The 72,089-nt window shown below is 35.3% G+C and overlaps 2 protein-coding genes and 1 non-coding gene across 3 annotated transcripts in view; 2 read left to right on the top strand and 1 right to left on the bottom strand.

Moving 5' to 3' along the window:
• The first annotated feature begins 665 nt into the window (after nt 1–665).
• LOC145590305 (small nucleolar RNA R71) lies at nt 666–771 on the top strand. The gene has a single exon (XR_014101937.1). It is a non-coding gene; the product is annotated as a small nucleolar RNA R71 (small nucleolar RNA).
• A 13,621-nt stretch (nt 772–14,392) lies between these two features.
• On the bottom strand, nt 14,393–40,688 carry LOC145587548 (isovaleryl-CoA dehydrogenase, mitochondrial). The gene is made up of 15 exons (XM_081644282.1): nt 40,420–40,688; nt 40,123–40,206; nt 38,887–38,944; nt 36,589–36,713; nt 36,467–36,511; nt 35,786–35,834; nt 35,566–35,675; nt 32,781–32,857; nt 31,682–31,732; nt 31,522–31,586; nt 23,107–23,261; nt 22,961–23,001; nt 22,811–22,865; nt 21,356–21,412; nt 14,393–14,835 (listed from the first exon to the last, which is right to left on the bottom strand). Exons 1-15 carry the CDS (start codon nt 40,531–40,533, stop codon nt 14,689–14,691), a joined length of 1,233 nt encoding a protein of 410 aa, XP_081500408.1. The 5' UTR covers nt 40,534–40,688; the 3' UTR covers nt 14,393–14,688.
• Nucleotides 40,689–66,187: 25,499 nt separating this feature from the next.
• LOC145587547 (uncharacterized) overlaps nt 66,188–72,089 on the top strand; it is a 6,947-nt gene continuing 1,045 nt past the window's right edge. Inside the window, exons 1-6 of the mRNA XM_081644280.1 lie at nt 66,188–66,526; nt 68,847–68,902; nt 68,994–69,889; nt 70,511–70,706; nt 70,816–71,001; nt 71,121–71,494. Coding sequence (XP_081500406.1) covers nt 66,312–66,526; nt 68,847–68,902; nt 68,994–69,889; nt 70,511–70,706; nt 70,816–71,001; nt 71,121–71,494 — 1,923 coding nt within the window. The 5' untranslated portion in view covers nt 66,188–66,311. The remainder of the gene's footprint in view (nt 66,527–68,846; nt 68,903–68,993; nt 69,890–70,510; nt 70,707–70,815; nt 71,002–71,120; nt 71,495–72,089) is intronic.

Raw genomic sequence — 72,089 nt, 5'->3', positions numbered from 1 at the left:
TATAACCTTGGTTGTTATAGTTTCCTCGGGAATTTTGGTTCCCATGGTTCCTATTACCACCACCTTGGTTGTAGTTGTCAAAATTTCCATACTTGTTGTAATTCTTATTCCATTGACCTCTTTGATTCTCAAACCTAGAATCATTATTGTTTGACACATAATTCACATGCTCATTCACATTTCCATCTTGATCATCACAAACATCCATACATGCAAGAGGGCAATTAGAAGCATCATGATCATACGGTCCACAAACATCACAAAACAAGCATCCACTAGGAATGTTACTAGAAGAGGGAGAGGGTTGAGGATTAGAAGACATACCTCTCCCCTTAGATTGGGAGGGAAGACTTGAAACTTGGGAGGTAGCACTTTCCAACTTCGCCTTGATAGCGGACATTTCCTTCCCCAAGTTTGTCATTTGTGAGGATAGATTGTTGATTGCATTTAAATGATCAACCGAGTACACCGAATAGCTACTCTTGCTAGTTCACTCCTTTTCTCCATCTTGCCAATCTCTATAGTATCTCACTACATCTTCAATTATGTCTACCACTTCCTCTTCCGTTTTATTCATGATGGGACCTCTAGCTCCTCCATCTAGACATGACTTCCCTTGAGGACTAAGGCCTCCATAGAATATTTGAATAATTTGGTAAGTAGGGATTCCGTGGTGAGGACTTTCTCTTTGATACTCTTTGTATCTCTCCCATGCTTCATAAAGGCTCTCACTAGGCTTTTACTTGAAACCTTGAATCAAAACTCTAGCCTCCGCCGTTTTCTTTTGTGGATAGAAACGGGATAGAAACTCCTTGGTCACTTCATCCCATGTCCTTAGACAATTCTGCTTGACCTCCTTGTCTAGCCATTCCAAGGCACGCCCTATGAGGGAAAAGGGAAAAAGATTTAGGCGGATGAATTCTTGGGAAATTCCATTCACCTTGATAGCATTGCAATATTTTTTGAACTCCTTGAGATGATTTAGTGGGCTTTCATGCTTGGCCCCACTAAATTGTCGCCTCTCTATCAAAGTGATCATTGTCGGCCTTATTTCAAAATCATTCGCCGGTGTTGTAGGTGGAGCAATCCCACTCTCAAATCTATATGCACCGGAATCCCTAATTCTTTGAACGCCATCCTTGGATTTTCTCCCATTCTTGCTTGTTCCTCTTGTTGTGGTTCTTCTTCACTTGAAGTGCTAGAACTCAAAGATCGTCTAGCAACCCTTAACCTTGCAATAGTTCTCTCAATCTCCGGATCAAATGACACTAGTGAATGACCACGTGCTCTATGCATACAATCTCAAAAGAAATGATTAGTAGCACGACTACAAGTGTAGCCTAAAAAGAAAAATCTTTTTGTATTTTCAATTAAGGATGAAATAGACTCAACAACTATAACAAAGCACCAATATCATTCCCCGACAACGGCGCCATTTTGACGTAGGGAAAATGTAGGTCGTTTTCTACCCTTCCCTAGAGCCAAACGAAATTTATAAACACTCGACCAACTTAATACGAGTATATAGTAAGTCAAGGTTCGAACCCAAAGGAATGAGTAGGTACAAGCTATAGCCTAGGTCAAGCTACTTCGAAGATTAAATTGCTTCCATGGTGCTTGTGCTTGCGGAGCTAGCTTGAATTGCATGCTTGGATTCCCGAACTTAGCTCCATCAACTTCCTTGAATGCGCTCGAGCTTCCTCCTCGATAATTAATTCTCGGGAAACTCGACACATCTACAAAACAAGTCAAAGAAACAAAGAAGCGAGAGAAATAACCGAGAAATGAATAAAATAATAAGAAAACCATCAATAAGCACACATTTCTCTAAACTTACACACAAACATGCAAAACAAGCATTATTATGTAAAAACACGACATAAAAGACTAAAAACGAACATAAAACTACAAAGAAAACCTAGCCTAAGAGTGCCATAAATGACACTCATCATCTGAACTCAGCCTTCTTTCATTATGTCATTAGGAAGAGAAGATTGCATAGTAATGTCTATTCTATCATGGAAGATGATGGAGTAGTTGTCACTGAACCTGGCAAGATTTGTGAGGCTTTCTTGAAGTATAATACAGGTCTTTTGGGTACAGTTGGGTCTGCTTCAAGCAGAGTTCATAAGAGTGTCATCTAGGAAGGTCCTATTTTGATTTCAGAGTAGGGTGCTGGTCTTTGCAAGTAGTTTAGAGAAGCTAATGTGAAACCAGAAATGTGGAGTATTGAAGATGATAAAGATCCAAGCCTAGATGGCTTTTCCTGTAAATTTTTCAAGGCTTCTTGGGATGTAGTGGGTGCTAATATAGTGAGAGCTGTCTTGGATTTCTTTAAAAATGGAAAATTGCATAAGGCAGATAGATTAATGCTACTACTCTAACTTTGATTCTCAAAGTTAAGGGTGTTAGTAAGGTTACTCAATATAGACCAATTGCCTGTTGTAATGTGATTTATAAGGTGATCTTTAAGATGATTTGTGAGAGACTCAAAGAGGTGATTTTTGGGTTAATTGACCCATGTCAAGGGGCCTTTGTTGTTGGAAGATCTATCCTAGACAATATTCTAGTGTGCCAAGACATGCTTAAGGGTTATAATGATAAGAGTAAAGCACCTAGATGCACTATCAAGGTGGATTTGAGGAAGGCTTATGGTTCTATAAGCTGGGATTTTATTGAAGCTATGTTAAAGGATTTAGGTTTCCTTGAGCAATTTAGAAATTGGATTATGTTGTGTGTGTCTACTCCTACTTTCTCAATCATGATCAATGGTGGTTTGAATAGCTTTTTCTAAGGGAAAAAAGGTATTAGACAGGGGGATCCAATGTCTCCATTGCTGTTTGTCATAGTCATGGAATACTTGACAAGGATACTAAGGAAAATTGGCAGGAAAAGGGGATTCAAGTTCCATTAGAGGTGTAGATATTTAGCTCTGAATCATCTCATTTTTGCTGATGATCTTATGTTATTCTATGCAGGTGATAAGCATTCTGTTAGTTTGTTGGTTAAGGCTTTGAAGGCATTTAAGACTAGAATTGGTCTGCAAGCCAATTCTGACAAAACTGCTATATATTTTGGTAATGTTAATCAAAGATGCAGAGTAGAAATCTTAAATATATATCAGGTTTTGTGGCTAGCTCTACTCCTTTCAGATATCTTGGTATCCCATTGGATGTCAAAAGCCTGAAAAATAGCAAACTATGATGTTTTAGTGGCAAAATTCTAGCTAAATTACACTGCTGGAGTACAAGGCATCTTTCTTATGATGCAAGGGTTACTCTCATTAATTTTGTCCTAATGAGTCTCCATACTTACTAGGCTTAGTGTTTATTAGTTCCAAAGCAAGTTATGCAAAGAATCACTCAAATCTGCAGGGCTTTCTTGTGGGATGGTAATGCTACTTTATCTAAGGTTCCTCCCATGGCCTGGAATTAGGTCTGTAAACCTAAAACTACAGGTGGCTTAGGTATCAGGGACTGTATTGCTTGGAACAAAGTTTCTTTAGGTAGTTATGTCTTGAAAATTGCTAAGAGAACAGACTTTCTTTGGGTTAAATGGGTCCATTCTCACTACTAGAAATACGTCGATTTCCGACGGATTGGTTCCGACAGACACGAATTCCGTCGAAACATAAAAAATTCCGACGGATTTTTTTTCAGTCGTAAATTTCCGACGGATTATTAAAATCCGAAGGAAATTTACTACGGAAAAAAAATCCGTCGAAATATATAGTTTCCACGGAATATTCCGTTGGAAATTTAATTTTCCGACGGAAAATTGTCGAAAATTACAATTCGTCTGAAATTTCCGACGGAGTATTTCGTCTGAACATAAAGTAAATAAAAAAAAACCTTAATCATACGAAATAATCTCCTTCATTTCTTCTTTTCTCTTTCCTTTCTCCTCTTCCTCTCTCCTGTACTCGCCTCTTTCCTCTTCTCCTCCTTCATTTCCTCTCTTCCTCTTCTATCTGATTCTCTTTCTCTTTTCTCTCTCCTCCTATTCTGATCTCTCCTCTTCTCTTTCTCCTGTTCTCTTTCCTCTTATCGTTCCTCTTGTTTCTTCTTCTCCCTCCTCCGCTCTCTTCTCCCTTATTCTTCTTCTTCTTCTTCGCCCTTTCTTCTTCTTCTCCCTTACCGCTTTTTTTTCGTTTCTTCTTCATTAATTCATGTCAAATAATTAGGGTTTTAATGTTATGAACAAGGTTTTAATTTTATTACCAAAGTAAGGTTTTTCATGTCAAATTCGACCATGAGAACTCTAAATCTAGAGTTTTCATGGTAAAATTTGACCTTTAAAACCCAAATTCAAGCCAATTTTGGGTTTTGTTGGTGAAATTCAAGGTATGTTACATTTTTCCTTACTTATTTTTGGTTTATGAGATATTTTTTTTTTAATTTTATGGTTTTTGGTTGAATTGCGATGTCGGTGGTGGTGGAGGGTTTGAGTTCGGGTAATTATGGTGTAGATCTAGGTTTGGGTTTTTTGGTGGCGGTGGTCTTTGCTGGGTTTTCCAGATCTCCACCAGGGGCTAAGGGTTAGGGTGGGGTGGGTTAATTTGGTGAGAGGTGGGTTTGGCTGGATCTAGGTATGGGTTTGGTGGGATTTTGGTTGGTGTTGGATCAGGGTATGAGTTTGGGCGGATCTTGGTCTAGGCATGGGTAAGGGTTTGGTGGTGGCGGTGGGTGGCGTTGGGTGGATCTGGGTAAGGGTTTGGTGCGTATAGGCTTAGTTGGGTTTAGAGTTCGGGGGTGGTAGTGGCAGTGGTGGTGATACGCAGCGCCGGTGGTGGTGCAGCGTATTTTTTTTATTTGGTTGCTGTAGTTTTCGACGGAATTTTCCTCAAAAATCTTCGAAGGAATTTTGTTCGTCGTTTTTCCTACAAAGGCTTTTCCAACAACTGGTTCCGACGAAATTCCGTCGATAACGGCTTTTTTGACGGATTTTGGGGTGTCTCTGATGGAATTTTTTCGTCGAAAACGAGTTATTTTCTAGTAGTGTCTACATACACTAAGGATCAGAGATGATGGGATCATGTTCTTACAAAGCATGCAGGATGGGGTTGGAGGTTGCTTTGCAAGGTGAAAGAGAAATTGAAAAAGTTGCTTTTCAGACAACAATTAGCTTAATAAGAAGTACAAAATCTCAGATTGCTGCAGCTGGTTACAAGGTAATCAAGAAAGGGTAAAGTGGACTTCATGGGTGTAGAATAAATACAATGTCCCAAAACACTCATTCATCACCTGGCTTGTTGTGATGGGAAAACTAAGAACAAGGGATAAGCTGTATCACTGTGGTGTTTGTGAGAGTGATCTATGCATGCTATGTGAGGAGCACCTGTTTTTTAAGTGTAGGTATAGCAGGAAATGTATGACTGAGGTGTGTTCCCAGCTGAACTTAACTGACCATCATTTTTTATGGCTAGTTCCTAGAAGAATTGGAAAAGGAAGGGTAAAAATCAAGTGTAGAAAAAGGTTTCTCTGGTTTTGTTAGCTTCCACAGTTTATCACATATAGATGGTGTAGACACCCAAATGTGTCTCCCCAAAAACCAAACCCAATGATGAATACTTTTCATGTCACTTGATTGTCGAACGAAGTGAAAGTGTGAAAAGTCTTGTGGTGCGGGCGTTTTAATAAAAATCTTTCTTTCTGTTTTCAAAAATCTACACTATTTATGAAAATAAACAGTCCAATTTAGCTTGGTCCATGATAAGGGTCCAATAATAGTGTAGTTGGGTTGAGCTCGCAAAAAAGCTTTCCAATGATATATTATAAGCCCAATTCCGATAAATAATGAGGAAGTTATGGCCAAAATACTATATTGGGCCTGAAATGGTTTTATGGCTTCACGCCCAATGATCTAATGGAAGGCCCATTGATTATTATTCCTAAAGTTATTAGGATTGATTTTAATAGTCTAGAAGGTTATTTTGAGTTTTAATAGAATTAGGATTAATAATTATCTTTTAGAAAAAATAATGAATTTGATTTGAAATAAAACAAGTGTATTATTATGATAAAATCTGATTTAAAATTGATAAACACAGAGTTTAATTGTTTAATTTTATTAAGAAAAGGATTACGTACAAAAGCGCATTTTATCTTTTAGCCAGCGCCAAATGACAGAGACCGTCGCCATGCGTGATGCTTGTCGTTTCGCGCTGGATTCTGTCGTTCACGACAGGAGCTAGTTTTATTCCGATTCAAATTCTAATTTTTTTCTATCGTTTCCGGACTATTTTCTCTATAAATAGGGTCGTATTTCTGCATTCACAATCATCAACAATCATCAATAATTCTCTCAAGCAATAGCTTATTCTTCTCTCTCTTTCTAAACCTTCCCCTTTTACAAAATTCTGCATTCACAAGTCCTAGACACACCTAGCCAAGTTCGAAGTTGCCTTCGCCCTAGACGTGAAAGGTTGATAATTTATGAGGGTTTGGTCCCAAATCTCTATTTCAATTATTTAATTGTTTGATTTAATATTTTCCTTGAAGTTACTAGCGTGTGTATTTTGTTATTAGAAAAAGATACGAGGCAACCAAGTAAGTTATTAGCTTACTCCCTTCTTGTAGAAAGCATGCTTAGATTATTATATTAATTCCTAGTATCATGTTAGGATGCCCTTAATGCTTTCTAGTATCATGTTTAGGATGCCTCCTATTTCTAATATCATGTTAATATCATGTTAGGGTTAAAGCTTTGATTTTTTATGTTTAGTGACATGATAGGAGTTGTTATTAATCTTGTTAGTATCGTGCCTAGAATCTTGCTAATATTATTATGCTTTGAGATTGATATTATTATGATTATGATGATGATTGTTATTGTGTTGCTTGATATTATTGTTGTTATTGTTTGATCACACCTTCTCTTGCAGGATTAAAGAGAATTTGTACTTGTAATCACGCTTAATAAGATAATTAACAATCTTGTTTAGGCTAATATAATTATAATTCAAGTGATCGCCAATAATAGATTTGTTTGAGCATTAATATTCAACCAACATAGATTAAACAGGTTAAGGGTTAATATATTGATTGTATGTTAGTCAGAAAGCGCACATGAATATGAGAAGAATAAACTAGAGGCCTATTTTTAGGGCATGTTCAATCTCTTTTAGGTTGGATTTGTACTTTCATCCCCGAATATCCAGTCATGGTTCCAAACCACTATGGAGTTGGCGATCTCATGGATCGTGAAGTGGTGCAACCTTCACCCTGTGAACGGTTTACAAGTTCCTAAAACTTGTTGGCGACTCTTTTACTCTAGCTTCCTTCCCTTTGGACGCCACCATGCTTAAGTGTATGATTACAGTGGGGCTCAAGTGTGGGATGCTTGAAATATTCCCTACAGATGGCAAGGAAAAATGTGTTCTGGAATAAGGTTGTTTTGTTACCTGCTGTTTTAATTCGAGCCATCAAAAAGGAAGCTATTGGTAGAGTTCAGCAACTCAATAACTAGAAATGGAAGGTTAAAGACTATAAATGGCTTAATCAACTTAGATTGGCTAGTTAGATTTTTGTTTTTTTTTTCTGCTTGTCATTTAGCCTAGTGATGCCTGCTGTTTAGGGTTCTGCTGGTTGGTTGTGTGTTCTTGTCCTAGTCCATCTTCCTAGGCCCTTTTTAGAAGGAACGGGATTGCTTGAGTCTAGTTTTCCTTTAGGGGCCTGTGTAGTTTGGAGTCAGCCTCTTCTTTAAGGCTTTGTATAATTGTATATTGTTGTACAGTTTTTTCACTATTAATATATTTCTTACTTAACGAAAAAAGATATATATATATATATATATATATATATATATATATATATATATATATATATATATATATATATATATATATATATATATATATATAGTATTTTTATCTGATATGTTTTTATTGTTGACTTATATGTTTCTTGTACTGATTGATAAGATCATTTTGTTGGCTTATATTACTTTTTTTTTGCTTATCTATATTTTTTGTCTGATATCATTATAATGATGGCTTATTCCATAATAATGATAGCTTATATTCTTATTCATTTGCTTATATATTAATATGTTGTAGTATTTTTCTCCTGTTAGCTAATTTGTTTCTTTTTTCATCTAATATGATTCTGTTGTTGGCTTATAGGTTTCTTGTTTTGTTTGTTAAGATCATTTTATAAATTGTTGGTTTATATTAGAATTTTATTTGCTTATATTTACTTTTGTTATCTTATATCAGCATCATCATGGCTTATTCCATTATAATGATGGCTGCTATTCTTTTTCATTTGCTGATATATTAATACAATGATGGCTGATACTGCTACGTTTGTTGATGGCTGATATTCTTTTTCAATTGTTGATATATTAATATAATGATGGCTGATGCTGCTATGTTGGTTGATATATTTTCTTTATTGGCTGATATGTTTTTATTGCTGTCTAACATGTTTTCCTTTTTGGTTTACGATGATATTTTGCATGTTTTTTTAATACTTTACTTGTTTTTTCAGTAAAAGTACTAGTGATGTTTCCAATGTTGGAAAGAAGAGAAAAAAATGAAAAGGAAGATTTGATTTTAGGTATTTTATTTTTCATATTCCTTATTCAAAATGCAAATTAAAGGAAATTTCGCACAAAAACCACCTTTTTTAAAGCGATTTTTTGCAAGAAACCACCTTATAAATTTTTTTTTTGCAATGACACACCTTAATCAAAATTTTTTTTGCAAATCAATACCTTTATGCCGGAAAATGAGGTTTGACCCCATTTTCTGGCCTTTACTACCCCAATCCACCCACGAAACCACCTCTCTCCCCAGCCCCACTACGAAACCACCTCACTCCCCAGCTCCACCCACAAAAGCACCCTTTCACGGCATTGACCAGCCTAAACACAGCCCTTTAACAGCATTGACAGCCCTCAACACACCCCTTTAACGACGTTGACCACCCTAAACCCTCCTCTATATCCCTAGCCACCCTTCTCCCCTCCACTATCAGCGCCGACACCCTAGCCGCACTCCCCCAACCCTAAATGAACACTCGAACCACCCTAAATCCAGATTTCGCGAGGTGGTGGAAAAAAGCGAGTTTGATTTCGTTGGTGGGGATGAGGAGGGAGGCGGTTTCGTGGGTGGAGCGAAGGAGGGGGTTGTTTCGTGAATTGGGCTGGGGAGGGGGAGGTTTTGTGGGTGAAGTTGGGGTAGTCAACGCCGGAAAATAGGGTTTGACCCCATTTTCCGGCATAAAGGTATGGTTTTGCAAAAAAAAATTGATTGAGGTGTGTTTTTGCAAAAATATATATATATATATAGGTCTTGCAAAAAATTGCTTATAAAAGGTGGGTTTTTTGCAAAATATCCAAATGCAAATGTGTTGTTCTTTAATCAACATTTTTTTTATTGATTTTCCAGCAATATTACAAAAGATGATTTGTCAAATATTTCTATTAGAAGTCAATCTAGTGTTTCAACTATTACCAACATGGTCAAAAGTTTCACTGATGAACAAAGAGTTGTTGTTGATGACATTGATTTTGGTGGTTTTTTTAAAAATCAATCTATTTGAAGATCCCAAAAGAACATTGTATCCATACTTGGTTTTACATTACAATCCTACAACAATAATATTGTTTGTTGGAGATAAGAGGATATCGTTTATTAATGCTGATCTACATAATGTTCTTGGGATTCCTTACGCTTCAAAGCCCGTGGTTGAGTTGTCTAAATTGAAATCTGATAAAAATCCTAACAAGCATATAATGAAGGAATGGAGGGATTATTTTGGGCTAGGTCCTATTGAAAAAACCGATGATGTTAATGCTAAGAAGCCTAGGAAAAAGAAGTTTGATTATAAAATGGGAGAACTTCAATTTTAAGCTGAAAAAGTAGGGTTAAGTAATTTACTTTAGTTTATATGTTATGTTCTGCTTTTTTTTGTTGCAAGATATGTCCATTTTCATGGCTGATATGTATGTTATGTTGGGTTATTTGTATTATTTTTTGGGTTATTTGTTTATTGTGTTAGCTTATTTGTTTTATTGGTTTGATTATATGCTTGTAATATTTGTTAATATGAGTTTTGCTATGTTTTTTTTTTTTATAAATTACAGGTACATCAAAATCACCAGCTATAGAGAAAAAAAGACAAATCGAAAAGAAAATGATGGTTATATTATTAATTATTTTTTATATAATCATTCTTACTTTATAATTTTTTTTTCTTTTTTTTTTAACATTAAGTCTGTGAGTAAGAAAAAATATATTTCTCTTAATGTTTGGAAGGAGAGAAGCTTATGGAATTCAAACATGATTGAGATGAATTTAAGAGGCTTTTTGTTCTCTTTGCCCTCACAAATTTTATGACACCTTTGAGTGGCAAGTCTCTTAACATCAATGCTGTTAAATCTTTGTCTGATGTTTAGAAGATTAAGGATTTTGATTGGTGTGGCTATATTATCCAGGTCATGTGTCAATCAATCAAAGAGTTTCATAAATTTTTGGTTGATAAAGAACAAAGACAAAAATGAGGGCAAAAAGACTACAAAAATTGTCAAAAATATTAGTGGTTGTCTTCTTGCTTTGCTGGTGGATTTTCTTCAAAAAGTTCATTTTTACTCGAGGTGTATACGTTCTAAGAGTTTGTGTGCGTAATCTCTTTCACTTTACTTTGTTTACATATTTTAGACTTGGTGATGACTCTCAATCCACAACACAGTCAATCCATACATGTCATTCAAGTAACCAAACATTTCAATTTAATTCTTGAATATTTAACAATCACATATAATTTAATGTTGAACCCTTTTAAGCGCATAAGCACCGCAAACCTATCCTTCGGTGTTTTAAACACCTTAAGTACACTTAGGCACCGCATTTCATTTTATTCTTGCGTACTAAGACACTTAATAGCTCATTTCTCATGTTTATAGCATCAATGAAAATCATATGAAGCATAATTAAATTCCCTTTTTATATTCCAAACCAAATTAAACATTTAGTTTAATTTAACATGCCTTTAATCATTCCAATAATAAAACGACTATTTCACCAAATGCCACTGAGTACTTTAAAAATTCACCAAATGTCATCGGGTTTTTCAAAATTCACCAAATGCCACTGACAAACAGTAGATTGTCATGGCGTGCCATTAATGAGCTCTGGCCGTTAGCTATCCGTTACTACAATTCTTAATTCACCAAATGCCACCGAATACTTTTGATTTTTCATGAAATGCCATTACTTATATAAATTATTACACAATATACCTTTGCAAACAAGAGAATGAAAAATGGAGAAGCTACTGTTTTATCTTTCATTCTCTAACTTCCATCATATATATATTATATAATTATAGAACAAAACCCATCAACTTAACCATCAAAATCAAGCGACGTTGAACCCATAAATTAGAGCTGATCAAAACTAGCCCGACCTGATTTTGGGCGGGTTTTGGGCAGCACTTTCTGGCCCGAAATTTTTATTTTTTAGTCGGGCTTGGGAATGCTTTTTTATGCTATTTTAGTTCATTTTTTTGGCCCGGCCCGAAAATGGCCCGAAAAGTCCACACGGCTTGGCCATTTTAGGCGGGTTTGGGCATGAAAATTTTGGCCTGGCCCGAGAAATGAGAAGATTTTTTATACATCGGCCCGGCTCGCCCATTGATCAGGTCTACCAGAAATCACCCGAGCCTGATCGGGCTAGAGAACCTCTGCGAAAATATCAGCTCTCGGGCCCGATCGAGCGGCTGTTGTTCGATCGAGCGACGGAGCAGATTTTCTCAACCTCGCATATGCACCCGATCGAGTGGTGATGGCCCGATCGGCCGGCAATTCAGTGAGTTTTACCCTGACTCTCGCGTTCGATCGGGCTGTGTTAATGGAGTTTACTACTCCTTGATTTGCTCTTATTAATTGTTTAATTTATTGCAACACTATTTCCTAAGCAAATAATTAAACACCATGAATTTGTCTCAAATACTCTAAATTATTCAACACTATTGACTTCTACTGTTAAAAAACTAGAATGGCATAACAATTTAGCTAAGCATTCAAATTTATACAACAAATTGGGTGTAACGGCTAGTTTACCTCAGATAAATTCAAAAAAGGTTAAACTAACTGGTCGTTATAACTCATTAGGTCATAGGTATATTGTGTAATAATTTATATAAATAATGGCATTTCATGAAATTTCAAAAGTAGTCAGTGGTATTTGGTGAATTAAGAATTGTAGTAACGGAAAGTTAACGGCCATACCTCATTAATGGCACGCCATGACAATATAATGTTTGTCAGTGGCATTTGGTGAATTTTGAAAAACCCAATGGCATTTTGGTGAATTTTTAAAGTACTCAGTGGAATTTGGTGAAATAGCCGATAATAAAAGTGTGGTCCATATTCAACATGCCAACATAATTAATTCCCATCAATATTTCACCTCAAGTAATTCATGCTTTACAAACCAATCCCCAAAATCAATCCAACTAATAATTCCAACCAATACCTATCAAGATACAAACTTGGAATTAGTTAAGCAAGTCTTAGCATGGTTCTACACACTTAAATAATTACCGCGTACGCGAACGTACCTCAAATATGATCTCAAAATTGCCACGACTACACGAAATCACTCACTTGGAAGTCTTCTACAACCCAAAATTACAAAGAGTTATTAATTCTTATTCATTATAAATTTTTAGCAATATATACACTCTTTAAAACACCTTTAAACCTTCTAAAACATATTGAAAAATATTAAAAGCATCTACTTTTATTCCCAATTAATGGGTAACTAAAATACCTTAAAAATTACAACATTATAAAAACTCTTAAACTCGCTATAATTTAGTTTAAAAGCATTAATTTCAATAGTTTTATCAACTACACTTAAATTTCATCAAAAAAAAAAAAAACATCAATTTAGAAGCCTAGGGTTTATCAATTTGGGGCTTTTTAATACGAAAACCAAATCTGGAAATTATGTGAATTAAACATCATTAAACCATTATAGTACATCACACAAAACTCAAGAAAATAATCAATCAAAGCTAATTAAATATTTGAAGCAAGAAAGTTTATTTTTTCTTTTTGGTTTGAACCACACGTACAAGAGGGAGGGAGGACAGATGTCGCCGCTTCCCACTGGTTGTTGTTGCTGACGAGTGCTAGTGGTGGTCAGTCAGTGGTGGTGGTGGCAGTCGGCCACCCTTCAGTGGTGTGTGTGTGTCGTGCAAGGTGGGTAAAGGGAGGGGAAATTTTAAGGGGAAAGAAAATAAGAGGAGAGAGAAAGAGAGTTTATCTTTGAGTACTCTCTACCTTGGGCAAAATCTAATTTGTTCAAAAGGTGAGTATTTATACTCTCTCTCAAAAACCCTCTTGATTAAATTTCCCTTTTCATCTTTAATGATTCTCATTCCCATTCAACTTGGTATTTGACATTAATAAAATCCTTTCGACTTAAAAACTCTTTTATAAATCCAAAGTGCCCCAAAATTTCTAAATTGATGAAATAAAATATTTCAAAACCAAATAAATAAATAAAAATGAGTTTTTAATTAAAATAACTTTTTAAATTATTAAAATACCATAAATAATTCATTTCGAATTATTTAAATTCGTTGTATAATAATTCTTTAAATTAATATACGTATAAAAATACGGGACATTACATCGCCGACTGTGGGTGGAGGGGGGTTGGTTTTCTGTCGATTTTTTAAGTTTTTTGTTTTCATTAATTAAAATCTTATTTTAAGAAAAGATTTTACAACATTTTCTAAAATCATTAAAATATACAGAGGAACTTGTTTTTGTAACCATGACAATGCCACCTCAATGGGCCCACTTTTCCCTTATGGTGATCAATCTTGCTAGAACCATGACAAACATCCTTCATTTTATTGATTCTCAAGGATAAAAAGCATATAGATATACTCCCTCCGTTTTTATTTAAGTGTACTTTATACGAAGATAAAATGTAATTAATGAATACTTGCTAGAATCGTCTCCAAACGGAGTTCCTAATTACCAACTTTTTATAATTTATACTTGTTGATAATTAAAGATATCATTTGTCAAAGTTGTACATTGACGTCAGTCAAAATGGGATATTTAAATAATAAAGTGTGAGGGATAGCTCTGGTGGTTAAACAACATCTAGCAAAGTTGTTAAAACTATAACAGTAAAGCGCACTTAATTGTAACATCTAATAGAGATCGAGTGAGGGAAAGCTCAAGTGATTAGTACTTCCCTCCCAAGAAATCATATGATCAATTCTCTATCACCCGTCCTTTCAGAAATCCCTTATGATACACCAAATTCAGCTCAAAACAACCCCTCCCCAACCAAAAAAAAAAGGAAATAGAAAAAAAATTAGTAGATAGCTACCTCAAACAAGGCAACATCCATGAACTATCAGTTAACATCTTTGGCATTCACAATTAAATCCATATAATTGTGCCTCAAAATAAAGGTCCGAAGGAATTGAGCATTTAAAAAGCTCTAAAATGTTAGATTGATATAATTGCACTTATTTGCTTTACAGATTCTATACAGTATAATCAGTTTCACTGATGCCTCGAAAGAGAGCAATGGATGACAATCTACAGCAGCACGCCTGGTCTAGCAGAGCCCAGTATCTTCACTGTTATGAAGCCTTGCATAGGAACCACAGATAGTTGATTTGGAATCACCCAATAATTATTCCAGAGTGCTCATTGCTCCTTGAACAATTCACGACTGATGATCATTCTCCTTATCTCACTGGTTCCTGCCCCTATTTCATATAATTTTGCATCCCGAAGAAAACGCCCTGTTGGATACTCATTCACGTAACCATTACCTCCAAGACATTGTATGGCCTGCAAAATGCAATAAGGCATTCAATTACATCAATTCATCTGATATTGCTCATGAAGTATTAACCTTAAAAAAAACATGTTAAAATTAATGTAAAACTTTATACATGGAATGTCCCATGTATAAGCACCAGTAAGATTTTGTAACTAGCAAATATTTCTGTCCTCCATTCCATTTATTAAATTCACATCTCAAGCTTCCCTTATGGAAACTAATACCAAGTCTCGATATTAGTCACACCTTTTTTCAAAAATCAATTACACAAGTCCTTGTCCTCCACGTTAAAGTACCAACTCAATCAAAAGCTTAAATTAATGGTTGAAGCAAGGATCGATTATATACTCTATCACGCCCCCTCACATGAGAGCCCTTCGGGCTTGAAATGTGGATGCGGCATGGGCACTTGAAAGTGGGGGTGGATGACACTTAAACCCGTGACCTTTGTGTCACGTTGGCTCTTGATACCATGTTAAAGGGTCAACTCAACCAAAAGCTTTAACTAATTGTTAAAGCCCAGGATCGAATATATATACTCTATCAATATTGGGTTCAACTTGGCCTGGTGACAGATGTTATGATTAAAGCAGTAAAAAATTTGACCCAACATAACCTGACTAATTAGCTAATTGACTCAATTTGATATAAATGAGCATGACCCTCAGCTATTTTGTTATGCACATAGAAAGAAAGAAACATAGAAAAGAAGGCCAAGGAAACAAATCAGTGAAATAAGCAATACTGTGTCCTTCGGCTAATTTGTAGAGCACATAGAAAGAAAGGAACTTGCAAATACTAAGGGCTTATCTTGTTCATGTTAAGAAATCAATATCTTTTTTTGTTGCTTAAGTATAGTTAGAGCCAATAGTTTACTTAGAGACTCACTTCTTAGTTCACAAATCATGGATAAAATCATAAGTGATTTCACTACCTTAAAGCTTTGTCACAATCCATTATCATTTATCAAACAGATTCATAATCTTCCCAGAGGATAAAAAAATCTATACTTGCTAGGACAAAAAGGTACGAGGCAAAGTTCTTAGAAATAAGGAAGAAATTCTGTTTGTTTATGAAGACTTATTACTAAAAACTAACATTAAACGTAAAAATATAAATAAAAATATTTTGGGTAAAAGAGCATTTTCAACGAGCTAATTAAGCTAAATCCACCTTTTATAAAAACTAGGGTAGCCCACGCGCGCGATGCGCGGGACATGGCTAGCCATTGCGGGGATGTTGTATATTTGAATCTTAAAGTTTATATACTTTTAGGGGTTGTTTGGTTCATTAGGGAAATGTAAATTCCCATGAAATTTCAATTTGTGGGAAATAAATTCCATCATCAAAATCATGGAAATTCAACAAATTTGTTTGGTTAAGAATGGAGGAAGTAAATTCCCATGGGAATTTCAACTTACCAGGGGAGTAAGGTAAGTGAATTCCCATGTTTTGTGGGAAGTCAAAATTCCCATGTATTTTCATTGCCCACATTTTCACTTTTTTGTGTCAACCAAACAAGAGGGTGAAAATGAAAATTCATGGGAATTTTGACTTCCCACAAAATATTTAGTCAACCAACAAGGCCTTAGCTGGTGTTGAATTACACTTGTATTAAGTTGATCAATAGACGCATATTATATCATCATATACTACCTCCATTAATTATTATGTGCAACTTTGGGGTTTTATTTGTGTGATATAAAATATTTCAAAGTTGCATATAATAATAATTAAAGGAGGTAGTATTATATTGTAGAAACATGTTTTGTGTAACAATGATTTTTTTTTTTTTAAATGATTATAACTCACCAATTATTTAAAAAGACTTGTGAAAGCTATTATTCTTCATAAGTTTGGAACAACATACGCATATCATTTCATGACTACATACCTACAATAGGAGGGTTATGGATAGTTGTTGTCTCTAACAAATCGATATGATGGAAAGTGTGAATGAGGTGATTAACTATCATAATTATTACTTGGAATTATCTAATGCTTCCCAAACTGATGTATTCTACCAGTTCAACTTCAGGATGAAGAGGAGGCCCCACGTACATAATTTCTACTATTTTATATCAACCACGCAATGATAATCACTGCAAGCTCCATCATACTATGACTCGTATACTCCTTCATCCCATATTTGGTCTAGAAGATGAAATCTAACATTTATCTCATTGCAACTAACATCATTTTTCAATTATACGGCTAAAATAAGCAATAAGAAGAGTATTTCCACATTAATCATAAATAAATAAATGAACCAAACTCCTATTAAATTTGGAGTAATTTCATCATCTTCTTTCTTTTAATAATAGCCTTGTTGTAAGTCAATTATATGGCTAAAATAAGCATTGTTTATAAGTTTTTTTTGAAAATATTACCTCACCTTATATATTGATTCAACGGAGGAGAGAAAGCTCGAAAATCAATTCAATGGAGAACACATAGGTCACTTCAATTGAGGAGAGAGGCAGAGGAGGAAGGGGAAACAAAAGGGTGTGTAAAGAAAGAAATTAGAAAAGCTTATATTTAAGTATTCACTTTAATAAAGAGGGTTAATATGTAAATACACATTTTAAAGGGTAAAATAGGAAGCACACTATTCATAAGAGAATTCTTGTACTTTTTATAAGGTAGGGAAACTGAATATGGAGCTTTTTAGACTAGGTGATTAAGAAGTTTGAGAAATTCTTGTAGAATGACATTTTTTTTTTTCCTAAACTTGTTATAATCTACATCCCTACCTACCCAAATACGAATATCTTTGTTTGTTATTTCATATGCTCTAGTAAGAAAATAGCCAAAGTTAATGCTAATTTTACCAAACAATTTATGGTAAACAGCCAATACAATTAGCTAGTCAAAACATCTAATAAACTAATACAACCGGGTAGTCAAATCAGCAAATGCAACCAGTTCTTGGCAAATTACGAAACAAAGCTTTGGCCCACTTATGGGAAATTAAAATGTAATGTGATGGGAGTCATTTAAACCCATGTCTTGGATCAAGAAAATAAAGCATAGCAAATGTAAGCAATATAGTTTTGAGTTTTTTTTTTTTTATACCTAAATCCCTTGCCCCCATGTTTCTTAAATTTTTTGCGACCATTTTATTTATGGAATAAATAATACTTCCTCTGTTTTTTAGTTGACAAGTTACTTTTTTTTAAAAAAAAAAAAAAAAAAGAAAGTTATTTTTAGTTACATGTTTCTCTTTTTGATAAGTTTCCTAATGTATAATTCCTATTTTACCCTTACTTAACCAATTTAGATTGGTTTGTAGTTTGGTGGGTGAGGGGTATTGCAACGAACTAGCGTGGTGTTGATAAATAAAATGGACGGAAGGTTGATTTGGATGAATAAAGCTCGAAGCTTTCGTACAATCGTTAATGGCTTTAGGCCATTACTCTCCAAGACTCTCTAAACTTAATACTTTCTGCCTGCCTTCTCTATCCTAAACTACTACTATTTATACTACTACTGCAAAGCATAAGATGGCAACAATGCCTTAATTATTACTAGTACTACTCTTGTCTTCTTCCTACTTTTGCACACTACAAACAAATGGCCTAAGGAGGCCTGTCTGCCCTGCTGCTCCTCTGCCCTCTGTCTCTCCCTGCTTGCTGTTGTTGCTTGTCTCTGTTGTTGTTGTTGGTCTGCCCCTGCTGCTTGCTGTAGGTGGGTGTCACGGGTGGTGGTGGGAGTGGGTTCATTGCAATACTCCCCCCCAAAACAGCCACCTTGTCCTCAAGGTGGAAAGCTGAATTTTGCGCTTGGAATGTGTTTGAACGAGCAAGTGTATGGTCACCCTTAATCTCAATCAACTTCCCTTCCACAGTAAAACGCATTTCTTGTAGCTTCCAGTTGGTCGTCACCGGGCCTAATTTTTCCAGCCACTGTACACCTAGAATGATGTCGGAACTCCCCAAGGGAAGAGGCAAAAAATCCTCTTCTATCACCAACTCGTCATTGAGCTTCACTCGTACTCCACAACATTGTCCTCTCCCCTCTATGATTTCACCGTTCCCAAGTAAAACTCCAAAATTATCATCACCAGTAATTGCTATCCCAAGCCTTTCGACCAATTGAAGCGAAATCAAGTTGTTAGTGGCGCCGGAATAAAACATTATCACCACTGACTTCCCTTGAACCTCTCCTGTAACTTTCATTACATTCGGGTGGTTCAACCCTACCATCGAATTGAAGGAACCAATGACCGGAACGTACTCTGCCATACCCGCTGGAATCTCCATTGCTGTAAACTCTCCTTCGCCATCCTCGTAATCCTCTTCTACCAATAAAACGCTCAGCCCTTTCGCGGTGCAAACGTGGGTAGGTCCGGTCCAACGACCGTCGCATTTGAAGCATAATCCCTTATCTTTCTTGTCTTGCAATTCCTTCTCCGTTAGCCGTCGTACCTCGCCATTGAATCGGGAGTGGCCGGAGTTGGTCCGTGTTTGGGCAGAGTAGGGTGGGTTGTTTGCGGAGGCGATGGATGACTGGAGTGTTTGATAGGGATTTGGATAGGTTCGGTGTGGGTTGTGAGATTGGGTTTGATAATTAATTGAGGGAGTAGAGCTGTAGGGGTTATAAGGTTGGCTATTTATGGGGTTATAAGGTTGGCTATTTTGGGTATTTGATTGGGCCGGCCCAGTTTCTAGGATAGTAGTAGAGGGATTTCTATTAAAATAGGAGTAGGGCTCAGGTCTAGAAGTTACCCCACCCGTCTTTCTTCCCCCTACGACCCGGTTGCGTTCTTCGACCCGAACCGCTAAGTTCATGGCATCTTCCAAGGTAAATGGATTTAGAACTCGGATCTCCGTCATAATCTCCTCCTTCAACCCCTTGATGAACTGACCTTTCATCACGCTCTCTGGAACGTCGGTAAGCGGCGATGCTTTCTCTATGAACGCCTTCCGGTACTCCACCACGGTGGTGGTTTGCTTCACCGAAAGCCACTGCTCGTGGAGGGTTCCATCATCGACGGGTCTGAATTGAGTGAGAATACGCAGCTTCATATCCTCCCAATTAACCACCGGCCGGCGGCGGAATTCCCACTGGTGCCACCTCAGTGCGTCACCCTCCATCGCCACCACTGCCGCTTGTAGCTTCTCCTCCTCCGAAAGCCTATAAAATTGGAAATATTGCTCTCCTCGTAAGATCCACCCATCCGGGTCGGATCCGTCAAACGTGGGTAAGTCGAGTTTTCTAAATTTCCAGCGGTTGTCTTGGTGGTTGTTGTGGGGTTGGTAGTCGGTGTACCCATTGTGGTGTGGGTTGTGATGCGGCTGGAAACCTGCTCCGGGTTCCCAATTCCCGAAACGGAGCCCGTTGAAGTCTCCTGCTCCAACCGGCGGTTCGTTGAAGCTACCTGCACCCAGCGGCGGTGCATTAAAGCCACCAGCACTGAACGGCGGCGGCTGCGGCTGCTCACTGAAGATCGCCGTGTTCCGCGGCTGCTCAACCTCTTCCTCCCCTGTCGCTGGTGGCCCCGGTTGCTTACTAAGAGCCTCGATGGCCCTTCGAATGTCTTCCATCATTCTGTCCTGTCTGCTTGTTGTCATGGAAATTTGTTGGGTTACCTCGTTTCGAAAACGATCCAGTCTTCCTTCTAAACCTTGTCTGACTTTATCAATGGTCTCTTCCTGCTTCTTTAACAGAGTTTGCTGGAGTGAGTTTTCTCCCTCTCCTAGCTTCTCGAAAATTTCTTCCACTCGTTCCTCTAACGCGGCTACTCGTTCAACGGAGACTGTCGGGGCTGTCGGAGCCATGGTTGCTCTGATACCAACTGCAACGAACTAGCGTGGTGTTGATAAATAAAATGGACGGAAGGTTGATTTGGATAAATAAAGCTCGAAGCTTTCGTACAATCGTTAATGGCTTTAGGCCATTACTCTCCAAGACTCTCTAAACTTAATACTTTCTGCCTGCCTTTTCTATCCTAAACTACTACTATTTATACTACTACTGCAAAGCATAAGATGGCAACAATGCCTTAATTATTACTAGTACTACTCTTGTCTTCTTCCTACTTTTGCACACTACAAACAAATGGCCTAAGGAGGCCTGTCTGCCCTGCTGCTCCTCTGCCCTCTGTCTCTCCCTGCTTGCTGTTGTTGCTTGTCTCTGTTGTTGTTGTTGGTCTGCCCCTGCTGCTTGCTGTAGGTGGGTGTCACGGGTGGTGGTGGGAGTGGGTTCATTGCAGGTATTTATATCTTTAACATATTTGACATACCTTAATGGCTTAAAATGTGTGCCTAAATGAAGTGTGTCAACTAATAATAAACAAAGGAGGTACGGCATAAATTATTACACGGGCCAGGTTCTGATTTATGTGACCAAAAATATAGGCACATTTTAATTTAACCACTATGTCTCCAGCCAATCTTTCAATTGGCAAGAGGGTAATTTTTATATCAATTTGGCTAATTGGCCACAAGATGAAGATTAAGTTAATGTGCAAACAATCAAAATGACACCTAGATGTCCAAAATACAAATACACAAAAGAGCTTTATACCTGTAGTGCAACTTGTGTACCCCTTTCAGCAGCACAGAGAATAACTCCAGCGCAGTCCTGCAAGCATTTTAGAAGAGGGGTGAGGAGGCTTGTCACGTGCTTGACTAATTAAGCAAACTGAGAAATTTTTAGGTAAGCAAGAAATTGAAAAGAATTAATAGGTGGTGGCAGATGCAGGATGACAAAGAAACAGACATCAGTTGTCATCGCCTGTAGAAGAAACCAATTGATACACATGTAGCAGAATAATGACTTGGCATTCCATTGCATGTAAAAGAAAAAGATACATAAGATGCCTCTGCAACTTTGTAGGCATATCTAGAGGCTAGGAAGATGCACTCCTCAACTCCCATGGCATCAAAGCATTCATGTGACAAATCTTACCGCCAGACCGCCAGTGAATATGTTTTAATCAAATTAATTACTAAAGTGTATCATATTTGAAAAAAGATAACATAAATCACTGTCAGAAAATTATCATGGAAAATGGGGGCAAAAATGTTCTCCGGAAAATCCTTTCAATCTCAATCTATGCATAGATATCCCAACACCAAGGAAACAGCCAAAGAACATTCAGATTAGCTAAAAAAAATAAGGAAAGCAGAGTAATCACAAAATTTCTAATTCAGCATTTCAGTCTCTCAAAGGCATTAATGCTAGCATTTCAAATTAAAATACCTTCGATAATTTTTGTCATCTTCTAATGCAAATTGTTAAAAACTACTTTCTGGGGCAGTATAAGAAACTTAGGGGTGTCAAATTTACCAGATTTTTGAACATGGAACCTATCAAAATTATACTTTTCTGTCCCAATATCTGTTACATTTTTAAACCATAGTTGCATAATAGTTTCGATCAACGAAATGAGCCCTTAATTCTTTCATTCACATTTCACAATGATGTCTTTGTATTTTTTACCTATTATTTACTCCCTCCAACCCACCCATAATATAGTGTTGTATTCCATTTTTGGTGTCCCACACTGTTGTGCCTGTTTCTAAGATTTCTATTATTATTTTAAATAGTTTTATTATAATACACTAACTTCATTACCTTTCTCATACACCCCAACAATTTGCAAAGTTTTTGTGCCAATATTTACTTTTTATACTTTCCCGTATAAAATAACCCTAAATCCCAAGATTCATCAAATGTCGTTATTTACCTTTTTTTATTTGTACCTATCCCTATATAATTACAACCTTTACTACATTATTCACCAAAGAGTCCATAAATCAGCACAGTGGTAGACAATTAGACATGCATAAAATCCTCCTTCAAATCCTGATTAAGGGATGATATCAGGCTCCCAATCAAGAGGAAAAACATAGACTGAGGATTATAGTTTCAAATCTTTCAATGAGACATTGAATTGAGTAACGGAAACAAATTGAGAGAGCTATAAGGTGGACTAACATTAGAAAACAAATCGAGATGCATTATAGATTAACACACCTTTGGGTCAACTTTCCCACCGTCACAGTCTCGTGCAACTGAGTACACATATGACCTGTACAAGGTGCGAGAACAATCAAATTAATTTCTTCAAGACTCTTTCCGCTGTTCATGCAGATGATAAAATCATCAATTTGCTTACAAAGTTACCTTGATGATTGCAAGGAAGTATACATGTCAGCAACCTTCCCCTGCATCAGCAAACCAACTGTATTATTTCATTTGCAAGGCTTTCGAGCTGGAAGTTCTAGATCTATCAGAAATTGTCTGAAGGTTTAAGAATGCAAAAAATATACCTGAATGAACTGAAATTCACCGATTGGACGCCCAAACTGTTCCCTCTGCCGAACATAAGGAAGAACAACATCAAGGCAAGCTTGCATAATACCAAGAGGTCCAGCTGACAAAACAAGCCTCTCCAAGTCCAGCCCTGACATCATAACATATACCCCTGGATAAAAGATCAGAGAGCTGTGTTAGCCAGCATGCATGAAAACCTGGGGGCAGAGCTAGGGGCATCGAGTCAAACTAAGATAACTTTTTTATTTTGTTACTAATATAAATACAAAAATTGTTACGTAAGATCTTGTTAAATTTGCTTTAATGTGTGGTATCTAAATATCAACTTTCCATAATGTGCAATCATATATAATGTAAGATATAATTAGTCAAATATGTGCATTGTAGACTGCAAAAAGTGTAAGTGAGAACGCGCGCACACACACGTCCAAAAAAAAACAGAAGAGTACTGTATTTTGTGAACCATATATGTTGAGGATATATTTCCAAGATACTCACAATATTTGATAGCATTTATATATGGTTATTATGTATATCTTTTGATTGTTTCCTAATTACTAGGTTGTCAAGATAAGGTAACTCTAGGATTAGTTTGTAACCTATATATTCTGTTTTGATTGTTAATTGAGAATTAAGTCGAGTTCATAAGTTTCTACATGGTATCGGAGCCGAAACTGGGTTCCTAAATTTTTTTTCCTTCATAGTAAACAATGGCGGGGGATGACACACCACCACCGCCACCTCCAAAAATCGAAATTAATTCCCCTTTTTACCTTGGTCCACATAATAGGCCGGGTGATTTCATCACATCACAACACCTAAAGCTTGATAATTTCAATGATTGGTCTCACGCAATTAGAATTGCATTATCGTCTCGCCGGAAGTTTGGGTTTCTTGATGGTAGTATCGTGAGTTTCGAGCCTCCATGTACGGAGGATGATTGGATTACCATCCATTGTATGTTAAGTCTCTTGGTTAATGAACACCATAGATCCAGAAGTTAAATCGATGCTCTCTCATTATGATGATGCTAAGAAGTTATGGGATGATTTACATGAACGCTTTAGCCTCGTCAATGGCCCACGTATTTAACAAATCAAGTCCGATATTAGTCGTTGTGAGCAAACTAAAGCAATGTTTGTTGCAGTGTATTATAGCAAGCTTTTGGTTCTATGGGATGAGCTTGATAAACACGAGCCTCTAATTTATTGCAAGTGTGGGAAGTGTACCTGTAATGTAGGACGACAGCATGCCGATCGACGTGATGGAGATCGATTGCAACAATTTTTACTTGGTTTATATGCTGAGTATTATGCTCCTTTATGTTCCACTCTTTTGTCTCACGACCCTTTGCCTACATTAAATAGGGCGTATCAACAAATTTCTCTAAGAGGAGAGTGTTAGGGGCTTTTCTCCAAACAAAAATGAAACTCCTCCTTCCTCGGCACTAGGCTTTGCTGTTCGAGCCAATGCAGGGAGAGGTCATGGAGAGGGAGAGAGGCCAGTGTGTGAGAAGTGCAAGAAGATCGGCCACGAAACTTCAAAGTGTTGCGCGGACAAGACTTGCAATCACTGTAAAAAGAAGGGTCATGAGGAAAGCAGGTGCTATGATCTTCACGGCTGGCCTAATAGTTCGGTTGGGCGTGGTAGAGGGTCGGTGAGAGCTAATGCTATTCTTGGCTCGGGTTCACATGATGCATCCGGTTCCTCTTCGGGGAAATTGTTTTCTAGTGAACAATGGAAAGCTATTACGGGTTTGATGGGTAATGCCACTATTTCTGAAAATCATTTGAATGGAAAGTTTGATGACACCTCTTGGATTATTGATACCGAAGCTACTCATCACGTTACAAGAGATATTTCTTGGCTTTTTGACACCAAAAGTTTTGAATGTCCCGTAGGTCTGCTGAATGGTGAAATTGTTTTGACTTCTCTTGTTGGTTCTGTGTGTTTATCGCACAAGATTACTCTAACCGAGGTGTTCTCTGTCCCTAATTTGAATTGCAACTTACTTTCAGCTTCTCAACTTTACAATGAGCTTAATTGTGTTGTCCAATTTAACTCAACTATGTGTGCTATACAGGACCAAACAAATGAGGTGATTGGAACAGGAGCTAGGAGGGAGGGATTGTACTATTTTAGCAAATTGGATCTGGCGCATCGAGTTGGAGCAATTGAAGTATGTATGCGTGCTAAACATGCTAGAGATAAATTTCCTTCCGATAAAGTAGTTAAGTTGCTTCCTACAGTTAGTAGTAAAGATAGGTTAGATAAGGGATGTGAAGTATGTATGCATGCTAAACATGGTAGAGATAAATTTCCTTTGAGTGATAATAATGCATCTAGAATTTTTGAAAAAGTTCACTGTGATTTATGGGGCCCGTATCGACATGTTTCGTCATGCAGAGCTAGGTATTTTATGACAATCGTTGATGATTATTCCAGAGTTGTTTGGGTTTATTTGTTGAATGATAAAACTGAGGTGTTTCGTATGTTTTTATCGTTTGTTGCTATGGTAGAACGACAATTTTCCCAAAATATTAAAATTGTGCAAAATGACAATGGTACTGAGTTTAATTGCTTGCATGATTTTTTTTCTACCACCTGCAATATTTTTCAAACCTCGTGTGTAGGGGTAAAAGTTCGGTATTCGGTTTGGATTTTGACCCAAACCAAATCCAAACTGAATTATTTTGGTTTCGAATTTTCCAAACCGAATCCGCACCGAATTTGATTTGAAACCGAACCAATCCAAACCGCAATTTAGAAATCTAATTCGGTTCCAAACCGAAAACCGAATTTATGTAGTTTTTTTTTTTTTTTAGATTGTTGAAAAAAGTTAATTAAAAACAAAAATAAAATATAAAAAACCAAATTTATAATTTATAGATCTACAAACTGATTAGCAAAAATAGAAGTAATACAACTATGATTAATTGATTATCAATAAATTATATGAATTACAACACTAAAATCTACAAGAATACTACAATTTCGGTACTACAACGGTATAACCCCAGAAAAGCCATTCACAATTGCAATAACAACTTCGTATGAATCCGGTCGAAATATGAAACTATGAGAGAGGAGAGATGATTTAAGAGAGGAAGAAATTAACCATTGTTGTACACATGAACCGACTCCATATTTTTTACAAGTTTTCAAACTTACCAACATGCAACAACACCAACACTCTCACTTTTTCTTTATTTTTCTTTCAAGTTTTGACCCCTTCCAGTGATTAATCAATGATGATGATGGTAATTCCATTATTTATTTACTCAGAAGTTAAATTTTTTTGAGAGTTAAAAGAAGGGGGCGTGAAAGAGAGATAAAGAACAGAGAAGACATGAAGGAGAGAGAAGGGAGGCATGAAATAGGAGAGAGAAATGAACATTAGGGTTTTTTTTATACTTATATACAATGTTACACACCTGGGTCCTAAATTTTGGTCGACACTTCGACACGATCAAGGGAGTGTCTTGACTAATATTTAGGATACGGCTACTGTAAAAAGTGTCTAAAAAACTAATCCGACACTTAAATAATAATAATAATAAATTAATAATAATAGTTTTAATAATTATTATAATAATAGTTTTAGTAATAATAATAATAATAGTTTTAGTAATAATAATACTAAAGTAATTAGATTTTTTAAAAAAAGTTAAAAAAAGGTATAGTACGTTAATAGGAAGAAGTTACCTGTAACAAAAACAACTTTCAAAAAATAAAAAAGAAAGGATGAGAATGAAAAGTCAAAAGTAAAAAAAATACTCCACCACATAAATATGACAGCTGTCCACCTTTCTTTATTAGATAACAGCTATCTCATACTCTCATATTTCCACCAACCTTGTTATTATCACCCAACCTTTCATTTCTGGCTTATTTGCCTCTTTCTCTCTCTATTTCCCTATTATGTAACTGCTACACGCTGGAAACAATGGAGTCACGGCAGTATCGACACCTATTTCAGACACCTTTTCGATCCCCGAGTCGACACTTTCCCGGAGCCGTGTCAAGGGTCGGGTCGTGTCGTGTCGACACGCGACACCCATGGTCAAGGAAGGTGTCGGAGTAACAGAGCTTATATATAAAAGGTATGGGCTTATGTACAAAGTTAATAATGGGCCAATATTTCGATTCAATTTCGATTTTCGATTTTTGGAAGGCCAAAACTGAAACTGAAACCGAAATCCACTTTTTTATTTTTTGAATCCAAAACCAAATCGAATAGGAAAAAAACAGACTGAATAGTTGATTCGGTTTGGTTTGGTTCGGTTTTCGGTTTTTATCCATATCACTTTCACAGTCGTGTGTAGGCACTCCTCGACAAAACGGGACGGGAGGGTTGAGAGAAAACACAAACACATTTTGAGTGTGGCTAGAGCTTTGAGATTTCAAGCAAAAATACCCATTTATTTTTTGGATGAGTGCATCCTTGCCGTGGCTCACCTAATCAATAGAACTCCTACCCCTTTACTCCAAAACAAAACTCCATTCGAAATTCTTTTTAATAAACCTCCTATGTTTGCTCATAGTCAGAAAACGAATGGGGATAAATTTGCAAGTAGAAATCGTAAGTGTGTTTTTGTCGAGTACCCTTTTGGGAAGAAAGGTTGGAGCTTATATGACTTTGAGTCGAAGGTGTTTTTTGTTTCTCAGGATGTTAGAGGATATATTTCCTTATGTTTCCCCGGATGTCGTCAATATTGTTGCTCACTATGTTACTCGGACACGGCAATTTTGCCGTCATACCCGAGTCGATACGACCCGACACGAATCCGGGTATGAAATCCGTTCCGGACACGCCACTTGGCTCTAGGGTACGACATTGTCGTCTTGAAATGATTTTCATGGCAAAGATCCGCAGAAAAGAAAAAAAAAACCATAATTTAAGCTCCTGTATACTTTCCGGCGTGGTTGGCTTTTCCATGGAAGTCGAGCAGTTTTTAGGCTTTTGGCCATATAAAAAGTTTATTATTTTATATAAAAAGAGTAGGTTGGATACGGCTATATTATTTTAACTTTGACCTCTTGACTTGACCCCACCACTTCTTTAACCGTACAAATTGTTTCTCACAATCTATCCCACGTGACCCACCCTTTTCCCACTTTTTATTTTTTTTACTGTCTTTTCATTACTGCTCAGTGCTCACATACTATATTATAACTACGAAATACTAGCTACTCCATACTACTCTACAGTCTACACACGGTAAAAGATTTTTAATTTTGTTTTAATTATTAATACGGGCATATTAATTATCCATTTTTTTTCTAAAAATTTATTGTCTTATGCCCGTGTCCCCGTGTCATAAATTTTTGAAATTGACGTATCGGACACTTGGATCCGTACCAATATCAGATACCCGTACCCGTGTCAGTGTAACATAGGCTGCTCATACTTATGGTTCGGATTGGGATGTTCATGATGATTTTATTGAGTATGAATTGTAGGAAGAAAGTGGTGATTCTTTTGAAGTTAATGGTGGGGAGGGTACCTCAGAGCGGGCTGCTCGAACTCCCCAACGCAACACTAGCGGGCGCTGGCAAGGAAGAACATCTGGAAGTTTCTACCCAGCCAAGGGTTTTCCGACGGGCGCTGGGGTGGCTGACAACCAGCCATGGCGTCTGGTACAACCACTGGAATTCTAGCGGCTGCTGGCGAAGGTGGCAGCCCACAGCTAGGGCAACCCGTCACTCTCAAGCTAGCGACGATGGCAGCACCTTGGTTGATACTCAACAAAGTTCTATGGAATTAATGGGTCGTGGACATCGTGAGAAGTTTCCTTCCGTTAAATTACTTGATTTTGTGACTTATTCAGTGTTCGCTAAAAATCCGTTTCCCCCTACTCCGTCTTCCACATCCACACCTCCTTCAAGTACTCCTTATCCTTTAGCACATTATATTTTTTGTGACAATTTTTCTGTGAATTATCGGAAGTTTCTTGCAGCAATTGTAAGTAGAAAAGACCCAAAATCATTCAAAGAAGCTATGAAGTGTGAAGGTTGGCATAAGTCAATGCAAGAGGAAATACAGCTTTAGAGGACAATGGGACTTGGACTCTAGAGCGTCTTCCTCGAGGAAAAAAAAGGCACTAGGGAGTCAATGGGTGTATAAGACAAAATTTTTATCTAATGGTGACGTTGAGCTTCTCAAGTCACGCTTAGTTGTTTATGGGAATCATCAGCAGGTGTTGATTATAGTGAAACATTTGCTCCAGTAGCTAAGATGACTGCAGTTCGGGCGTTCCTTGCTATTACGGCCTCTAAAAATTGGGAGTTTCATCATATGGATGTTTATAATGCCTTTTTGCACGGTGATCTTAGTGAGGAGGTATATATGAAATTGCCTCCCGGCTTTGAAAGTTCGGATTCTACTCTGGGTTGTCGTTTGAGAAAATCGTTGTATGGCTTGAAACAAGCTCCGCGGTGTTGGTTTGCCAAGTTAACTATTGCTCTAAAACGGTACGGCTTCAATTTACTCTGATTATTCTTTGTTCACATATACTAATGCCAATGTTCAGATTAATGTCTTAGTGTATGTTGATGATCTTATTATATCTAGTAATCATTGCGCTGCACTTGTTAGTTTCAAAGCTTATGTGTGTGATTGTTTTAAAATGAAGGACCTTGGTCCTTTGAAATATTTTTGGGTATCGAGGTTGCCCGGAGTTTGAAAGGCTTGTTTTTGTGCCAAAGAAAATATACTCTAGATATTATATCTGAGTGTGGTTTATTGGGTGCAAAGCCGAGTGGCTTTCCCATTGAGCAAAATCATAAGTTAGGTCTTGCTACTGGTGAAATTCTTGCAGATCCCGAGGTATATCGAAGGCTTGTGGGACGATTGATATATCTAGGGGTTACTCGGCCTGCCTTGGCGTATTCGGTTCATATTCTTTCTTAATTCATGCAACAGTCGCGCATTGGGAAGGAGCTCTGAGAATGGTACGGTACTTGAAAGGTACCCCGAGTCAAGAAATTTTGTTATGTGCTGATAGTGATTTAGTCCTACTTGGTGTGATTCTGATTGGGCGGCATGTCCTTTGACTCGTCGCTCGTTAACAGGTTGGCAGGTTGGCTTGTGTTTCTTGGTAAATCTTCCATCTCTTGGAAGACGAAAAAACAGCACACTGTATCCACTTCCTCTAGAATATAGATCCATGTCTGGGGTCACTTGTGAGTTAAAGTGGCTTAAAGCTTTATTGCTGAGTTTGGGTGTTAATCATCCGAAGGCGATCAGGTTGTTTTGTGACAGTGAGTCTGCTTTGCACATTGCAAAGAATCCTATTTTCATGAACGAACGAAACATATTGAGATTGATTGTCACTTCGTTCGAGATGCAATTACCGAAGGCTTAATTTCTCCATCACATGTGTCTACTTCTTCTCAATTAGCAGATATTTTCACAAAGGCTCCTAGGAAGAAGTAGTTTGATCATCTTCTATCCTTAGGCATCTACGACTCCCGTACGCCAACTTGAGGGGGGTATTGAGGATATATTTCCAAGATACTCACAATATTTGATAGCGTTTATATATGGTTATTATGTATATCTTTTGATTTTTTTCCTAATTACTAGGTTACCAAGATAAGGTAACTTTAGGGTTAGTTTGTAACCTATATATTCTATTTTGATTATTCAATGAGAATTAAGCCGAGTTCATAAGTTTCTACAATATATTGTGGTAACTTGATGTGTGTGCATTTATTTTATGCAATGTGTGTTGTATGTTGTGTGTTTATTGGCACATCTTCTTTTAGTGGCCCCATGACAATCCACTTGGATTTTTTTCCTTATGATGAACTTCTATAATAGTGCCTAAGTATTTGATTAGAAAACACATAAGTGGCCTAAAAGTTTGATTTTGAACATTATAAAAATAGCGGAGGAGTCAAATTCTTTTTTGATGCAATATACTGAATTAATCACTTTGTGACATTATTATGGTTAACATTCTTATTTTGGCCATTTCAAAATAATAGTTACACTTTGCTTATTCTAATTTAAGATACATGACCCAACTTATTTAATAGAATCTCACCCAACATTTATCCCACTTACAATATTTCACTTTACCTAACTTTAATTCTTCATTTCTTATAATACACTTTACCTATATCTTGTTATTGGACTTTTCTTAAAATATTCCATTATTCTTCTTTTCTGAGAACATTCCATTTTTTCCATTCATCTCTCCTACTTTCCAAATTTTCTTTGTTTTTGTAAGAAGATCAAGGGTAACCATTGTAGTGAAACGGAAGTACTTTTTAACTTTATAATGTTTATACACACTTTCATAGGCTTTTTAAAAAGACTTGAGCTGCTCACAACTACGTGAAAAGTAAGAAAACTGCATACACCCTAATTTACAGAACCATAATGCAAAGAGCATCAAACTAACCTTTTCCTTCCTCCCCGAGAACATTTTCCTGAGGCACAAAGCAGTTCTCAAAAACAAGTTCACATCTGCAAGGTATTTAGCAATCCAACACTAAAGTATCAGCACCTCAATACACACGAGATTGAATCATGAGTTTTCAGAAAGTTCACAGAACACATACGTGTCACTTCCTCGCATTCCCAGTTTGTCCAGTTTTTGGGCTGTGCTAAATCTGCAGTTCATGTAAAAGGGAGAATATATAAATAAACCTCTGGAATGAGACCAAAAACTGTACAATTTAGAAGACTCTATTACCCAGAGCTAGATATATTTCATATTCTCTTGATTATCTTGGTGTTTGGCAACATTCTTTAATGCATGCTCAATTACGAAGACTATAGTGGCAGCTAATCCCCCCCCCCCCCCCCCAAACACCCTTTTTATGTTTACTTGATTTGACTTTCACATTGGCCATCACACAACTTTGAGGTCATAAATATCTTAATTGTCTCTCAAAAAGAATCTAACATAATCCCACATGACTCTTCTTTCTTATATAAATCACAATAGACGGTCAAAGGGTGTGTGATAGTGCGTGTCAAAATGAACAGTGAGTATACCAAAATATCAAATAGAAGTAGATGTACTCCCTCCGTATTTTAGTACTTGCTCCACTTTCCTTTTGCGGCTGTATTTTATTACTTGTTACATTTCCTTTTTTGGAAACTTTTAACAATATTATACTATTTTTCTCCCCACTAGTGGTCTTCTCATATCATATTTTAATATTTTTCATATTCTCTCTCATCCCCACTTATACACACTTTTGTTTTTCATAATTTTTTATTCTTCAACCAACCCCACTTCATATTTTCTATTATTCCTCCTAAAAGTCCGTGTCCGGAGAGAGTAGTTATAAGCAATTAGAAATGGGGAATGGAAAAGATGTTTTTATCAATAGTCACCTCACCAAAGCATGTCAACTTGATCAATGAGGAGATAAATTAAGATAAGGATAATTCAGGTAATAATCTAGCGGTTTCAAATTTAAAGTGACAAGGCAACTAACCTAATGAGCAATAAGATTATAGATGCATCATATATCAATTGGAATTTAAAAATAATAATAAAAAGCACTCTCTTTAAAGCATCTGCTGTAATTGCAAGTAAGAGAACAAGGAGACTGGATTAATGCAAAATACAGTCAGATTTTTTTTATGACATCAAGAAAGCAACGGGAACAATTGCCGACTAAAAAATATTTAATTGCAATTTAGTACCCAGGCATTCCCTTTTCGATGATGAATGCTGTAATTCCTTTGGAGTGTTTGGCCATGTCTGTTTTTGCATAGACTACCTGCCCCAACAAGATATCTCATTATCAAAAAAAATATGGGGGAAAAAAAAAATCAAAGATGAGGCATGAATTTTCAAATTCTAGGACAAAATGGCTAACATATAAGTCTAGGTCCCCACACAAATTGCCTTCTCGTCTCATTTCTATTATAGTTTTGGAGGGATTTGTTGACTTAGTTACACATGTTGCCCATAGTAAGAAAAAAACAAAGCTACAGAAGCTTTTTTTAATTATAAGAACTATACCTATTAGCAAAATATAATTCATATGCCATGTAAAAGTAACACTTGCCGTAGTGCACCTTCAAAAATGTGTTGATTATATCACTTACACAGCATTTCTATTTCAGATACCATCAGTATCCCTAATTCAGTCTCAGCTTTAAAATATGACAAAAATCTTCAGGGCATAGTAGTTGATGACCAGGCCAAGTAGCCAATAATATTATAATTACACAACGCTTTATCAGATCATTTATACGATAACTTAAAAAAATTTTGGTTATAAAAAGGAAAAGCAGACATTATCTCACACTATATCGTCTCTTTGTTACATAAAAATATGAGACAGACACAAAATGTTATTCTGACCAACATTCTAGATACATACTTACAAGCATAATAACTAAATGTAAACACCTAAAAATGTCTCCCCGACCAAAACCCAATAATAATGAGTAAAGTCTTTCATCACCATTTGGTTCGGATAGAGTGTTGAAATAAAGGAGTACTTAATTTTGATCATAAATCCAGTCCAAATCACCTTTCTAGCCCACATTTATTTCTGTGTTAAACCCAAAACATTTATTTCAATTCTTTCTTTTTTATTTTTAAGCCCAATTCAATAATTATTCAATTTACACTCGTACAAAACTGGCTAAAACAAACTTTCCACATCTTAACACGCAAAGGAATAAAATAATAATATCCCAGATTTCGCGTTCTTTGGTGCGACACGCCAGATTTATCACGTCATGCTAGCTGCTGATGTGGCGCGACAGTAGTTTTGTTAGGAATGTGTGGAGAAAAGATCTAAGTATAGCATGATGGATATACTAGCTTGCATGTGAAGAGTAGGCATGTAGGTGTAGGAGTAGTTGCTGCGCAAATAACAAGGTTGCATACTCACAGCCAGATCGCAGGAACTCAAGGTGAGCTGAGCTTTGCTCCTGTGCGCGAAGAAATGTGGCTGACCTGCAGCACACACGCAGAATTCCTTGCAAGGACTCGAACGCTGGCTGAACCAAGCTCCTGCGCGCACAGCACCATTTTCCAGCCAGCAGCTCACTCGCAGGAATACTTGCAGTAGCTCACAGGCAGCAGGGAGGTCCCCTGAGCGCGCAGCCCGAGAACAGCCAGGTTGCAGAATGTGGGTATTGGGATTGCTCTGTTTTGCAGCTGCTAGCAATCATTGGGCAAGTGGCTTCTTCTCATGCATTAGGTCTTATTTATTACCCTAGACTATATGTATATGGTTTTGCCTCATTATTTTGAGGTATTCACAAAATATTAAACACAAGTGAGGGTTTAAAAGAGGTTTTGTGAGAGAGCATTTGAATATCACACTTTTCATGCTTGTAATCATCTTTCATTCATCATCTAATATTACTCTATAGTGCAAGGTGGCTTTTTTCTCCCGCTTTTTGGGTTTTCCCACAGTAACATCGTCTCCTTTATCTTTGCTTTAATCTTTCATACTTGTTCTTGGTTGATTGCTTGCTTGTTCATTGTGATTGTGGGTTGATTGCAAATGTTGTTGGCACTCTAAATCCTATCAAGTTTTGTTCAGGCACCAAATTTTCTATCTTTTTCCGATTTTATTCTTATAAATACCGTAGCCTTTTGAGGATTATGGGCACCATTCTCTGCATACATTCTCTCTAATACTCTAGTTTCTTAATCTTTTATCTCTCTAATGATCCACAATTCCTCCCTGAAGTGCTCCTAGACATCTATACTTCACCCGAATTTCTATCGGTGGTCCATGGCGTGAAAGGTTGATCATAAACATGCGGGTTCAATCTAAACTTAATTCGATTTAACTTAATTTGATTTAATTTAGTTTATTTTGATTTATATAGTGTATTGAAGTAAACTAACGGTTTATTCATCATTTGTTAGCACAACTTTTAATGACTTATGAAATGATGAGATTCTCTCTCCTATTACATCTTTAACTCTATAAGAGCATTACTTCTTTGTTGAATACGACTAAATCTATGTGATTAATCAAGCTTTAATCAAATATGTGAGATAGAGATTGACTGTTCTCTTCAAATTTAGTGATTGTTGAGATGAGTTTTATCCTCTCTGCTATATTTTATTTCCTCGTCTTTCTTCCAAAACCTAGAATTGCATCTTGTAAGGTGGGAAAATTGTATGAACTTTTCGTTCAGGAACAATTTTTCAATGAAAATAACCAGATACATGTAATGAATTACTCTACATTCAACTTATAATCCCGAAATTTACATTCCTGAAATTTGGTAAATGGATTATTATAGCATGTATATGGCTCAAGAAATTAAATAAGAAATTCAGCTCTAATGCGTGACAATTGACACAAAAATACAAATTTAAAAAATGAGCATGTGTGCGGCATGTGCATTAAAAGACACGTGTGAGCACGCTCACACAAAAACAGACATCATTGAGTAAATGGAAAATTGCACTAGATGTTGCATGAGTTGATGAAATGAATGTGCTCACCAGGGTTTGAGCAGTTGGGCCATTTGTGCACCACATTTTGTTCCCATTTAGCACATAGCCACCATCAACACGATCAGCTCTGCACTTCATACCAACAACATCTGAACCAGCTGCAAAAAAAAAAATGGAGGAGAGATAAAACTGCATCTGACTACCATGATGATAACTGAAAAGCATTCCCATCACTCAGGAAAGGAAGGAAAGAGTTCATAAATTATACCATTTGGTTCACTCATTGCCAAAGCTCCAACATGCTCCCCACTGATAAGCTTCAGGTGCAGCAAACGTTTAATTTATCAGAACATAGATCCAAGAATAAGACCCTCAGCCATTCACATAAACATGAACTAGGTGCAATTCTAATTAGTAATATTTGCGGTTTATATAGTAGGTTAAAAGAGGCCCCCTATTCCCCTAATCTATCAATAATTGGGCACCAGTTTGGGTGATCCAAGCAGGGACAATTATCCAAAGTGCATATTAATGACACTCTCACAACCAAAGACATTAACATGCAACTGCATACTGCTTTGACACAGGATTAGTTTCCCCTCCTCCTCCTCTCCCAAAGTCCCAACCTCCATCGACCTTGTCATTTGGCTATGACAAGCTAATTAAAACATGACGAAGCCACACCTCACATGATTTTGCACATACAAAGTCAAACGCCACTTACACAGTTACACTTCAAAACCTCAGAAACACATGGGTGCATATTAACCTAACATTTCCTTAACGTACTCTGTACTCTCAAGTGGCGAGCAAGTATATATGTTAATGAATGAAAAAAAAATTCAGAAACATAATTTTGATGGTTAAGAATTAGTAAGAATTTCAGATTATAGCTATCAGCAAGTGTAAGCACATTGATGATAAAAGGCACAACTTAAAAGTGTCATACCTTTGGTAAGTATTTCTTTTTCTGGTCAGGATTCCCATTCCTTGCCTGAAAACAAAACACTTTCCTGACAAAGCAACATAGAAAGAGAAAGTATACTATTTAAACTCCTGTCTTGGTCTTACCAGCTGATTTATACAAAGATTAGAGTGGGCTCCATATGACAGGCCAACTGAACCAGAAGCACGACTGATTTCTTCCATTGCAATACAGTGGTAGAGATATCCAAGGCCAAGTCCACCATATTCCTCTACAAAATAAATAAATGCATAAAAATTTACAGTCATCCCTATCAATATCATGAAAGAGATTAGAGTGACATTACTTCACAACTAAAATTGCTTCAAACAAGCCAATTACAAGAATGGTCAAGAACTTCTATTTAAGCAATGAATTAATAAGTTTTACTAATTAGTCTCATAATAGTTGTTACATTTAGGGAATGAAAGCATCATTACTGTGATGTTCCTACCATTATTGCTACTATAGACCAATAGATAATTTAGTTATATACCATGTATAAATGCTTTACTTTATTGCTAACATAAATCTGATAGTTATTATAAGACAGCTTGACTACTATTATAGGACAGAAAGAGTAAGAAGGTTGAGCCTACATATCATATGCAATAGCATGGAGAACTCTTTGGAAAGTACAGCACAGTGCAAAGATTAGAAGGTCAGGAAACCAGCAATAATATTGACAGTAATTATGATAGTTGTGCTGGTTGATGCAAAGGCATATTAACAAAAAAGGACATGAGATAGACATCCATCTTATTTCTGGTTCCTGACACAAGCTGCCAAACTTTATCTCTCTATTTGCAAAGAGGTTGACTCCCTTGGACCATGACTTATAACTTATATGAAATAAGATTAAAATTTCACTTATTTCATGTCTAATAAGTTCAGCTCAAATCTAATAAGATAAGATAAAGTTTATGAGTTCAGTTCACATAACGTAAGATAAGGGCTAATAATTTCTGATAAGATTTTGTTAGATTTCAGCTATTTGTGAATTAGAAGTTCCTCATCAATGTGGGGTGTTGGATACAATGATATCCGTGTTAATGAAGATTGTATTTTTATTTTTATGTATGTAGTATTGCGGTTTGATATAAGATATGAACACCTTTTCGTATATTATATATTTGGTAGTTATTTATTTGGATGATTGTAATTATTCATCGTTATTTTAAATGATCATATCATTTCATTATACTTGCACCTTTTCATATAGATTGTGTTTCTCTTTTGGCATTCTTACAAGTTAACTTCCCTTTGTACGGCTACAATTGCTTCCCATACTGCTCTACAAAATCCTAAGCTATGCATTAATAGTATTATATGACACATCAAAAGTTCCCAACTACAATCAAACCATGGTTAGAGATAGATAATAAAACAAAAGGTGCCAGAGAACAGGGACATTGCAGCCATGTAGGAATTAAAAAAGGTTCAGGTAAATTATGTGAAGAATGAATGACAAGAATGCAAATATTACACAGCCCAATACAAAAATTTGAAGCACAACACAAGCTTTCTAGGCATCAAAACATAGTATTGGGACAAGGAAAAAAGATTAATGCTCGTGCTTGGAGCAAGAGACCCACCAGCAGTCAAGCACTAGTGTCAGCACAGTTCAATTGAAAGCCTTCCAGTGTGACATGATAATGAGCAAAAACATATGGACCACATTAAACTGACGTAGAAATTAATATGATCACAACTATCGTTGTTGCATCTCACTCCTTGGAGAGTTTATATAAATGTCATCCACCGACCAACAGTTATCCTCAAACTTCCGTACTTAAATTGTGGCATGTATTGACAAAGAAAAACTTCCACTTGAGTGTTGTGATTCAAGTATTTTAAAATATGTTTTCAGCACCTTGGATGGCTTTTGCATTTGCTGCAATTTAAAACTAGTCCAGAGATTTCATGTGAGTGACTATTTACGATACCAATACATGTTACTATTACTAATCCTTGATAGATGGCTCAATCGTCTATAAATAATAGTACTACCTCCGTTTCATATTATTTGCAACGATTTGACATAAAGAGTGAGTAGAAAGTCTAATAGTTGCGAATAATATTAAATGGAGGTAGTATATCTTGAGTCATAACGTATGTAGCATGAAAGTCAAAATACAGATCATATAATCATAATTAAGTGAAATTCATTTAATATGACTAAATTATCATCATCCGTAATCTCATCATGTAAACCCATACAGAGGGTCTAATTGTTTTAGTTTATATGTCATCGATAGTACTCTTTAGTTTTGCTAATTATACTGTCAAAACACTTTAGTAAACAAGTTTATCTAGAATCAACTTTTGACACAATCGAAATTTTTCAAACTCTTTTAAATCAACATAAAATCACAAACAAAAAAGATAATAATAAATAAATAAACCTGGTGCCGTAATTCCGTGAAGATTAAATTCTCCCATGAGTTTCCATAGATTCACATCCTACCAGAAAAAAATCAGTAATACGGAGTATTATTAGTACGTCCTCTATTCTTCATTATAATTGCAACAATTTGGCTTTTATACCATTCACGTAATAATCTGACCAAATATGTATACTTAATACAAATGTTGTTATATAAATTGTTGTTAAATTAATTTATACATATATGAAGTATATAAATGTTGTTATATAAATTGTTATTAAATTAATTTATACATATATGAAGTATAATTTTTTAATGTTAACAGTCAAAATTGTGTATCGGTAAACATAATAATCAAATTGATGCAATTACAAGAAAACGGTGAATTGTTAAAAAAAAAAATAAAAAAAACAAAACAAAACAAAATCAAAACCAAAACCAAAACCAAAAACCATTCGTTTGGCGTCGTTGTGGTTTTCTTTTTTTTTAAAAAAAAAAAATCATACTTCCTCCGTTTTTAAATACTTGCTCCACTTTCCATTTGGAACCGTTTTTAAATACTTGCTCCATTTCATTATTTGGAAATCTATTAAAATATTTAATTCATTTTCACATTCTCTCTCCTCCAATTCTCTCAATTATTTTTGTTTTTTACAATTTTAATTCTTCCATCTATCCCACTACCTCCATATTTTATTACTTTCTCTAATTACTCCTAAAATTCTGCGCATGGAGAAAAGGAGAAATGGAGAACGGAGGGAGTATATCATACCCCTCCGCTCCAATATTATTGCAACAGTTGACTTTTAGCACTATTCATCACTTTTATTTGACCATATATTATGATTTATCCATTAAGCAAAACATAATCACGTGGCATCTGGTTAGATTCGTCTATCAAAATAGTTTCACAATATTAACTTTTTATAATTTTTACTCTTATACAATAATAGATATTTAATATATAAAATGTTTCTGGGATGCGTAATTTTATCCTTGTTACAATATTAATAGAACGGATAAAGTATATTATATAATGAATAAAAAAATTAATCAAACTGACGATAATTTTAAAAAACTGAAAACAGAAAAGTAAAAACATCAATTCTTGTTTTCTATTTTTGGTTTTTTTTTTTTTTTTTTTGAAAGAAGTTTTTTTGTTTTTAAAAAAAAAAATAAATAAAACAGCAAACTGAATCAAAAACGATGTCAAACAAAAATAGAAAAATCAACTCAGAAATAATGGAGGCATACCTTAGGAAAGTAATTGGTTTTATCAATTTTCTCTGCATGAGGAGCAATTTTTTCTTGCGCAAATTGGGCAACACTTTCCTTGAACTGTAAACATTCCAACAAACCTTTAACATGTTACTAATAAATACTTCTTAATCAATATCAAAATTTGAATCAAAATCCAATTTGAATTGAAACCTATAAAAAAAAACAACAGTTAAATTTTATAATTATTACTCCCTTCCGATTAAATTAATCTAATCGTCCCGTTGATAGCGTAATTTGAACTAGTAATGCAACAATAATACCGTGACGAACCTGAATTTGTGTATCATCAAAGAGAAGAGAGGTAGAGAAAGCAGCAGATTGAGTTGAATTCCTGGAAATTAATAACGAAGATAAAGCTCTTCTAATTGCGAATAGCCTCTGCATCTTCAAAGAGAGATGAACTGGTAGAAGGTATAAAAATGGAGTACGTCAAATATAAAATAATTCAAGGAGCAGAAAATTTTGTTATGGAACTGCTGAGAAGAGAAAGCGTGGCCCTGTAAAATATTTAGGGGAGTACTAAATGCTGGTGGCATTTTGCCTAAATGCAGAATAAAATAATTTTTTATAAAATATTATATTCCAATTTTACCCTTGGTAAATTTAAACCCTTCCACTCCTAACTACTTCCAATTCGTATATGATCATCCCTATCATCTACCATCTAATTGCAAACAAATCAAATTGTAGCGTATTTAACTTTTTACATGTTTGATATCTAATTTTGTATGGATTCTAAGATATGTATATTTTGTGCTAGTTTTTTTCCCGCAAAATCTTATCACTCGATGAACAGTTGCACAACTATTTCCAACTTATACGAGATATTTATGGGGATTAACACAAAGTAACGGCCGGTTCGAATTTCCGTGGCCACAGTGGGGTACCGGTTCGATTTTCCGAAGCCTCATAGGGGGTACCGGTTCAAAGTTCCGAGGCCTCATAGGGGGTACCGGTTTGAACTTCCGGGGCCTAATGGGGGGTACCGGTTCCAAATTCCGAGGCCTAATCAATCAAAAACGTATGTCTGCGAAATGAATTCATGATGTCAGACTACATGAGATCAAGTCAATTCTTGACATTAGCTACTACACAGTACATACTTCAAATTCATATTAAGATATTAAATTATGTTCTAATATATTCAAATTTGTTTTAAAAATCATGGCACTTACTTCCGTCTTCTCCCGCCGATAATTGTCTTCAACTACCGGTACTAATATCCGATAGGTGATAGTAATTACTGAATGAAGGAACAAGTACATGGCCAAAGTTACTGATTCCTTTGGCCTTGGCCAGCAGTCAACTTGGGCTGCCGGATGGAGATCGAAGACGGTAGGTCGGTAGCAGTACCCTCTTGATTCTCTTTTTTCCAGTTTTCAAGTATCGAAAAGAACAAGATTAATAATTATATAGATGATATGGAGAACCACACACATATCATAAAACTACTGTGAACCATGAGTGTACGTTGACTTGTCGTAGAACATAAATTATTTCTTAAATGGGGAAGAAGCTCACTGTTGATTAGTTGCATTTATGGTTTGATGATACTCCTTAGCAGCAGGTACAGGAAGAAATAGATTGGGGGTTATTATTATTTTAAGGGTAATTTGGTCATTTGAGTTTAATAAGTTTTTTTATCTTTTCTGCATTTAGGTTATTTTGTACTGCATTTAGTACTTGTGAATATTTAATGGGAGTTGCCGTATGAGTATAGGACGATGACCACGATGTATAATTGTATAATGTATATTCAATAATTTGTTCATATCCGAACTATAAACATGCTCTGATTCATATTCAAATCCAATTCACCCATGTGAATTGATATGCATCGTTGGGGGTGGGTTGGAGGCTTTATCCATTTTATTTTACGAGATATTGGTTTGACCGTATTATAGAACAGCCCGTTTTGTGTTTGACTAACTACATTCTGTGATCACTTATAAAAGATTAAGGTAACCCTTATAACACTGATCGAGTAAAACCTATAACATTGACCGAGACACCCCTTTAACATTGATGAAGTAACTCCTTTAATATTGACCGACTAATACACTAACAAAGTAACTCCTCAAAGACTGGCCACACAATATAGGCGTGTGATAAGTCACATATAAGAATTTGTGATTATAAAATTGAATTTAGATCTGATTACAATGATTTACTACCTAGATTTTTATATAGATTATAAAAAATAAATAAATAAATAAATAAATAAAAATTAATGCATATTAAATACTTTAATAATTCTATAAATCTCTGTAGAATCAGCTCGTTGTAGCAATCTCATGCGATAAGATGGAGTATCATTAGATTTCAGCACATAAAGATTATCATTAGATTTTGTGCTGAAAATATGAGCTGTGGTTTTAAAATAATATTGATATGGTGACAACATGAATGTTTTGGGGATCAAACTATCAATATCATTACAAATAGAGTAGTATTAAATTTCTCAAGTTATGGAGAAAGAGCAAAATTTGACAGGAAAATTACATACTTGTTGAAACCTTATTAGTGTATCACATTCCTAGCAATACTGCAAATCTGCTATACCATGATTTAAAGGGAAAAAAATGAACAAGTGCTATTCTTAACAGTTTACTTAAGGATAGACAAGTAATCGCCTTTATATATTCTCTTTTCTACAAAAGAACTGTTGATTAGGACTCCCAAATTCATCCAGCTTTTCTACAGTTTTATGACCAAGTATATTATTGATCAAGATTATAAAACAGTTATCCCGAATTCTGCATGTACATAAGAGTAATAGTATGACACCAGCACATAATTGTTTAAATCGATAAATGGATCTTAACAGAAATGTCATAGCTTCGGTCGACACTAGCTACTATGAATTATAAACACGAAGTTAACAAAACAAACCCATAAAACACTCCCCACATTTTTACACCAACAAACAAAAGCCATCAGCCTACCGCTGTAAACGTTGTGCCTGCAGGTTAACTACACCTGCTTTTGGTGAAAACCAAGTAGGCTTTAAAGACCCTGCTTATTGAAGAAATGTGAATTTCGATAAGATCCTAATACTTGCTACTCACTTACTCATATGATAAATTAAGATGTGGCTAACTACCAAAATATTCAAAACTCAATTTAGAGTTACACGAATATAAAATTAAAGTCCCGAAGCAATTCAGTACTGCGGACAGAAACAGAAGATTTGATCTGCTCACAAACCCTAAATATTTACTCTCCGGGAGGTGCAACACCTTGCTTGAGCCTCTCCCTCTTCATCTTCTTCTTTGAAACAGGCTTCTTCTTCTTTGGTGGCAAGCTCTTCTGAGCATAGGTGTAAAGTATGTAGTTCCCTACTAGGAAGGTTAGTAGAAGTCCTCCAATAACCAACAGAACTATGAGGCCTGGATTGAAGCCTTTAGCTTCAACTTCGTTAACAGCCTGTGCACGACCAAAACCAGTCTTAGAACTCACACCAATCATCATAAGTCTAGAGTCATGAAAGAAGGCTATACTAACAAGAAATATGAACATAGATGAATAAATAAACCACAAGCACAAAGATCAGTTCATACTTGCTGCATTTGCAGACTGAATAAGGAAGGAGCAAATTTTAAAAACCATAAAACAAAAGGAGATAGCTAGTACTACAATGAACTAACTATAAAAACCGTCATTGCCTTCATGTTCCTGACGGCTGACACATAAATGATATTTTGTACCCCTAAACACATAGGCTGAATATCACCCTCAGAACGCACACAATAGGCTGACACAATTAGCCTACATCTGATTTATTACTTCTAACCTCAAAAAATTAATATCTTACTAACAATGTAATAATGTATTAACACGAACTTAATAATGAAATGCTAAACTAGCACGAGTGAATTACAGTTTGCATTTCATTACAACCTTGCTCTTAGGATTACCAAACAAATCTCTGTTTGTTGTTCTGTCACACGATATAGTCTAGGAAACAACTCCCTATCTTTGACCCCCTTGCAGCACTTTCTGATCTTAAAAGGAGAAATTTGGCATGCAAAACTCATTGAAAAGCCATAACACTGGCTGAATATCCACAAAAGAGAATTTTAAAAAGAAAGTAAGATTGGTAAAGTGAACCTTTCAACACTCCCTATCACTTATTATATCTTGTTAAGAGTATATGTCCAATTGCAAAAGGGAATTACATTAAAGTTAAAGTTAATACAACTACCAGTCCACCAAAACCTATGTTCGTACTTCGTATTAATTGTTTAAATATTGCAAGTTACATTAATTTCATAACTACCAGTTGTCTTCTTCGATCTGATTTAAAGTAATTGTCCTTAAAGGTATTAATGAGCTTCAAATCGGTTTATAATAAATTCTACAATAAGCAAATTAGCAGCATGAACAAATGACTTAATCAACTTAAATTCAATCATATCACAATGTTAATATATTTTTTTTTTTCTCAATTCCGACTTGCGAATTCAAATTGCAAACAATGATCTCCAAACGAAGCAACCTCAAAATCACAAAATCCTCCAATACATACATCAAAATTCCTCAACAACATTGGTTTTTATCCCTAAATTAACCAAAGAGGTCAAATTGACACTGAAAAGTACAACCGATATATGACATTCAAATGTTTGCAATTCACATCAAATGATCAAATACAAAAATTCAACTTTGTTCAGATAATACGGGATCTAATTTAATTTTATAAAGTTAACAAAAGCTAAAAAAATCAATCAAGTAGAAGAAAAACTATCAATTCTAAACACGGAATCTAATCAAAACTTGAAATCTAGCGCATAGCACAAATCAACAAAAACAAAGCGAAATATAAAATCAACAATGCATGTAAAAATACAGAAGCAGAATAAAATTCAAAGGAGTAACAGTAATACCATGATCTAATCCTCCAAGAAAGAGATCTTTCTCTGTACACCAAACCTGAGAATCAAAATCGAAAATCAAAACCTAAATCTGAATAACAATCGAAATTACAATAGGAAAAATTCAAAAATACACATGGAGATCTAGGTTAATTTGAAGAAATTCTGACCTAAAATTTGGGGAAATTGAAAGAACAATTGAAATTGAGAGAAGTACTCCGTAATGTAAGAGAAGAGAGAGGAGGAGAGAGAATAGTCTAGGCGTGGTTTGACGTGGGGCAGCCAATGAAAAAGCGAGTGAGATGTGTAGTGGGGTCGTCAAGGAGTGTGTATGTGGCAACACAATTACACAATCCAAATTCGAGTAAGAGTAGTTGGCTGTTCAAACAAAATCGGGTGCGGAATTTAGTACTTGTAGGTAGATTGTGGACCTACTCAATTAGAGATGGTGTCGCGGATGGTACGATAATTTGACATGAACTTGATAAGAACGTCGGAGAATTATTGATAGAAATTTGAGTTTAGCTTGAATTAAACCCGAACAAGTCGAATTTTATCCCATTTGACTCATTCATAATGTTTTGTACTACAATTAAGTTTTTTTAATTGTTATAATATAGAGAAATTTTTCTCATAATTAGCTATAAATCGATTTGAAATCAAACTACTAAATTTCCACCATGCTTTAAGGATGCAATCTATTCACCATTTTTTTTAAAAGAAATCTATTCACCATATTTTAAATTGTTAATAATTACTTTATCTTTATCTTAAATTCTGAATCTATCAAAATTTATTAGACGTGTAAGTTTGAACAAAAATTTCAAACTCCCAAAATATAAATGCGGAAATTACATAATGGTTCGACCAACTTACGACCAGGTGATCCTCTAACTATTGCCCTATTAAATTTATGGAAGTACCAGAACTTATTGGTTACTAAAAATTATATATTTTGAAAGTTGGGAAATAGTAGGAATAGGTTTCAAAATTTGTCCATCCTCTTTCAACATTCCGTATCTTTTGTTTGCAAACAATACCCTTGTATTTTGCAAAGCCACCATGATGGTTTGTCGTAACCTCAAACGTGTTCTAGATTAATTATGTGACATTTCGGGTCATCTAATTAATTAACTTCCCTAAGTCATAATCATAATCATCTTCTCTAGGAGAACTTGATGTTAAAGGACCAACTCAACCAAAAGCTTAATCTGATGGTTAAAGCCCAGGAATATGTTTTATACTCTATCACTTGAGATACTTAAACAAACAAAAAAAAAAAAAAAGAATATTGGCAAGCGACTTCAACTGGATACCAAAATCATGCCTAGCTAGGAGCTTACTTCTCCTTTACCACATATATATATATATAAATAAATAAATATATAAAAATAAAAATATAAAAAAGGGAATCAACTTCAAGCACGTCCTTGAAAAAGTGTAACAACAAGTTCAGAATTGGAAAGCAATAAGTTTCCTATATGAAGCAAGCTTTTATACCTTAAACCAAAGTAATTTGGAAACTCTCCCTTCCTACCTTTTTCCTTCACATATCTTTGATTAGTGGCGGATCCAGGATTTTATGGGTGTTGGTCACCGCCAACCATTGACCGCTTAGTTTCTCCAAAATCCAAACCCCTAAAGTGGGAGGTTAAAAATTGCAAGGGGCAATCAACAGTCTAAGATAATTTAACTGAGTAATTGCACATTTATTTATCACAACTAATAAAACTGAACAAAGAGCATTAGGGTTGTCCATCGGTCCAAGACCAAACCGACCCGAACTGCAGGCCAAAAATTAGAAATTTAAGAATCGAAAACCGGACCGATTAAGCTACCAAACCTGGATCGGACCGAAAGAATCGGTCCAAAACCCGGACCGCACTACTTTGGACCGATTTAAGAATTTTTTTAAAAAGAATTCTAATTTTTTAATAACTTTATGGAAAACTCAAAAAACGTAAAGGAAAATCTTCACTTTAACTTCTTTTTTTTGTATATTTAGTACAAAAAAGCTCATAATTTTCTAAAAAAAAACTCATTATTTAAGGTTTCACACACATTTTTAATAAAAAAAATCGGTCCGGTCCAAGACCGGTTTTTATAGGGTTTTGGACCGAAAATCGGAAAGATAAATTTCTAGACACGAAGACCGATCCAATTAATTCGGATCAGTCCGGTCCATTTTTTCGGTTCGGACCGATGTATGAACACCTGAACACTACAAGAAAATTGTCTTTTCGTAGCGATTATATTGTACATTCTCTACAATATGCACATATGTTTGTGAAATAGTAGAGGAATCCGTATCATTTTACAATCGAAATAGTAAATCCATATGAAATCGATACGAAAAACCTTTATTTTGCACATTTATAAAATTATGGAAAAGCGTATCGTTTACAATCGCCACTAAAATCTAAAAATCGATACGAAAAACCTTTTTTACACTAGATTTTACAATTTTGTTTGACAAATAGAACATAAAATATGTCAGAGCTCATTGGAAAAAGATTCAGTATATAGCCTGAGCTTGCATGTTTGAATCTAATATAGAGCATTTGTAGGGATTTTTTTTTTTTTTTTTTTTTTTTTTGTAGAAAATGAGTTCAACATTTGTAGCGATTATAAATGCTACAATAATCACCACAATTGATAGTAGTTTCCCGTAGTGATTAATGAGGACTACCCCACCAAAAGTGAAAAAACACTACTAAAACCTCTGGCAACGATGGATGTTGTATCAAAAGGCCATTCGTAGGGATTTTTTTTTTCTAGCAATTACAATCGATACCAAATGTTAAAATAATCGCTACGAAAAGGTAATTTTCTTGTGGTGAAAGAGCATACCCAATTACAAGACTACTATTTGTTAAAAAAAATTATAAGACTACTAGCTAGTTGCATAATATTGCTTTGTAGCTTCCTGGTCACAAATTTTGGTAAAAAAATTGTCAAATTCCTACAAAACTTAGTACTCCGTGTACCCATATGAAATTTCTTGTTATGATTGGCAACATTGGGATTAATGGGTAGATCTAAATTGCAAAAAAATCACAATCAAATCTGACTAACAAAAATTAGAAATACTCTAACAAGACTTGGTTAATTAATCAAATAACATCCCTTAGTACCCTTATAATGCTACCCATAGTAGTATTGCATAAGATAATTTAAAGGAATAAATTAAATTAGTTGATTAATGTATATTATAAAATACATGTATGTACAAAATAAAAAGTGAGGAAAAAAATTACAAAATAAAATACATAAAGTGTTTGGTATGGGCCTTGATCTCACACCAACTTGATAAGAAATGTCACTTAAAGCTTCCAATCATTGAACCATAGAGAAGCCTTGTGATACATTGGCTTTCAATTTTCTTTTAACCCTTAAACTTTCTGGGTCACGTGACCCAACGTGAACAACGTTGGGTCCGCCACTATCTTTGATCCCTTTTATCCTCATCAATAACAAACAACAAAAATTAGTTCCATGTATTGAAATTTTATCTAGTGTCAATAATAAAAAAAAAAAGACAAAATGGTGTACACCTAAAAGTGTGGAGGTTCTAGGCTAGAAAGAACCATGTCGGCCACATAACCAATTAAATTTTTATTGCATAGAGATTAGATGAAATATCATTTGCGACTCGAATAGTTTGTAGGTCAAACTTATTCAACAAATGATTCTTCTTAATTTGAAAGTAATCCTAAATCAAAAGACTTTCACAGAGAAAGTTTCTACTGTGTATTTGTGTGTAATCAATATCGTGAAACATAATTATGGATCATTATTCCTCAACAATACAAAGTTAAGGGAATTTAATTTTGAATCTTCTAATTGTTAATTAAACAATGGTTAAATAATTGCACTATTTTCTTTGCCACTTTATTATACAATAATGCCTTTTCTAGCCTATTTATAAAGGCACAACACCAAAATTCCCTCTTTTGAGTCTTTTCATTTGGTGTTTGCAAAAAGAATGTAATGTTGCCATATTCCATTATTCCATGATGAAACCCAAAGCATTTATAGAGCGAGCGAAATTCATCTCTAATAAGTGAAAATACAAAACTCACACACATGTACCCTTCATCCCACCGAGTCTCCTCTTAGGAAATCCAGTTAATATTATACTTCCCATCAAATACTATTTTAGTTGCATATGGACGCTTTAATCTGTAACAACTCAACAACATGTGGCACCATTTGAGATAACAAGGACAATATCATCAACACATGAGCTTTCAATCTTGGTAATACAAAGGTGTAATAATTGAAGCAATAACTCTTCATAAAAGGCATCCGACTAGTAATTAATAGAGGCATAAAAGAAATTACATCTATCTATACTTATATATTAAAAAACGTTCCTAAAAACGTTTATGTGCCATGTGGCACCCTCGCCATGTCATCTTCCAACTATGATCATATTTTAATAAAAACTAGCCTTCTGGCCCGTGCAACGCACGGTTTATTTATAGGTATAATATATAAATAATTATTTTTTAATATATTTATATTGGCAAATGAATAGTTTATAGAGGAGAAGAAGAGGTGAAAATTGAATGTAATTGTAGTAGAAATTAAACTGGAGGAAAGTGAACCAAACAACATTCAATCATTCATATATGTATTGAATTAAAGTTTTTTTTTTTCATATGAGAAAAGATATTAAAAAAAAAAATTAAATAAGGGGACATGTGGCATTGGAGAAAAAAAAACATGAAATGTACATGTGGCATTTATAGGGTTGATGGTTTTTGTTTTTAAATACTAGTATAGATGTCTATCATGAGATTTGAACTCATAACCACAAATATATGCATTAGGTGTCTTACCATCTCATCCATATATTAATCATGCTTTTATACTCGACTCATAAATACATAAGTATATGGATTGGATGGAGATCTGAACATTTAATAACTGCAATTCTTTTAAAATTTTTTTTAAAAAAAACGATCCTATTATTTGCTAATTATGCTAATCGAGGTAATACATACAAGCAAGAAAAAATAACTATTGTTATAAATTAATTTTAGTTATTTAATTATTTTGAAAATAATTATGTCTTTATTTTCATTATATTATAAATTATAAACAAAGGACATGTTAATATAATTTTTTTTTGACAGGAACACGTTTGTATAATTAATCAACAGTTGTTCCATAGATAATTTATTCAAATGTTTAATGAAAAACAATTATAAATTATAAACAAATAATGAATAAATAAATAATAAAGAATGAACCTATCTATTCAATTACAAGTGTTAAAAAAAAATAAATAAATAAATAAAACCAGAGCATCGCCTGGGCCACACACTAGTTAATACTTCCTCCGTTCTTTATTACTTGACCCGTATTCCTTTTTGAGAAGTTTCTTTTTACTTGACCTGTTTCATTTTTTTGGCAAATTTAACACTACACTTTTACTTATTTACCCTCACATTTTAAACACAATTAAAACCATATACCCTTTGTTACCTTTTCCCATTTTCTCTCACCTCAATAATTCAACCCCTTAGTTCTTCATAGTTCACCTACCAGTCACCAACTCACCACCATATCCTCCCTCCTTCCTCCTAGTTAACCATGGCAGCCACCCATCTCCACCACCCTAACAATAGTTTTGAGCACCACCACAACATCAATCGTCACATTTATCTCCCTTTTTCACCGTTGATGGTCTCCAAACTCCTCCCATCCCACCCTCTCTCGTCACCTTCACGGCTTTACCGTGCGTCGTCGCCTCATGTCCGAAAAAGAAGAGGCGCTACGAGCTGGTGTTGCTAAACACGACCCTGGTAAATGGAAATTGATCTAGAAAGATGTCGAATTCAACAAATTTCTTCATTCTCGCTCCAACATCAACCTCAAGCTCACCAAAATCGAGGCCATGGTGGTCGAATTTTGCTAGTAATTGTAGATCTGAAACCACCATAGCCAAATTCGACCACCAAGCTCTCAATTTCTGAAAAAATCTTCTCAGGGATGGTTGAATTTGGCTAGCAATTGTTAACAACATTTTTTTACAAGCAATTTCTGAGAAATCTGGTCGAATTTGACCACCAGTCATTGATGGGATTGGTTGCCATAGAGGAATGGTTGTCGTAGAGGAGAGACAAGGGTTAGTCGGGGTTGTTGCGGTAGTGAAGGGGTTGTATTTGCAGTGGTGGTTCTAGAGTTGTAGTGGTGGTTCTAGTGGTGAGGTGGGTGGCTGTGACGAGAAGGGTAGGAGGGGCTGGTCAGTGAGCAGGGGTAATGGGTAAGTGCAATATGGTCTTTTAGCATTCTTCACAACTTTTCCTTGATATTTGTGCCTAAATGGAGTAGGTCAAGTAATAAAAAACAGAGGAAGTATATATTAAATGGACAATCTTTTGGTCATCAATTCAATGTAAAAATCATGGGCAGCAACGTAACATATAGATCTACTCACAAATATTGATTTTCTTCTTCAACATTTCGATAAATGAAATATTCATCACAACCTGGTAGCAAATTAGATAACGAAACTAAATCGGTTATTCAATTTAAGATTATCTAGAAATAGTTTGTTTTTAGTTGTTGTTTTCAATATATTTCATAAGCAAGAAGGAAAACTGTCGTTTGGCGCTGGTTAAAAGATAAAACGCGCTTTTGTACGAAATCCTTTTCCTAATATAATTAAGTAATTAAATTCCGCGTTTATCAGTTTTAAAATTAGATATTATAATAAAACACTTATTTTATTCCCAATCAAATTCTTTATCTTCTAAAAAGATAATTATTAATCCTAATTCCATTAGAAGTTAAAAGAACCTTCTAGATCATTCAGAAGATTAAATTAGGAATATTAATTACTAGGCCCTCCACTAGATCATTGGGCCATAAAACTATTTCGAGCCCAACTTAGTATTTTTTCCATAACTTCCTTATTATTCATCGAAATTGGGCTTATAATATATCATTGAAAAGCTCTTTTCGAGCCTAATCCAACTACACTATTATTGGACCCTTATCATGGACCAAATTAAATTGGGCCGGCTATTTTCATAAATAGAGTACATTTTCAAAAACAGAAAGAAGGGTATTTTAAGAGAAACAACCGCATCACTTAGACTTTTCACACTTTCACTTCGTTCGATAATGAATGACGTAAAAAATATTCATCACTGTGTTTGGTTTTTGGGGAGACACATTTGGGTGTCTACAGTTCCCCAACATTCTTTTTTTCTAATGGTGTTACTTTTGGGCCTTTGGTTGGGTTTAGGATCGATCATTTAGAATATGAGTCTTAATTATTGTGTCTATGCATATCAAATTTTGAATTGATACGGTTACTTTAGATTGTGTTATTTTGTAAGGATGAGCACGAATTGGGTATTCAAAAGCTGTATGCACATTCAACTAGTCTTTTGGCCCGTTCGATGACGCACGTGCTATTTTTAAAAAATTATTTTTATTGACTTGTGTTTTTTAATAATGATACACCTTATTTTGTTACTTATATTTTGCCAGTTACGAAATGCCTATAATATTTAACCATTTAACGATATATGATCTATATTAAAGTTAGTGAGAATATGAAAGAAATAATGTTGATTACTTCTAATGGATCAACTTTATTGATGATTTTAAACTAAGCTAGTTAGTGGCCTGAAAGATGTTCCGGGTCATTTTACAATTATCATATCGCAATATTTAAGTTTCTTTATACACAGTTTATGATAAATATTGTTAAACAATAGAAGAACTAATGGAAATATATATATATATATATATATATATATATATATATATATATATATATATATATATATAAATTAAACAACCCCAATCAAAGTTAGATATGTAATTAAAAGCGTTAAATATAACAATATACTAAAAAGTTTGCTAAGATGGTTAGACTTTCAACTTATATTGGTGGTCATGAATTCAAACTCTATAAAAGCGTTACATATAAAATATACCTAAAAATTGATTGTGGACGATGTGGTATGTTTCTAGTGTTTGAGAAAAGTGCCACGTGGCACATAGAAATGTTGATAGTGGATGATGTGGCATGTTTCTAGTGTTTGAGAAATGTGCCATGTGGCACAAAAAAATGTTGATAATGGATGATGTTGGAGGAAGTATAAATGTAGGGCTCTGAGAAAAAATAAAATGTCTCACAACATAAAATAATACTACCTCCGCTTCGAATTACTTGCAACAAAGTACAAGTTTGCGGAGGCCGAGACAAAAGATTGAAAGTATGATTATGGAAAGATAAGGGTATATGTTTAACTATTAATCCTACCAAAAAAAAGGAAAAACAAATTCAACCTTAATTAAATTAAGTATCCCACCACCACCCACACCACCAAGCAGCAACAGAAACTAACCACCACCACCACCCAACATCACCGAAACCACCCAGCATCACCGAAACCAACCAACCACCACCACCCAGCATCACCGGAACCACTCAGCACCGAACCTAGCACCACCGATGCACCCAACACCAACCACGAACCCTCCATAGCAACGACCACCCAGCACCGAACCTAGCACCACCACCCAACACAACCACCCAACACCGACGCACCCACGAATCCTCCAATCAAAACCCCTAAACCACCGTACCCTGCAGCAACCGAAACCAAAATCCCAATCCAACCCACGATGCCCAGAACCCCAATCAAACCCAGCATTAGCAATCGAACCCAAAACCAAAATCAAACCCACAAACCGAAACCGAAACTGAAACCAAACCCACAATCGAAACCAAATCAAACCCTCAATGAAATCCACGATGCCGACGCACCCCCGAACCTAGCAATCACGAATAAGCCTTCGACGAACCAAATACCCATTTCTATTATCAATTAAGGCTTGAATTGGTTAAATTTAACCATCAAAACTCTAGATCTAGAGTTTTGGTGGTTAAATTTGACAATAAAACCTTCGAATTTGGGTTTTATCGCCAATGAGGAAACAAAAAGCAAAGGAAGAGGGAGAAAATGAGGCGGCGATGTAGGTGGTGGTTTCCACTAAAGCTGCTGGTGGTGGTGGTGGTCGGTGGTAGTGGCGGTGGTGATGGTGGTAGTTGTCATTAAAGGTGGTGGATTATGAAGGAAGAGAAAGAAGACTAATGAAGGAAGATGTTGAATGTAGGTGGAGGAGGGGAATGAATTATGATGGATGTGGTGGTAAGGTAAAATTAATTTAGTGGTGGGATTAATGTAATAAGAATAGATTTATAATTTAACTAAGATGTTTAAAAAAAAAAAGTAAGGATAAAATTGTCATTTTGTAGCCAAAAACTTACTAAATAAGGAAAGAAAAAAAATTGTTGCAAGTAATGTGAAGCAGCCATTTAAGGAAACTGTTGCAAGTAATCCGAAGCGGAGGGAGTATAACAAAATGTACTAGGAAGAGGGAGAAAGGAAGAGAGAGATAGAGTGAGTGAAAAAAGGGTAGAGTGGGGCCCACCTTTTTGTTAGAAGTGCTTTCACGTGCAAAAAAAAAAAAAAAAAAAAAGAATTTGGACCACAACTATTGCAACATATTTTGTACCACTGAGCATTTTTATAAGTACCACTAAAATTGTATTGTGTACTACTGAGAGTGTATTTTGTACCAGTGAAGCTCCAATGATAATATTTTAACAGTCTAATGAGACATTTGAACCATTTTTTAAATACCACTAAAATTATATGTTGTACCACTAAGAGTATATTTTTTAACACTGAATCTACAAAGGCAAAATTTAAATCCCGCATAAAATGACCAACCTGCCCTTGCGAGACAATTCTATATCTCTCTCAACCCTCCATTTGGAATGCGTCGATGATGTGGCATGTATTTTAGTGTTTGAGAAAGGTGTCACAAAGGTATTCTAAACGGAGGGTTGAGAGAGATTTAGAAGTATCTCGCAGGAGCAGGTTGGTCATTTCACGCCGGATTTAAATTTTGTCATTATAGATTTAGTGGTACAAAATATACTCTTAGTGGTACAAGATATAATTTCAGTGGTATTTCAAAAAAGGTTCAAATGTCCCATTAAGCTATCAATTAATTTCATTGGAGCTTCACTGGTACAAAATATATTCTCAGTGGTACACAATACAATTTCAATGATACTTACAAAAATCCTCAGTGGTACAAAATATACTCTTAGTAGTTGTGGTCCCAATACTTTTTTGTCTTTTTTGCACGTGAAACCATTTCTGACCTTTTAGGTGGGCCCCACCCCAACCTTTTTTTCACTCTCTCTATATCTCTCTTCCTTTCTCCCTCTTCCTAGTACATTTGTTATATTATTTTATGTTGTGAGACATTTTCATTTGTCTCACAACCCTACATTTATACTTCCTCAGGTGTCACATGGAAAATAAAAATGTTGATTGTGGGATGGGTGTGACAAATACTTTTTTAGGATTACTTTTTAGTATAGATTAGTATAGATATTTGAAATAGAGGTGATCATTTGCGGGCTTGGACGGGTAGCGGGCCGGGCCTATGCTTTTTTTTGTCCTACGGGCTTTATGTAGCAAACCCGAACCCTTTTAAGCGGGCTTGATACTTTGTCCATGCCCGCTCGTTAAACGGGTCTGGCTTGCCCGCGGGCTAACGGGCCTTTATTTTTGTTTTATTTTTATAACACTAACTAATCTTTTTATTATTTACTTGTGCTAAAATTATTTTGGTATAGTTGTCTTATAATTTTTTGTTCACAAATGGTAATAGAAATTAAAAAAAAGGTTGAAATTATGACATATGTTATAAATATATGTAAGATAAAACTTATTTAATAAGTGTTAATGATAAAATATAAAATTGAAATGAATAATTGTAACTAATAAAAGCTTATAGTTCAATATAGTCTCTTTGTATTTCCCTACCTTATAAAAAGTAGAAAATAACTCTTAGGAATAGTGTGCTACCAAATATACCCTCAAAAATATGTATAAAATTGTGTACAAAAATGTATATTTACTTTTTTACCCTCATTAATATGTTTACTCTCATTAATCTATTTAATTAGGTTTTTTTTCCATTAAACATACCATCAATTAATACAAAGTTTTTTTTAACAAAAACTTGTAATGCCTTTTTTTAAATAAAAAAATTATGATGTTTTGTACTTTATATGTTATTATTGTTATTTAAAAAGGAAAAAAAAAATTGTATGTACGAAGACTTGTTTATTACCACGAGATGATTTATTTTTACTCCTTCGTGGTTACTCTTCTTATTTACTATTTTGTTGTCCTTTAATTATTACAAATATTGTTATTGTTTATTAGCTTTTTAATTGTACATTATTTGATGGTACGCACATAAACAATGTGGAATTTAAATGACATTCATATTAAATAATGATATTTGAGCAGATGTTATCAAGAGGTATAAATAACTTTAAAATCCTAAAATTGAATGAAATCGATGATAGAAAAAAATGTATTAAATATGGAGAGAATTTAAGAGGAAAAATATAACTAAGTGGTTATTGCTTTATTATTAGATATAGATATAGATATTAGATGGTCATAGAACATTGAACTTACATTATTAAGTTTTTAGCTACAACGAACATTTCACATATTATTACTCCGTATGACCAAGCTCACAAAAAATTCGTTTGAAGAAAAATACGTTAAGTATTATTGAATCATGCAAATCAATTAAGAGTTCTAAATTAGATTAAGATATGAAGGGATGCAAATCAATTAAATATTATTTAATAATAATTTTGAAATAACACTGTCAAACTTTTGAGGGTTTTAAAAAATAATTATCATTTAAGATTTTGGTGGCTTCTTTATATTTCTACAAAACCACTATATAGGCACATAACCAAATAGTACGTATTAAAACTACCAGATTTACCACCCAAACCAAAGGTGTAACTACTCGCTAATACAACTTCTATGCAAGAGCTAACTTTTTCGCGCGCATCGCGCGCGTAGGATACCCTAGTATTTTTAAAATTACACAAAGTATGTCATAACTAACTAACTAAATAAAAATATTAAAATAAGAATGTTATTATTATTATTATTATTATATATTAATAAACGGGCCGGGCGGGCTAGCCCGCGATACATATTTGTTGTCCATACCCGCCCATTTATGTTAACGGGCCGGGCCTAGCCCGCCCAAATATCCAATTTTTTTCAAAAAGGTTGTCCAGGCGGGCTTAGCGGGCCGTCCCGCCCATGAACAACTCTAATTTGAAACCGATCTAAAAAGTTTTATACCATTAAGAATTTTTGACTTTTACCACCAAAAAAAAATCACAAAATTGTTTTTTACTACCAAAAAGTTTTAAAAGTATTATTTTACCACCAAAAAAATTGTTTTTACCACCTACCGTCAAGAAAACCGTTAAATTTAACGGTTAAAAAAATATTCTTCAATTTTCGTGCACAAAACATGTTGTTCATAGGTTTAGGGGGCATTTTGGCCCTACGAGTCCAATTTGAAGTCAGAATTGACAAAAAAATGATTGAAAATGCCTCGTTTTGCGTGTTTTATGTAAACCGAGGTATTTTTAAACAGGCAAAAGGAAGCATTTCCGATCATTTTTTGTCAATTCTAACCTCAAATTAGTTCCAAAGGGCCAAAATGCCCCTCAAAACCCCTAAAGATGATGTGTTTGGCACGAAAATCGAAGAATTTAAAATATTCTGTTAGGTTTTTGACGGCAGGTGGTAAAAAATAATTTTTAATTTTTTTTGGTGGTAAAATTAAACTTTTAAAATTTTTGATAGTAAAAAAACAATTTTGTGATTTTTTTTGGTGGTAAAAGTAAAAAAATCCTATCATTAATTTCCTTAATTTTTTTTTTGTTTTTAAAATGTAAGTTATATCCACTTATTCAGATATTTGGATAAGATATCTGATATCCTTTATCCGAAATCTAAAATATTTAGGTTGCGATATCATATATCCAAAAATCCGAAAAAATATTTGATATCTCAAATTTTCACAATAAATGCATTGTTTTGACTTTTTCATAATTTAGTTAAATTTAATTACACTTTTTACATATTTAAGATATCAAACAAGCCTCGTGTGTGTTCCGCCACAAGACGTGACCAAATTTGTTTATAAGAGTAATTCTTATTCATCTGATAAGTAACTTGATTTATTCCTAAGTGTAACCTTAGTCCTCAAGAGTAATTTAAATTCATTATATGAGTAATATCAATTAATTAAAAAAGAAACTCCATTTATTCAATCGATTAATCCTTATTATTATGATTTGTTTAGTAAAAGAATAAACCTGTTTATGTCTTGTCAAAAATCCTATTTATTTATATGGTGAGTAACTCCTATACTCATTGGAGTAACCCCATATCCGTGAAGGTAACCCATATGATCATCACTATAAGGTAGAGAGTGTGACCACATTACTCAATTAATTGTCTTATAAGTGAAGTGATCGAGCTAGTAGCCACATATAATATTTTGTAAAAATTAGATATATATGTTCATATTTTTTGGATGGTGCAATGTAAAATTTCAAAATATTTCTCATAATTTTTCTATGAGTTAATGGATTTATACAAAAATTATTGATTAATGTGGTATATCAAAAGAATAAAAAAGTCTAAGCATTGTAACTGAGTATAATATGGAGTGTATAATTATTATTATTATTACTTGTATTGTATTTATTTATTTACCGTCGGAGATGAGAATTGATTCCATATATCTCTAGAATTGAGAGGGAGCTCTAACCATTTGACTTGTTCCTCACTCTCACATTGACTTTTGTTATGGTAGTTATGTAAGATTAGGGTTGGCAAAAGCTGACCCAACCCGATAACTTGAACCCGACCCGACCTATTTGCCAGCCCTAGGTAAGATGGAATTACCGTACTCCGTATGAGGCGTTGAGATTTGAGACCGAAACCTCCCACGGATCAATTGGGTCAATTTTGAAAGGCGAACACTTTGAGATTTTTCTATTTTTAATATAGTTTAATTTTTTTATCTATGGTAGTATAATAAGGAGTTTCTTAAAAAAACAGTATAATATAAAGTGTATATTTATTACTTGTACTATAATTATTTATTTATGGAGATAAGAATCAATCTCAGGATTAACCGAAAATCGAAAGAAAACTTTAATCACTTGAGTTGTCACTCATTCTTTATCCAACTTTTGTTATGATAGTTAGGTAAATTGCCTTACTCCATATGAGACATTGAAAGTTTGAAACCACAACCTCCCACGGATCAACCCGGTCAATTTTGAAAGCTAGACACTTAGGGGGTGTTTGTTTAGGGGGATAAAAAGGGAGGGATAAGGATAAAGGATGAGGATAGAAGAAAAGTAGTGTTTGTTTAGAGGGATGGGGAATAAAAGGGGGTTGAGGATAGAGATTAAAACACCCCCTTATCCCTCCATTTCTATAACTAAGGGGGTGGTATAAGGGGAAGGGATAAGAAATAGGCTAAAAATACCAAATTACCCTTATGGCCTGTTTGGATATGGGGATTTCATTTGAAATTCTCATTTGGGCCAAATGGCCTGTTTGGATAATACAAGCATTTGGATTTGTATTTGGGTCAAATCCATGCAAATCCAAGCCTTTACAAAATTAAGTCCAGCTCAATTACTTTCAAATTCCATCTCACATGTTGTCATTTCAAATTCTCCACTTGCCCTAATTTTCTCTCTCCTACTCTATTCCCTTTCTCGATGCTCCAATTTCTGTCTCTTCCATTGAAGCAGCTCGATTTTCTCTCTCCTCCATTGAAGCAGCTCGTGAGCTTGCCCGATTTTCTCTCTCCTCCATTGAAGCAGCGCATGTGAGCATCCATTATTATTGAACCGACTTGTGAGGTATAACCTTCTGAACTAATCAAATATCAATTTCATAATCTAGGGTTTAAGGTTTATCGATATATAGTTGCTGCTGATTGTTTTAGCCATCTTTTTGTTCCTTTTATTATAGAAATAGTTGATTTATAAGGTCAATTTGTGTTTTTGATTTTAATTTGCTGTTTAATTTGCAATTTTTGAGGATTTTTCATAAGCGCACATTAGGTAAATCAGAGCCCATGTTCATTTCGATGTATAAATTAGCTGAATTACAGATGAATTTTTTGAATTAATGCTGTTGCTTGATGAAATTGACGATCTTTTAGGGAGGAATTAAAGTTGAATTGTGATCGATTTGCTTGATTTGTTTATTGTTTTTGCTGATTGATTTTTCTTCTATCTATTGAATGTCGGAATTGTTGGTAATTGTATTCATATTGTGCTGATAACATGGAATTTTGTATTTATTTCATGATTTGACATTGATAATTTGACATGTTCTTAATTAGCTCTTAGATCATATAATAGTACTGTAGGGAATATTTCAAGCATTACCCCAAACTTGAACCCCGCTGTGATCATACACTTAAGCATGGTGGCGTCCAAAGGGAAGGAAGCTAGAGCAAAAGAGTCGCCAACAAGTTTTAGGAACTTGTAAACCGTTCACAAGGTGAAGATTACACCCCTTAACGATCCAGGAGATCGTCAACTCCAAAAGGTCTTGAACCAAATAGGGTTCGGGGATGAAGGTACAAATCCAACCTAAAAGTGATTGAACCTGCCCTAATAATAGGCCTCTACTTTATTCTTCTCGTATTCATGTGCGCTTTCTGACTAACATGCAATCAATTGATTAACCCTAAACCTGTTTATCTATGTTGGTTGAATTTAATGCACAAATGAAACTATTATTGGTGATCACTTGAATTATAATCATATTAGCCCTAACCAAGATTATTAATTATCTTATTAAGCGTGATTACAAGTACAAATTCCCTTTAGGCATGCATAAAAGGCGTGATCAAGCAATAACAATAATAAGCATCAAGCAACATGATAATTATAAATCATAATATAATCATAATAATCATAATTATCATAATCATGTTAAAGCATAATATTAATAGCAAGATCCTAGGCATGATACTAACAAGATTAATAACAAACCCTAGCATGTCACTAAACAATAAAGATCAAAGCTTTAAACCTAACATGGTACTAACATGATATTGATATGATATTAGAAAGCATAGGAAGCACCCTAAACATGATACTAGAAAGCAATAATAACATCCTAACATGATACTTGGAATTAATAAATAATAAACATGCTTTCTACAAGAATAGAGCAATAAGACTACATACTTTGATGCCTCGTACCTCTTTCTAACAACAAAATACACGTGTTAGTAACTTCAAGGAGAATATAAAATCAAACAATTAAATCAAATAATTGAAATAGAGATTTGGGACCAAACCCTCAGAAATTATAACCTTTCACGTCTAGGGCGAAGGCAACTTCGAACTTGGCTAGGTGTGTCTAGATCTCGTGAATGCGGAATTTTGTGAGAGGGAAGGTTTAGAAAAAGAATAGAGAGAGAGAAAGCTTCTAGCTTTTAGAGAGAGAAATAGAGAGATGATGATTGTTGATTGTAGATTGTAGATGATGAGAATTGGTGAATAAAAACGGAGGTTTAGGACCCTATTTATAAGAAAACAGTCCGAAAATAAGTAGAATTTGATAAGGAATAAAACTCCACACTGTTGCTGCAAAACCGACCTTGTCGCCAGGCGACAAGCCTGTCGTCTGGCGACAACCTGGATTTCTACGCGCTTTCAACACGGAGTCCACATATGAATCAAAATCGATTTGTAAAGTCCGTATGAAAATCGAAATCGTATTTTTCATAAAATAATATTTTATTCCAAGTAAAACTTATCAAAATATAATTATTAATTCTAATCTTATTAGGATTAAAGAGAACCCTCTAGAGAACTCTAGAAGACTATAATCAATTCTAATAACTTTAGGAATAATAATTAACATTGGGCCCTTCCCTAGATCATTGGGCCGTATGTAAAGATCAAACCGGACCCAATTTAGTATTTTGGCCATAACTTCCTCATTATTCATTGGAATTGGGCTTATAATATATCGTTGGAAAGCTCTTTGCAAGCCCCATCCAACTACACTATTATTGGACCCTTTCGTGGACCAAACTAAATTGGATTGGTTGTTTTCATAAAATAGAGTTGTTTTTCGAAAACAGAAAGAAAGAATTTTAATAAAAACCAACCACAACACTTGACCTTTCACACTTTCACCTCGTTCGATAATCATTCGACGCAAAAGGTATTCATCACTGGGTTTGGTTTTGGGGAGACACATTTGGGTGTCTACAAGTACCAAAAGACTAAATAATTTAGAGAAAAGTGTGGTAGTAGCAAATTATGTTGCTGCTTATATATACAGGTGAGTGGTGGATGGATTTCAAGTTCAGTCTTCTGTGAATGTGGCAAAGTGATGTGTGAGTGTTAGTGATGCATTTTGGTGAATTTGTGTATGTGATTGATAGGGTGAGGAATTTTGGTGAATTTAATTGGATTAATTTGTTAACATTGAGCATGTTGTTTCTGTCTGCTAATGTGCATGTTGTAATTTACTCTCTGGTTTGACACTTATAGACTTATAGTCTGGAATGAATGTTTTCGGTTGTCTGATTTGAATATACAACAGTCACGTAAGCGCCCAAGGGATGATGATGATGAAATGGACTTAGTTGTGATGGTTTTAGGTTTTATTACGGTAGTAGTAGGAGCATGGTATGGTAAGAAATATAGATTAAAGGAGATAACATGGAATGAATCCGAGCGTTCTAGAACAAGAGCTACATGGATGAACACTTTGAGGAATGATAGAGTATGTCGAGAGCAATTACGTCTCGATATACGTCGTTTTGAGAAGCTATGTCATGTATTACAAACTAAAGGTGGGCTACAGACCACGAGAAATGTCACGATAAAAGAAATTGTGGCTTTATTTCTTCATACCCTTGCCCATGATTTAAAAAATAGAACAATGCAAACCCTCTTTGCATGATCCGGAGAGACTATTAGAGCGGATTAGATTAGAAATTCATTGTAATCCAAGGTGCTAGAATTTCATGTTTGTTTGTTGTTTTGTGCATGAGAAATGAGGGTTCTTATTCACGTTTTATTGCTGGTTCTTATGCTAGATAATCATGCCTATAAGTGGTAAATATATTAAGGTTTGGTTCAATAAATTGTTGTTGTGTTTTGGTGGTTTTTAAGCATGATATGTATACTATGGCTCACAAAATTTGTTGCTATAATTGCTGACTTTGTGCAGTACGTTTCAGCCTGATTTTCCCTTGATTTAATTTGTTTTTGTGCCTAATATGATATATCTCTAAGTTAAATTATCTTGTTTTTGGATAAGTTTAGATATGATTATGAGCCTAAACCTGAGCAAAAGTGCTGCTGTCAGGTTAGTTAGTGAACTGTGTGAATTGAGTGGTTTTAACTGATTTATTTCATAATTTTTATTCCTAATCTTGTGCCTAACCTGACCTATTACATACATGTGGTTAGAAAGATCAACCACATTGACCAACTTAGAGTTCAAGTTTAATTCCTTTTCTCCCAATATTTTCTCTTTTTAATTTGCTTATATACATATGGTGTTTGCTGCCAAAATTTATGTTGTCAAGTTAGATATTGCTGTTGTGAGTGACTATAGAGGGTAGTTGTTGTTTCACGTTGTTGCCGCTGTTATTCTGGTGCTGCCCTGTTACTGCTATTCTGTTACTGTTGCCCTGTTACTGCTATTCTATTACTGCTGTCCTGTTACTGCTGGTCATCCTTTCATTATATTACATTTCAGCAGACTTTACTCCATCCCTTCTCCCTCAAATATATTTTTTGCTAGGTGTGCAAAATATTGGTTCTGTTTGCTTTAATGTATCAATATTTACTAGAACACTGTTCTCAATGGAAAGTAACATGTATAAAGCTGTAAGCTTTACAACATCATTGTGATATGTATGATGAAAATTGTGATTGGGTATGGCATTTGTAATCTGAATTTGTATGACTTTCTTTCTAGCTAAATTAGTTTCTTTTGTTAATAGGAAACGCCGGCTGCATCTGCGTATCAAAACAAATGCATCGAGAATTGGGATGACATTTGTACCTTGTTTGCACCTAATAGAGCAATAGGAGATGGTGCTGAGCAGCATGAAGAAGCTGTTGCAGCAATGGAGAATGAAAATGATAATGGAAGTACATCAGAAGCAGCTTCCGGAGATTCAAACAAAAGGTTAAAAAGGGATCGTCTTGCAGATGTTGTGAGTAGCTTTGCCGAATCTTTCAAGGAGTATGTGAGTAAATCAACAAGGCCAACTAGTCAAGAAATCTACAAGGAGGTGTCTAGTGTACTTGGAATATCTTGACACCAAGTTTTGAGGGCGGTTAAGAGATTCTTAAATGGCTCCCTCGATGAATTTGACATGCTGAAAAATTTACCCGATGATCAAAAATTAGATTGGATCATTTTGTGTATAGATGAGTAGTAGTGTTGTAAGTTTAGTGATAATTAGAGTTAAGTTGGAACTTATGTATTGAAATTTGGAATTTGGAATTCCATTGTTTCCCAAACAACAACTAGAATTTGAAATTCTCTTGTTTTCCAAACAAGTATTTGAATTTGAAATCCTAAATCTGAAATTATCATATTTCCCAAACAAATGATTTGAATTTGAAATGTAGAATTTCAATTTCGGAATTTGAATTTTATTAGTGGATTGCTAAATACCGCCGACGTATTTTATCAAACCGCCAACAAAAGTGATGTAGGGACAAAATTACCCTTTACTCATCCACACTTTACTTTCTCTCTCCTAAGTCCATTATCACATTATGTCAAAAACTCAATAGTTAACCACCACAAAACAACCGCCATTGCCACCACTACGGCACTACCCACGCCACCACAACAACAACGACCACCACCACCCACCGCACCATCACCGCCCACAACTACCACCACCCACTACACCATCACCGCCCACGAAAACCAAGAGGGCAAGAGGTCGTATCAGAATGTTTTGTGTTGCCAAACCACCAACAGCTACAACAGGTCAGCAATCATCAATTATCGGGAAACGATGACCCACCACTGTCCCTTGTCGCAGGGGAAGGTGGTTTTTTAAATTCCGGAGACTAGCACAACCGGCACTCAAAACCGGTCACCTAGGAAGGTAATCGGTTTCCAACGCCGGTTGACCACAGTAATCGGCGTCCAAAATCGGTTACATCCCAAGTGACCGGTTTTGCACGCCGATTGACCATGGTTGACCGCGTGCAAAACCGATTACCGTACCGTGGTGTTTAATCGATTTTGGGTGAGGCTCTGCTTCAAATCAACACAACTAGCTGCGGATACATAAACAGTAGCTCATGAAGACATGTATTGCTTAAAGAAGTGATTGATTAGGTGTATAAATAAGTTCATATCAGATAGATGTATAAAAAATATGGCTGCTCTTAATAATTTCAATAGTGTATTGTAATTCATCATAATAATAAACATCTTTTTGCTTGTTCATGTTTTGTCAGAATGTTGCTATTGTTCTTCAACAAGGGAATTTTTAGTTGACTTAAACATTTTGAACCCAATCAACGCCCAAGTTGGGTTGCTATCTAATTAAATCAGTATATAAGGTTTTTGTTGAGAATTTCTACAACAATTGAGTTGCTTATTCCAATTCAATGTTTCAGTCCATAAATAATTATCAATAATTCTATTGTCGACTATGAAAGGCGGATATTTTCTTAAAACAAATTGGAGGTAAACACCACTGTTATTACCTCCGATCACCGCCGCCGCTGGGCCCGGCGCTCTCTTCTTCTCCGACGTACAGTTGCTCTTGTGGTGGGAAGTGCTGGTTGTGGCCCTTGTGGGTGATGAGAGAGAATAAAATAAAAGAGAAAGAGGAAGATGGGTGGGGGTATAAGTAAGGCTATTGATGTCCATTCACTTTTAATGTTGGCGATTTTAATAAAAATTATTGGCGGTATTTAACACCCCCTTTTATTATTTGAAACGAAATCCACATATCCAAACGCAACCTTAATGAAATAGAAAGGATAAGAAAAATGGTATAAGTTAGTAAAGGTATTTTTATAATTTTACTACTTATCCCTAATTTATTTCCCATACTTACCAAACATGAGATAAGTATTATTTATCCTTGTCCTATTTATCAATTCCGTATCATTTATCCTCGTTCCTTATCCCTCCTCACTTCATAGCTCATACTACTGTACTAGATACTACAACTGCCCTTCTCACTTCAGACCTCAAACTCTTAAACTCCCCTATCAATGGCGTCGGAATCCATGGAAATCGCCATTTGAGCTCCTCAAACTCAACAGTCAACAACATCATCATCACCATGGAAACCAGCAGAAGAGACAACAACAATGGCGGAGCTGCCGCCTCTTCGCCATCACCGCCGCTCCAAAAGCCTGCAAAGTTCGCCGTGTATCAAAATCCAGCTCTTTCCGCCGCCCTTACTTCCACCAGTCTCCGCCCTTCCTCCTCCTATTTCCTTAATCTCTTCTTCCTTTCATCTGCTTCCGCCTTCGCTTTCTTCGCCTTCTCTTCGAGGTATTCTCCTCTTCTTCTTTCTCTTTTGCTTGTCAAATTTGATGAATTATTGTTGTTCTTCCCTAATTTTGGATTTCTGATGCTTTTGTGAGGTTTAATTAGGGTTTTGTTTGAATTCCACAATTCTAATTGGAAATCTATTGCCTGTGCTTGGTTTCTCAATTTGGATGGGTTCCATTTGATTTTAGTTGGAATTTAAATGTCAATTGTTGAACGTGTATTTGTGAACAAATTTGTGTTGGTTATTTGATAGAGTAGAGTTTATTGAAGCTATAATTTCACGGTTAATTTCGGCATCATGTAATTATTTGATTGTTGATTGTAGATATATTTAGGTGATTAGAATGAATTTTGTGGCTGATTTTCAATGCACTTCTGGAATGTAGCTGCCAAGCTATCCAAGAGAAAACTATCTGTTTCAGTTTACCCGATTTCATGGTTACACTGTTTGGCCGGAATCCTCTTTCCACAATCATGTCAAAACAATTTATGGGATCCTTAAAAAAAGCAATTTCATGGTTACACTGTTTGGCCGGATTCCTCTTTCCACAATCATGTCAAAACAATTTATGGGATCCTTAAAAAGGTTATAGAGGACTAAACATATATTAATGAACTTATGTGAAGTTTATGGAACTATGGAATGCATGAAACACGACCTATTAATGTAAAAGATTTCCTGCCTTAAGTTAAGGTGGAGCATTAAGTATTTTTCTTCTTTTGGTGGAACAAGGAATGGGTAAGTTGATGATAGACAGATTTATGTAGTGAAGTTTTCTTTATTCGAAGCTTCTTTGAATGGATTAGTTGTTTTTCCGTATGAAACTAAGCTTTAGGCATTACAAAGTTGTTTTTCAGAAAAAAATTAAGTTATAGTCAGACACAATAAGTGATAAGTGTATAAAAAATAAATTGTGATAACAATTACTTAAATTCAAATTACCACTAAATTAAGTTTAGATAAGTTCTAATAAGATCGTACAGTTTAGCTAAGTTCATAATAGATAGGAAAAATGTTCAAATCTCAATCAAGTGAATAGAACACAACCTTAGACTTCTCGTGTTCTTGAGCATCTACTTCATGGTGTCCAAGCCATGAAGTTGTTAGCTATGTGCAATGTTGGTATGACACTTGAACGCTTCATTGTGGACTGAAATCATGAAACAATTTCATATAATGGTCATGAAGTTGTAACCTATGTGGAATGTTGGTATGACTCTTAGAGTCTTCATCGTGGACCTAAATCATGCAACAATTTCCTGTATACATTGTTTGTACCTTTGGTTAGTAGCTTTGTGAACCCATTTTCTATTATTTGGTCTGACATTCTTAAACTATAGGGGAATATTGGTAAATGTACGGAATCATCTTAAACCTCCCCCCCCCCCCCCCCCCCCCCCCCCCCCCCCCCCCCCCCCTCTTTTTAAAGCTCCTATAAACTAAAGTTACAAGATGAACTCTCCTTTCCAATCATTTGGAACATTTTTTTTTTCAGCAAGGTAGATTTCAACGATTTGATTGCAAATTAAAAGAGGAGATTATTAAGATTATGTGGAGCTGCCTGATTTACATAGTCGGAGTGCAGAAGCTCCGTGCTTGTAAATGCTGTACTGTGTCTGCCACAATATCACTTTAGATTTAATTTTTATCTACTTTAGGTTACAGATTGCTGAAGCTTTATTCCTTGGATCTCATACTTGGAAATGCCTTAATTTATCATTAGTCATGGAACATGGTTAGAACCTCTACTTTCTTTATATTTGCAATGCATTTTTGAGTGCAACCTGAAACAGTGAAACATGTGTTCAGAATCAACTAAATTATGACTATGAACTTTGACTTATTTGCTTGTCAATTCCCCATGACAGCAGTGACATTAAATGACTGAGATGCTGTTTCTGTGACTGTTACCAATATATCAATTGCTATCACATGTTATATTCATATTTATCTATGGCTGTAAAGAATGAGTAAACATTTTTTGCCTGGCATAAAAATAGGAACGGTCTTGTTGGTAGAGGTTTGGCACATTATTTGATTGATTAAGCAGTTGGTTGATTCAAGATGCCTTATCCTCTGAAGCTGTAACATTGTTTTATCTGTTTTAATGGAAGTATCCCATGTCCCTAGAAAAGGGACACAGCACACTTTTACACCATTCCTTTGGGTATGCGTGTACACACAGACACTGTTTGTCAGGTGCAAGTACTCATAGTGCACTTACAAAATCTTGCCATGCATTAAGATATCTTGCCTTATCATAAGTGTTTAACTTGTTTAGCTGACACTTCCTTTTTTCTCTTTTGGTGGCCACTGAAGGGAACACAGGGTCATTGACAAATTTAAAGTCAGCAATTTTTCTGAAGAGATAGCTTGTAAGTCATATAAGAATTGCATGTTTTCTTTCAAATTGTGGCTGACATAAGGCATTCTGTACTGTGTTAACTTTATATGTTTATGCCTCAGATCTATTAATCAAGTTAGCGAAAATTGTGATGGGTTTAACTTTCATAGGAGCTTCTGCTGCCCTTGTCAAAGCTATTGCCTTTTCAACAGCTAAAGTTGGAGCTGGTGTTGTAGTAACATCTTCCTCTAATGGGACCAAGTTTGAAACTTGCCTTTCAGATCATCAATTGCGGCTTTTGGGAGTAAAAAAATTGGATAAGGCTGTACCAGAGCAGTCCAAAAAACCACCTGTGTCCAAACCACGTGCTGCTTTAGATCCACTCATTCCTCTTCACCAGTCATCGTTTAGCTCTAGTCGTTTATCACGAGTTGGTTCTGAAAAGTCTAGCAGTACTGCTCTTAAAAATAAAACTTTTGTTGTCCCTTCAAAGCCATCCAATTCTCCTACTCATGCTGTTTCTCCTTCCTCACCCCAGCTGTCATCAGCTAAGACTTCAACTGGTTTGGATCAGTTGGTTTCAACACCTTGGTCAAACAAGCGAGCTTCTCCCGCTAGAGAAATTTTAACAGAAGACGAACTTGAACACTTTCTAGCAGACGTGGACAAGAAAATCACTGAATCTGCCGAAAAACTGGCAACTCCTCCTCCTACTAGGAGTGGTTTCAGTATAAGCAGTCCTAGTACAATTTCTGGTTCAGCTAATACATCTGGAACAACGAGAACAACACCCTTGAGACCTGTTCGGATGTCACCCAGTTCACAGAAGTTTAATACTCCTCCGAAAAAAGGAGAGGCTGATATACCTACTCCTTTATCAATGGAAGAGATGACTGAAGCTTTTGAGCATCTAGGCATATATCCGCAGATTGAGGGGTGGAGAGACCATCTGCGGCAATGGTTTTCTTCTGTTTTACTAACCCCTCTACTGAGTAAAATTGAAAATAGTCACAACAAGGTTTGTGCTCACTTGCTCACTCCTCAATTTACATATATTGCTGCTTTTATGAGATTTCCCTCCTGCAGAAATTGTATGCATTCTGCCCAATTTTTCATGCTCTCTTGCTTTCAATTGTCTTTCTTAGTGGTACGTCTATGCCATTCAGTGTTAAGTCTGTTAACAAAGCCAAATTAAGAGTGTACTGCTCCAATTAACTTGACATTTCTTGATATTGGTAATATCTACACATAAGAAATACCGTACTTATTTAATTATGAGTTTTTGCGAATGTGTATGATAATGACATTCAAAAGGGCTATGTTGTGTTGTGTATATGTGAGGCTTGTGGGCTTGAAAGCAATGTACTGTGGTTTGGTCATTGAATTTTATGGAAAATTTAAGCTATCACTTACGGATAAATATTTCCTTTCAAACGAAGTGTAATAGTTGATTCATTCGGAGTTGTCTATGGTCTTAATTCTAATTTCACAGTATTGTTTATATGTTTGATTCTGATTTATTGTTCAATTTGGTCTAACAAGAATGGAATGTGCTGTGTAAAGTGTAAACATGGACTTGAAATGCACTTGATGGTAGTGTCTCTGTTTTGGCTTCTTATACAGCATCTGTTGTTTTTAGGTAATGCAAGCAGCTGCTAAATTAGGAATATCAATCACAGTGACTTCAGTAGGTAGTGATTCTTCTGGTGCTGAAGCTCCTAGCATGTCTCCGGCAGATCGTGCTAAAGAATGGCAGCCTGCATTTTCTACAGATGAAGATGGGCTTCTTCACCAGCTACGAGCTTACCTTGTGCAGGCTTTAGATTCATCTATTCGTGAGCACCCCTTCCTCAGATTTACCCTGTCTCCATCTTTATATTTCCTCGTATAAGTTGATGCTGGTGATTACAATTTTTGTTTTTTCTTTATTCTAACTTTCTTTAGAGAATGTGGGTACTGCCAATCAGCTACAAACCCCACAGCAGAATGCATTTCTTCCTACCATACAGGAGTGTGTGGATGCCATCACCGAGCACCAGAGGCTGCTTGGTTTGACAAAGGGAGAGTTAATCAAAGGTTTGCTACCGCAAAGTAGTGTTCCTGCTGAATATACAGTGCGAAGGATCAAGGGTACTTGCGTATTTATTATCTAATATTTGTATGGATGCCCTTGCACAGATCATCTTAAATCATTATTTGAAGGAATTGAAACCTTAACTGTCAGTTTTTACTTGTTGGCAATTTTATAGAACTAGCTGAAGGGACTTGCTTGAGGAATTACGAGTACATGCGAAAAGAAGAGGCTTCTGATAAAGCAAAGAAGTGGACTATTGAGCTTCCATCTGACTCAGATTTGCTGTTATATCTATTTTGTGCTTTCTTGGAGTATCCAAAATGGATGTTACATGTTGATCCATCATCCTATTCTGGAGCTCTGTCTAGCAAAAATCCTTTATTCCTGGGAGTTCTGCCTCCTAAAGAAAGGTTTCCAGAGAAGTATGTAGCTGTATTATCAGTTGTCCCCTCAATACTCCATCCAGGATCCTGTGTCCTAGTTATTGGAAGACAATGCCCTCCAGTATTTGTGATGTATTGGGATAAGAAATTGCAGTTCTGTCTTCAGGTAATATTTGTAATTAAGTCTTGCTACTTTCCTTGGTTTAAAGAATATATATGTAGTATAATTTTTCTCTTGTGTATATTGATTTTGAAAGCTGTTTGCTCTTTATATATGTCAGTTCAGTCTATATGGATCTGCTGGCTGAGATGATCTGATTGGTTCTTCTTTTTTAGCTTTTACGATGTTCTGAGAACTTGAGTCTTTTAGGAACCTCTATGGGATTTGTAAGGGATTTGTAAGAGATCTGATTGTTTTATGATGGAAATGGGGTTGGTTGAATAATAAAAATGTAAAAAAGCAAAATTGAGTATAAGTGTGGAGAGAGAATATAAAAAATATTAAAATATGATATGAAGGGACCACTAGTGGGGAGGAAAATTGTACAATGTTGTTAAAAGTTTCCAAATAAGGGAACGGATCAAGTAATAAAATACGGCCACAAAAGGAAAGTGGAGCAAGTAATAAAATACGGAGGGATTGTACTGTAAAAGTGTAAGATGTGGGCTACTTTAGCGTCTAGCAAGAGTAAGTTCATAAGGAGAGAAATATTTGCCTTTTTTGATATTTGGCCTTTCTAGGATGAATATAATTTAAAAAA

This window comes from Chenopodium album, chromosome 17, assembly GCF_948465745.1.
Source record: "Chenopodium album chromosome 17, dcCheAlbu1.1, whole genome shotgun sequence".
Taxonomy (NCBI): Eukaryota; Viridiplantae; Streptophyta; class Magnoliopsida; order Caryophyllales; family Amaranthaceae; genus Chenopodium; species Chenopodium album.
Note: the sequence above shows the minus strand (reverse complement) of the source record. Positions and strands in the feature narration are given on the sequence as shown.

Excerpts from the sequence above, each read along its gene's own strand:
- LOC145587548 (XM_081644282.1), bottom strand. The coding sequence starts at position 40,533 with ATGCAGAGGCTATTCGCAATTAGAAGAGCTTTATCTTCGTTATTAATT. Across the intron at positions 38,945-40,122 it reads AAACCAATTACTTTCCTAAG|GATGTGAATCTATGGAAACT; the intron begins GTATGCCTCCAT and ends TTTTTCTGGTAG. Across the intron at positions 31,587-31,681 it reads GGAATGCGAGGAAGTGACAC|ATGTGAACTTGTTTTTGAGA; the intron begins GTATGTGTTCTG and ends AATACCTTGCAG.